Below are 72089 nucleotides of genomic sequence, written 5' to 3'. Positions count from 1 at the left end.
AAAAAAAATTTATGTGAGTGATGAGGGTTTTAAACTAAATTACACTATTTCTCTACCTGATCATTATGGGATTGGAAATCTCAGAGGATTTTCAGAATAGACTCCAAGGATAATTTATTTGAAATAGACAAGCTACATATTAAATACTTATGAATAAGTGTTATAAGTGTTACAATGTCCCTAGAGTCTTTGCTGTGAACCAGCTGAGAACTTGGTTTTATGAAACAAAAACTGGCTTTGCAAAACTAAGAAAAGTTTCTTCTTTTTTTTTAGGCAGGAAAACATTCTCTAATTAAAGTGATTTTATTCCTGAAAGGATATTTATGTTTTACCACACAAATCAATCTCAGAAAATTTAAGCAGACCAGATAAGCTAGACATGTACAGGGCATGGGAAGTAAGCTCTGCAAAAGACAAAAGGCTAAAAAAATATTTACACTTGTTTACAATAGCTAAGTAATATGTTGCTAACTGATGTTGCTAATTTCACATGATCTTAAAAAAGTCCTTTCCATAACACAGACCTAGTTTATCACATCAACCTAAACTGGACACTCAGCAGTCAGGCAGCTTCTGAGACTTGCTGAGATGTACACACTCTGATGGGAGCTTGCTCATGTGTAGGCACCTAGACATAGTGACTAATGTTTAGGTGTGTTAGGGAGGGCTTCCTGTTGCCTACATACAACCACTGGAATTCAAGTGGGATATTGCAGACAATGAGATCGATGGAGGACCTTTGGGAGATCTTCACAGTCCCATGCTGGCAGCTGGAAACCATGTGGGGTACCTGAAGACAACTCAGCACAAGATGCCTTATGCTGGGACAACTGAATCCTACCTCTGCTATCCCAAACAGTTTGCCTAGGTACCATTTTGTAATAAACAAGATAATGTTGTATTAACTAGAAGTGAAATCAAGTTGCCTTTGGCCTTAATTGGATAATAAATTTAGGGACATCATTTAAGATTTTTTCTCCCTTCAAATTAAATTTTAAGTGAAACACTGTCATATTTCCATATCAGAGGAAAAAATCTGGAAGAAATGAGTCCTGTGAGTCCAAAAAGATAAAAAGATCAGCTACGTACAGAGTAAGCATGTAACAGTGTAGGTTGTTGTGCAATTTGATAAAGCAAGAGTTCATTATCAATAACAATCTATTTATTAGTGAAACAGACAGAAAAAACATGAAAGGAAAGCCATAACAAAGTTATTCTCCTAAGAAAAATCCTGAATGTTCTTTTCACTAGCGGAAGGTTATAGTTAATCAGCAGCTAACAACTTGTAATATCAGTAGGGACAGATGTTTTCTAAAGTGTAAATAAAATGCATCTGAGAAACCATCATCAACAGGAATTTGTCTTTCCTGAATTGAGCATATTACTGATTTTGCTCTCTGTAATTACGCTATTTGCTATTAACTGCCCCAGCATTAAGGCAGAATTCATCATACAAATGTCAGTTTCCTATGAAACACCATAAAAACATTTTAAAAAATAATTTATTTCATTTGGCAGCTTGGTGTATAATAGTAGAGATAAATATTGTTGACTTTGAATTTTAATTCTTTGGGTCTCCTCTTCCTTCTCCTTGGCAATAACTCTTTGATGCCCAGTGGAAAAAGTTATAGTTAAATAAATTCTCCAGCAGAATCTGTTTTGTCATTTGTAGTAAATTTAATCACTTTTTTCCTTAAGGAGATCATCCTATGAGCTAATTTCACCTCTTTTAATGTCTCGTCTTGTTCTTTATTTGGCCCCAAAAGTACAATTTGTTGGAGGTTTTTTGTTGGAAAATACTTCACAGCTGGTGCTCTGATGCAGAACTGAGTTGGAAATTTTTATTAACATATTTGTGCAATTCTGGTTTGTTCTTTTGTGGTAATAACAACAAAAAGATCATTTATTGGAGACAGTTTGAAATCTCTTATTACTTTATCTATTACTCTCAGACAAAAAATAAATCTTACTGATATCAGATAAGGATGTGAAATCATCTCAGTCATGAGTCATCTCTTGAGATTGAGACATATCACTCAGGCTTCATAGTTAGGCACACAAGGCAAAGACCTCGATTTGATTTGGTGCCCTTTCAGGCAGGTCCATTTTATGTGCCTCAGCAAGAGAGCAAACCATCTTACTACTCTGTGTCAATAGCCCTGAGGGTGAATTTCAGGCCAAACTGGTGTGCCACTTGTGAGTACCAGCCAGATCACAGTGACCTCTGATCAGGGAAGGAAGAAGCCTTGGATTAACCTCACCCAGACAAACCAATGCACACAGACCTGCCATGTTAACAGTCCTGAAAGCTTGGCCTTGTCCAGCAGCCTCCAGCTACCCTGTCTGAAAGGATTCATGTCACCATCTGCAAGGGATGTAGGTTTAGATTTCAAAAAGTAAAATTTTCCCAGAAGATATCTCTGGAGAGCTCAGTTATTAGTGTCTTCGCTCATCACCCAACTTCATATTTCCTCCTTAACTGGATTGCTTACTTCTCTGCACTAAAGCAAGTCTTCCTTTATGTTGTGGTTTGAGCCTGGTCGGCAGCCAAACACCCCGCAGCCACTCACCCACCTTCCCCCACAACTTGGGAATGGGCAAGGAATTGGAGGGGTAAAGGGAAACACACAGGTTGAGATAGAAACCGTTTAATAATGGTAATAAAATGAAAACAATGACAGTAATAGAAAATTTAAATGGACAATGCACAATGCAATTGCTCATCACCTGCTGACTAATACCCAGCCAGCGATCCTGAAATACCAAGATCCTGCAGTCGCAGTCTCGGAAGCGAGAGAGAGCCCCTTCCCGACCACCCCTCCTCTATATAGTGAGCATGACATTACATGATATGGAATATTTCATTGGCCAGTTTGGGTCTGGTGCTCTGGCCATGCTCCCTCCCTGCTTCTTGTGCCCTTGCGCACGGGCAGGACATGGGGAGTTGGAGAGTCCTTGAAATCTCAGCAGCAGCCAAAACCATCAGTGTGCTGTCAGCATTCTTCTCATACCAAACCCAATGCTTAATCCAAAACACAGCACTATTCTAGTTGCCAAAAAGAAACATTAACTCTATTCTAGCCCAAACCAGGACACTTTATGTTATGACCATGTAGAACTAGATGTCCAGACCAAAGATGAGGAACTGTACTGTAAGTATTTGAGTTACTGTCTTTGATCCATATTTCTTTTCATGTCCCTGCAAGTCATTTCCTCTCAATGTACTTCCCTGTCTCCTTGGTCTTCAAGTATTCAAATGTTTTCCATGAGAATATGACTCATTCTTTTTCCAGTTACTGGTTAGCCGTTTAGCTTGAGGTGCTCTTATCTGTTCAGAAATAATTATTTCAGGAATGTTTAATGGAATCTCGGTGGCAGTGTTAAACTTTGCTAATTATTTATATGTTTGAAAGATGGATGGTTTCAGAGAGTCTGTTGCCACCATACACAGGCTTAAAACATCTGTGAGCCTCTTTGGGATCTACTGCCATTCTCATCCATGCTCTGGCAGGAAAACAAGCTATCGACTTCTTGCTTCTGCTGTTGCCATTATAACAAATACAAATTAATAACTTCAAAATCCCTGGGCCTGCTTTAGTCTAACATTAACATTAAATTACCATGCTGTGCTGTTAGCTTTTTAATTTTTAACTCTGGGGATTTTATGTTATTATGTTATCTCAACACAGATGTCATAACCTGCATGTCACTTTAACTGCACTGCAAGCCCCTAAGCAAAAAAAAGATAAGGTCATCTTTCCCAGAACTGCCTGGATCATCCCTTTTACAGAAAAGGAGCAAAATGCTAGGAAGAATGTAAAGCTTGAGTCCTATCAGCTCATGGCTGAATGCCCAAGCTAGAAGAATGCACATGCTGTAACCTGTGTCACTGGTAGGTCAAAGGACTGTGCTGTCCCCAGAGAAGCTGGATGGAGGCTTACAGGAAATACATTACTAGGGGGCTAATTCTCCATCATCATCAAATGTTGGACTACCCTGGCCCTTGTCTTCCGCAGACCCCCTCACTCTGTGGATCATCACAGGTAGGAGTCTAAGATTTGCCTGTCTGTGAACAGAAATAAATCACATCCTGGAAGAGACCCTAGCACACAATATGTATGTTCACTGGATTTGTATCACACTAAGTCTCTCTTCTCAAGCTGGCAACACTGAGATCGTAAATGACACATGCAGGAAAACAAACCTGGACTGCAATTTTTTAGCACAATATGATTATCACTTCATATGAATTATCATCCTCTCTTTTACATGGGGTAATTTATATTCCACCAGTAGTAGACTGACACATTTTCTACTGAAACTGTTTTAAGGTACACATTTTTTTACAAGATCATACACATTTAATTTACAAAATGTTCATATTTTTATCTTAAAATATGATTTGTTATTCACCTGGATTAATATATTTTTCGTTTCTCTGCATTGTGGCAATGGATAAGATGTATTTTTTTTTTCAAAGTTATATAGCACTTTGCTTTATGAGTTGAATAAAAGTGTATTATTTACCAAGTTTGTGAAATATAATGTGGGCTGCTAACTGTGTGCTGTTTACCACAGATAATCATAAAGAGCTCAATCCACTTTCTGCTGAAGTATTGGTACACAGCAACTTACTTCCAGGTTAATAATGGATAACCATGACAAACACATACCCAACAGAGATCTTCTGCATAGTAGCTCAGTCTACACCTCACTGGAAGAGTACTCTTAGAAGCGTTCCCAGTTTCCTTCCTTCCTGTCCAAACAAAAGATTTGAAAGATATTGTATAGTGCTAGAGGATGACCTAGGAACTTCTTCTGACAGCACACTATGACCTTGCTAGTAAAATATTAATGTATGACACTCTTTGAGTACTGCCCTTCAAGCATGTCTGAAACTATGCTTCTATCTCGCTGTTTTGGATGGCCAAATACAAGGTCCTTCACATGTGCTGAGGCAATGCCGAGCACAAATACAGGCTGGGTGATGAGTGGGTTGAGAGCAACTTTGCAGAGAAGAACTTGGGGGTATTAGTGGATGGAAAACTATGAGCCAGCAATGTGTGCTCACAGCCCAGAAAGCCAACTGTGTCCTGGGCTGCATCAAGAGAAGTGTGGCCAGCAGGTCAAGGGAGGATATTTTCCCCCTCTGCTCTTGTAAGACCCCACCTGCAGTGCTCTGTCCAGCTCTGAGACCCCCAACATAAGACAGACATGGACCTGTTGGAGAAGGTCCAGAGTAGGCCACAAAGGTGATCGGAGGCTGGAGCACCTCCCTTATGAGGACAGGCTGAGAGAGTTGGGGTTGTTCAGCCTAAAGAGGAGAAGGCTCTGGGGAGACCTTGTAGAGGCTTTCCGGTACTTAAACAGGGCCTCGTGATCTCATTCTCAAATCCCTCATTTATAGTCTTCTGGAAAGAGCCTACTCCCTAACTTAACTGATAGAAATATGTAACTACAAACAAATTATCATGTAGAATTAATCACATGTTACTTCAGGTTAGAGTAGATGACTTCAGAGTGCTCATTTATTCATCATTACAGGCTTACAACTTTCCTAAAGAACACATCCTGACCCTAATCCAAAAACCAATCAAACAAGCTGGTCTTCTGTTGTATAAACTAATCTGCAAAATATCACTAGATCCTAGATTCCTAGTAGTAAAACAGACCAGGAAACCACTAGAAATGCATCATGTCTCTTAACCAGATTATACTCATGAACTTATCTTTCATAAAAAATCAGAACATGGAAATGATGCTGGAGGGAAAAGGGCACACACAGACAATAGTAGTTTCAATTCTCTTATAATGCCTAAACCAGTGCACTCAAGAACAACTGTGATTCCACATAATGGAGATTCCTTTCATCATCCATTTGTTGCATATTTGGAGTACTTGAAACATACTGCTGTCTAATTAATTTCTTTTAAAGGGGTGAGTATATAAAGGTTGCTTATGTACCCTCTAAAACAAACAGTATAAAATCTAAATCATCCCACTCTCCAGTCCATTTAGTTATAAATCACATCTGCTGGCTGTGAATTCGGTGCACAAGCTGATTGCTATGGTATTAATGAGGTGTTTAGATATTACTTGTGTTGCAAAATATGTGATTACTGAAATTCTGTAACAAGCTAAAGCAATTGTCTGAGCTGCAAAGAATAGGCTAGTTTAGCCAGCATGATGGATGTATGGAGTCTAATGAAAGAAATACCCTCTGTGCATTTGCATTAGAGACTATGCATCAGTCAGAACCAGGCTGCCTGATCATGAAAACAAACTTGACAGTTTGTTTTCTTTGCGTTGCTACTGACACATATAACCAACAGAATAACTTTTCTGATTGAGATAGGAGGAGAGGAATGAAATCACTTGATACTGGTATGCAATGCTCTCTTCAAATTGAATATCAGGAATAGAGAGCACTGGGGTACTGGCAGCTACCTATCTGTACCCTCGGTTGTTTATTGAACAGTAGTATAAATAAGATTTTTAATCAAAAGAAACAATCAGTTCTCTATAGTAACACTGTGACAGAGAAATTCTTGCTTGAAGCTCTCTTCAACCAAATATCTGAGTGATGCCTTGGAAAAGGATCCTGAAGGGAAGCTGGAGAACAGAGCTATCAGGTCAGAACTGACAGGCATTTCATTATATTTTTTTCTTCCTCTCTTTTTTATTCTTTTTTACTTTATCTTATTTATCTTTTTCTTTTTTCTTCTTTTTTTTTTTGTTTTCCTTTTTGATTATTTTGTTTGTTTGTTTGTTTGGCCTTCTTTTTTATCTTTTCTTTGTTTCCAATTCTGCAATCAATTACCTAGCATGTGTTTTGTTGGGATAAATGTCATTTGTCTTTATCCTCAGAGTTTGTTCAATAATTAGCCTGGTTTCAAAATGAACTGCCCGGTAAATAGCACTGTTGTTCAGACAGAAATGGAGAATCTGATCCTAGCATAGTCTGATGTATTTTCAGGTTATGTCTAGATGAACAGTTTGCAGCTGAAATGACTTCAGTATTGTTCCCTCATCACCTCAATCTGTTTAATGCTGCTTTGCTGCTGTGAAACTTGCTTTGATTCCAGTCAAAACCCAGGATAGAAAACGTACATCCCACTCCCCGCTCTGCTTCTGCAACAGGCACTGTGTGGTGCTACTCTTTCAGGAGCTGATGCACGCAGCACATGGGGAGAAACCACACAGAAATCCTGAGCATCTGCAGATCATCTGGGCAACGTGAACCTACCAGCTGGTCATGGGATAAAGCACCCACATCCATGATGGGTTTTGATATTCTCAGGTTTTTCATGAAGCTGCCAGAACCAGACAGTCCTGCAGAGAGACACAGAGAGCCACAGGAAGAAGGGAGGGGTAGCGGGGGGAGGTGTTTTTAAGATGCAGTAATGCTTCTCACTGTCCTACTCTCTCTGTTAAGTGTTGTTGTTGTTAGTGTCTGAATTAAATTTATGTTATTTTTCTTCCCCAAAGGAGTCTGTCTTTTGCTCATGACCATAATGGGTGAGTTATCCCTCCCTGTCCTTATCTGGATTGTTGAGCCTTTTGTTTTATTTTCTCCTTCCCATTCCTGAGGGGGAAGAGGAGAGTGAGTAGCTGTGTGGTGCTGTTTCCCTCTGAGCTCAAACCATGACATTCCTTTGTGGTGCCCAATGTGGGATGCCAGAAAGGACTGTTGTGGTTTAAACCCAGCCAGCAGCTAAACACCCCACAGACACTTGCTCACCCTCTCCTGCTCAGGGGATGACGGAGAGGATTGAACGGGTAAAGGGAGACTCATAGGTTGACATAAAAAGTTTAATGATTTAAATAAACTAAAACAATAACAATAATAGAAAGTACAAATAGGTAATGCACAGTGCGATTGATGACCACCTGCTGACTGATTACCCAGCTCATTCCTGGCTAGCAATCCTGAAATAGCAAGTTCCTACAATCACAATCCTGGCAGCAAGGGAGAGCCCCCTTCTTCCTGGCTGACCCTCCTTTATATACTGAGCATGATGTTACATGATATGGAATATTTCATTGGCCAATTTGGGTCCAGTGCTCTGGCCATGCTCCATCCTTGCTTCTTGTGCACGGGCAGGACAAGGGGAGTTGGAGAGTCCTTGATCTCTTATCAACAGCTGAAAACATCCATGTATGATCAACATTCTTCTCACACCAAATCCCATACTGAATTCAAAACACAGCACTATTCTAGCTACTAAGAAAAATTTACTCTACTTCAGCTGAAAGCAGGACACTGCCTCTCACACCACCCCACCAGCAAGTAGGCTGGAGGTGCACAAGAAGTTGGGGGGGAGACACCTGGGAGATCTGACCCCAATGATCAAAGGGATATTCCATACCATGTAATATTGTGTTTAGCAATAACAAGTGCGGGGAAGAAGGAGGAAGGGGTGACATTTAGAGTTATGATACCTGCCTTCCCAAGTAAGAGTTATAAGTGACGGAGACCTGATGTTTTGGAAATGGCTGAACACCTGCCTACCTATAAGAAGTAGTGAATGAATTCCTTATTTTTGTTTGCTTGTGTGTGCAGCTTTTGTTTTCCCATAATTTTTTGCAATTTTACTCTTGAGATTCTCCTCCCTATCTCACTGGAGGGGAGAGAGCAACAGGCTGTGTGGGGCTGAGCTGCCTACTGGGGTTAAGTTACAACAAACATATGGCCTTCTGGACTTCTCTGGTTCTTCACAGCATTACAGGGAGACAAACCTGGGCCAGGTACAAGCTACACATGTCCATCTAGAAGAATCTAATTAACACTGCCAGGGGACAAGTAGCATTTTGAAACACCTGAAATATATTTTTAAAAATACTACTAATAAAAGCTTTCATCATTGTTAAAATTATGCATCTGAGAATATACTAGAACTGAAAATTTTGTTTCCTTTCATAAAACATACATAAATTGCCAAGATCTTTCATTTATCCGCAAATTTATGCTCTGTCTCAAATTTTCTTCTTTTTGTAAAGGTATTATTGAGGCAGAGAAAAAAAGGCCAGCTATTATAGGGTTGAGTCACGTTTTCTGCCTGTTGTAACACATATAACATTCCCAAATGCCTGGTGACACACATAATTACTTTTTAATTTTTTTCAAGCACCTCTCATCTGGGAGTACACAATAGCCTAAAACATATCCTTTCATAAATATTACATGGAAAAGCTCCTGACTATTAAGATAAAAAGCTACTTATTTCAGCACACTCCACTGAAAGAGGTTGTAATTTTTATAATAGAATCCAAATTCTGTTTATTTGTTTCAGCTGGTGTCAGTGGTAATCTGGGATTCATGGGGTTGCATTGGAAATGTTTAACAAAACGTGCTACAATGAACACATACGAAAGTACAGTAGTAGATTTTCCAGGACACTGTGTGCAGTACAGCTCACCTTCAGACCATACTTTAGAGGAACATGGACCCACGCTGTCATAGATGAGCACATGAAAGTGAGATCCACCACCCTCTGTCCCCCGACTCAGCCTGCAAGTTAGGAGGAAAGGTCAGTCAAAAGCCTGTTTAAGGGTGAGACCCACACTTGTGCAATTGATCTTGCAGCCTCCAGATCTGTCCCAGTAGTTCTGCTACAGAATACCTGGTTGTGGGAAAACCTCAGGGGCCTCAAGTAGAAATTGTTTCATCAGTTTTTTCTCCCTTCCTGCACTCCTTCAGTCTGCCACAGCTCTCCTTTCCTCCACCAGTGCTGCAGGAGCTCACTACAAGAACCGAGTCAGGAACAGTGGTTGTATTCAGAAAGTCCCTGTGCTCCTCTGCCCCCTGAGAAGCCACCCCTGGGTGCATTGACTTCATGAGATGTCCTGGTTAACAACCCAGGCCCAGGTGTGGAATTTTTAGGAAGCAAACCCAAGTATTTTTTCTTTTTTCCCTCTTTTTCCTTATTCTGTGACATACCATCACAAGAGGAAAGCAACTTCAGGACATGCAAATTCTAATCTTTAGCTGCCTATGATTTAAAAGCAGAGGAAAATGAATCTGCTTGTAGTTTTAGGGATTCTCTTTGAAAAAAATTTCAAATACAGTTCCTTGGAGCATATTTGTATTTCCTCTCTTACTATCATTCTCCCCAGCCCCCACAATGTAAACTTAAAAAAATTTAAAAGATTAAACTACCCAGCCTTTTCTCCATACCATTTTAATTTATCTTCTGAGCAAGGTAGTAGCAAAATGTGCTGCAGTTACACACCTTTTAAACAGCTTTTCTTCTGTTCAGGTTTATTTATGTTATTTTGCTCAGCCACAGGCCATTCTGTCGTCCTTAATTTCAGAAAATAACTCTCTTATTCCTCTAAATCAAAGCAGAGACACTCCTTGTAAAAGCTGGTACAGTGGTTCTCTTTGGGATCAGTCGTTGTGGCCTGGAGCTGGCAGCATCTGCAGTGACTGTGTCTCCAGCTTTCAAGTCCACGAAGCCAGCCTCGTCCAGAAGGGCCTGATGCCCATCTCTGTGTCCTGCAGGAGCTCTGAAGAGTCCGCACCATTGACAATCTTAGCAAGCCTCAAACAAAGTTTGTTAGCAGCTACTGATGAACCAGCTGTATGGGTCTTTGCAAAGAGCCGTAGCTCATTAGCAGCAGCCCTGTGGGAAGGGCAGCCAAGTACCTGATTCATTTTGCAGCCTGTCAGGCACAGACCAGCAGGATTAGAACAGCTCTTCAGCACCACTCAAAGCCATCTGCACTTCTCAGACCTGATCTAAATGCCAGGAAGGGAGCACAAATCTCCATGCTGATGCCAGCAGGATGGGGATTAGACCTCTCCTGTCTATTAAAGCATTCTGGGAAATACAGTCTTTATAGCTTTCTATAAATAATAAGATTTACTGTAGATGGTGATTTCAACTGAAGATAAGTTTTAGTGATGTACATGTAAAGATTATTTCAGTGTAGAATAATTTATCTGACAAATACAGAGACAGGAGTGTGGAGCAACTTCTTAATATGACATGATATCCTCAAAGGAAACACACAGTCCTGTATTGTATGATGTGGAAACATCTATTGAACAAAACCAGAGATAATATTTAGCAAATGACACAGCCTAAGTTATAGAAATTATAACCAATGCATGAAAAAATGATGTTATATTCTTTTGATATGAGGCTGGCAAGTACCTACTTGAGCACGGTATCAAGCACATCTGTGGCTGGAAGTGTGGGAGTATGGGGGAGGGCAGCAACACTTGAAGTTAACACTGAAGATTGTGATTTTGAAAAGCCAGATCCCTCCCCACATTACTTTTGGCTACTAGAGGTGACTAGGCATAAGAAAAATGAAATGATGGATGAGTTGACACTTGTGCACTCAACAAAGAAGGTACAAGAGGAAATTCTGGCTGATCTCAGCAAAAAACCTCTCTGCAGTGTGACCCTCACTACGTCTTTCTGCTTGGGCAATCATTTATATCCAATAACATTTTAGGAGCTGATTCTTGTATCGAATGCATTGAACAAATCTCATCTGCCTCTGACAGAAGCAAGATTTGAGGTATTCACTCTTATTTCTGAAGAGGCAGATTGTACCACTAACTACCTCAGCAGAGGACTTTGCTTGGCACCTAGTTCTACTCTGGTAGATGGAAACATATTCATCACAATCCATTCTCATTTTCAGTTTTATTTTTCTGTACCATAGGGTACATGGGGTACATAAGGTATGTAGGGATAATGTTTCAATTCTTCTGTGTCGTTTCAAGGATTTTGATTGCCAAGTGGAAGAGAAGTGGTTGATCATTCTAAATATTTAAAGAATTTTCTACTGCAAACAACTTTGCATACATTGCAAATTGAAATTCTTAATTCCTGAGTTAAGATGTTTTAATTGTTTGACTAATGTTAGTGCATTTTTTGCACAAATGTCAGAACTTGACCATATGTGTCATTTTTATAACAGATGAGATAGGTTTGATATCTGCATAAGTTCAACACTGGGACAATAGGTGTATATACTGTTTACATAACCAGGTGTCAAAAATTATGCAATAAGTAATTTTTTACTGCCACCTTGTGGTGCTGCAGGCTTTTGATGATAAAAATGATTTGAGAGAATCAAAGCCTTATGCAAACTGAACAAAACTAAAAGACTATTTTTTTAGCTATTTTCCCCTTTTTTCCACCCATGTCATCTGTGGTGCTGCTTAAGTTTTACTCCCAACTTCTGAGTTTCATAATTTATCTGTGTTGTCGTTTGTAGATAGGATCACCGTATACAAGCTGCAAACTGAGAACAATCTGTCCTGTACCCATGAACACTATCAGAACAAACTTTTTTAAAAGATTGGGAAAAGTCTCAATTCTAAACCTTAGTTTATATTAATTTTTTAAATGTGATTGCTGGTGCCAATTCCTCAGTGTTTCCAGAAACATTTTTTTCTTTTCAAATGCTTTGTATATTTTGTACAGGTCCTTTTCTTATTTTGCCAACATTGAAGATACTTTTGGTTGTCAGTTTAGCAATCCTAAACACCTGAGTAATGTAACACTCAAAGAAGCAACTTCCAGTGGTGTTACTACGCGCTTGAAAGTAAGCACTTGAAGCCTATAATGTACTTATCTGGAATATGACAGACTTTGAAAATCTCCCTAGATGCATCAAGTGATGTTGCAGGCCTGTTCATGTTATCTGCTGTCATTCATTGCTTTGATTTTGATCTCCTGTAGTGCTTGTGGAGAGAATCATCTCATACCTCTACTGTGATCCCTGTTTTGAGGTTGGCATTACACAGATTTCTCAGATTTCTCATTCCTGAGTGATGCTGGGTTACACAGCTAGTGCTTCTGATGTCTGGGCTTTGTTAAATCCCTGTCTACAAGAAAATTTCCTGCTGAAGCAGTGCTTCAAGGCTGAAGCTATAGTGTGTGCCTTCTGGAGGATCTCTTTTGAGAATCATGGCCCCTGCCCATAACCCCATCCAAAACTGTAGCTGATCAGCAGTTTATGAAATCATGTAGACCAGCTACATCATGGTAGGAACATGTGCTCCAGGTAGGCTAACTACTCACTTCTGCTTTTTTCCTGTAACATCAATTGGTTTCAAAATCACTGCAAATCTGTGGTGGTTTTGCACCTTGTAATGTCTGGTGATCATGCAGCAAATGTTAAGTTAAACCTTCCAGTTTAAATCTATGTGAAATGGCTATGCTAACTGTAGAGGACTAGACTTGAGAAGCATGTTGATTTATTTCAGCAAACTAAATTACTTGCAGAAAGAAAAAAGGGGGAGGGAGGGAGACTGGACAACAGAAGCTGATAAAAATGACAGTTCTATTTACTTAGATGGATATGAATGAGGCTTTAATCCACCCCTCTTATTCTGAGAGCAACCCAGATCAGTGTGAAAGAGGTGTCTCAGTTATGGCAGCAGGAACAAGCAACAATCTGGTGTAGTGACTTTCCTCACTTCATACAAAAAGACCCCCAAAGAGTCTGCTTCCCTTTGGCAATTGCTCTAGTCCCCATGTGTGTGGAAGATGCTTTTACTGTGGCATTTAGACTGGCTCCCTGCTTGGGAACTGCATAATTCTCATCATGCCCTTTAACTTTATACTCTTCATTTACTTCTGCATAATCTATCAGTTCCTCAGGATGAGGGCTGTCGCAGAGATAAAAACCCTGTGTCTCTGCTGGGGAACTCAGGCACAACTACTCAGTTGTCCGGGAAGATTTGTGCATGGCTGTTACAGCATCCCGCAGTCTGCTTGTCGTCTCTTCCTTTCCCATGAGCTAACAAGGGGTCAGGTCTCCCAGCAAGATGCCTGCCACACAAAGGGATAGAGTGGCTGCCTCTTTTCATATGCTCATGAATATAAACCTGCATGCATTGTCCTGACCATAAAGAATGGAAATCCTTTTGTCTGTTTTTGTTTCTCTGTGCTTTTTCTGTTGTTCCTTCAGTACCTCTTTCTTGTTCTCACTGCACCTTACAGATTTCAGCACCTCACCAGCAACCTACATTTGGGAGTTAGGGTCTATATAAGAAAAGGTCAGAGAATTTAGAGGTTAGTGACCAGTCAGGAAGGACTTGAATTGTGATTCTGAGATACTTTTAGAAAGAAGTCTTTAGAAACCTTTGAATAAATGCTTCTAGATGGCACAGGAGAAAGCTGTGGGGCGGGGGGGGGGGATCTAGGGTAGAAGCAGAGGACATCAGTCCCAGGTAACATATCCAGTGTATTTAGAGAAAGAAGGAAGAATGGAGATGGGGCAACTGAAGTAAAAAATGAGAAAAGAGTGAGGTATTTTTAGCTAATTATTTTTTATAAACTCTCTTCTCCTTTTGACCATCCCACTTATAAAAGCTAGAAGCTATGAGGTCACCCTATGGTGCATAAAGGCAAAAGTACCTCTTAGTGCTTGCTGTGCATAAGAAAAGCTAAAAACTGGTATAGGATACAGGGTTTGGGGATGATTTGGGTTTTAAGGGAGGGGTTCTTTTTTTTTTTTTTTTTTCTGGAGGAGCGCCATCAGCTGGAGTAGAGTACCATGAAGAATCTGGAGGTTAGACTAAATTAGACTAAATTAGACCTAATCTTCCAATTATTTTCATTTCTGTATGGAAGAGAAGCAAAATATGTACATACCAGCAGCAAACTCCATCTTTTCCCCCTAAAAAATGGATGAGCTCAAATGTTTATGAAACAATCTCACATCTGAGTAGAGATCTATGCTGGCACAATTTAAAGTAACATAAACCAATGGTTATCACTGCTGATAATATCTCCAAAGACATTGTATCAGTTTAAAGGGAAGAAACAGTGGAAGGTCTGGGAGAATTATTGTCATTACAAATATGGAGGAAAAGTAAAGACGGTAAGAGAAAAGCTCAGCAAAAATGTTTTCATCAGATAGTAGGGGGTTGAAAATAATATGAAAGGAACATAGCAAATAATTACAACCATAAGATAAAACAAAGGATCTCTAGGAGTTCAAATATGTTTGTGCTGCCAAAAAGCACTATTACAGCCTCACTCTACTGCCTCAGCTATTGGCAAACGCAGCATTACAAGTAACAACAAAGTGCCAACAGTGTGAAAAATCTGACGGTGGCACTACGCATAACCTTGAAACCATCTTCAATAAAAGGAAAATCATGACAGTGACCCCCCACATCTGTCTTTTTGGTTAATGAGAAAAGTAGTGGTGTGTGAAGCAACACAGAAGACCATTGCAGTGACTGTCAGAGTGTTTGTTAAAGAGAGATTTACAAAAGTGGTAGGAGTGAGTTCACTGCAGTTCAAGCCAGCTTTCACTCATGCACAGACAGGCCACTGGAATTTCAAAATTACTGTTTTCATTGAAATTTCTGCATAGAAGAGTTGGTGGTTTAGGAAAGACCATTAATCAACTGTGCCTCTTCAGAGACACGCACAAAGCACCGGTTAGCAGGAAGCCGGGGACTTTCATGCCAGCTTTCCCTGGTCCTCTGGGCACTCAAGAGCTTGATCCTGACGGCTGGGGCCAGGCAGACCAAGCTCCTGCTGTAGGGCCGTTCTCTGTAAGCTGTCCCTTACGGTACCTTGCAGCCACGGGGGTCAGGCTGTCTCTACACCTTTTAGCACTGAGCAGGACTGAGCCTACACTATCCACATGGCTGAATGGAGTCTCCATCTCACGCTTCTTGCAGAGCTGATGCTCGTTTAACATCTAGCACAGGGTCCAAACTTCTGTCCTGCCTGCCTGACTTTCACTGCTCTATGACACTAGCAGTCTTTATCAATATGTAGTCAATGAAAAAATTGAGATGCTTTTAATTTTTTTCTACCAAACATTTAGATGATGTAAAAGTTTAATTTAGAAATATAAATCTGTTGCAATAAGATTGAATTTACATGACAGTCAAATGTTGTCAGAGAGTGGGAAAGCTAAGGCAACATAAAAGCTATGATCAGAATTCTCTAATCTGCAAAGAAGTAGCAGAATTTGTTGTCTCAGCAACATCTGACACTCAAGGAAGGAAAATAACAACAGTGGTGGAGCCTACCTGAAACAAGAATATATTTGAGTTAATTACTGCGCAGGTATGTCACAAGGTTCTGTTGAGAACTGACAACAGAAGCAGGCAAAAGAAAAGATGGATGGAAAAGAATTTTTGTTTTTTTGTGTCACCAATCTGATTTATATTTGATGTCAAGTTATTCTAAACAGGTATAGCAATTCTAGGTGGTTTTTACTCTTGTAAAACCTTCTGAAAAAATTCACAGAGGAACAACCTGAGACAACTGCAGTTATATTCAAGCCCAACTGCAGAACTGGAGCTGCTATAGTAGCATCAACAGATAGCTTCCCCCTCAACAAAATCTCAATTTGTTCTTAGCCTCTCCATTGCATTTGATAGGGTCAACCTGTCCCAGTTTTAGCTGGGATAGAGTTCATTTTCTTCCTAGTACTTTATATAGTGTTGTGTTTTAGATTTAGTATGAGAATAGTGTTGATATCACACTGATGTTTTTAGTTATCGCTAAGTAATGTTTATACTAAGTCAAGGATTTTTCAGCTGCTTGTGCTCTGCCAGCAAGAAGGCTGGGTGGGCACAAGAAGTTGGGAGGGGACACAACCAGGACGGCTGACCCAAACTGGCCAAAAGAACATGCCATACCATGTGGCATCATGCTCAGCATATAAACTGGGGGTAGTTGGCTGGCAGGGACAAATCACTGCTCAGGAACTGAGTGGGCATCTGTCAGCAAGTGGTGAACAATTACGCTATGCATCACTTGTTTTGTATATTCAAATGTTATCATTATTATTGTTATTATTATTGTTATTGATATTGATGTTTGTTATTATTATTATTGTTATTATTATTGTTGTTGTTATTATTATTATTTTCTTCCTTTTCTGTCCTACTAAACTGTCTTTATCTCAACCCATGAGTTTTATTTATTTTTTCTGCTTCTCTCCCCCATCTGAGTGTGGGGAGTGAGCAAGCAGCTGAGCGATGCTTGGTTGTCAGTTGGGATTAAACCACAACACAACCATAAAATATTGTTGTTGGGTGAGAGGGTAATGACAACCATTCTAAGTATTGTGCCAAAATGTACCAAGGGTCTCCAACAGTTCCTTTGGCTATGAATACACATCCATACTCAGTCCATTGTGCAAGTCCTTTCCCTAATCTCTCTCAACATGGTACTCAAAAGTAAATCTTTCTACTGTTCTTGTGTTGTGTTTCTAGACTGTCCCAGTATGGTGAAAGATAAACCATACTCAGTGACATTTCCCAGTAGGCCTAAACCAGCGTAATATACTTAAGAATGAAACCTTCAGAGTTAGGAAACTAAAAGTGGTCAAAAACAAATTGGCCACTTTCTGTCTTAGGTAGAGGTGCCTCTGTAGTATATATGGGTGCCCCCATGTGTAGCCTTGGTTCTTTCAAGATGCAGTGCTTCCTAGTGTGCACACTTGCAGTGCCTTCATCTACACCACCGATCAAAATCAAATGGTTCCTCTCCTGGAAAAAACAATCTGGAAGCTGTGCACTGATGGGCCATGTGGAGTATCCTGTCATTGGTGGGGAAATACGGTAAGAAATACTTTCATACTGAAGTCCTCCAGCACCGTCTTAGGAACTTCTGCAGAAGAATATATATTTTTGAAACAGATACAGTTCCACTCACACACACACATCAAAGAAGTTAAAGTTCAAAGAGGTAAAAAGAGCTCTGGTCCTGCTTTTGGATTTTTACTTGAGTCAGTGTTGTTTCTGACACACCTGTATGGCCAGAAATCTGTACCTATATTGGAGTGGCACAGATTTCTAGAAAACTTAGTTTCAACAGAAGTCTTTAGCAAAGAATTCCTCAAACATCATTTTCCATCACCTAAAAGATAAAAAGTAAATGGCTTCAAATGATGGAGAAAGACCCTGCTCTACTTGGTCATGAATGCATCCTGTGTTTGCTTTGATACAAACCATTTAGTTAATTCCTGTAAGGGGAGAAGACTGATGTGTACTAGAATGCATACAGTCCACAGGTAGTGGGTCGGCAGTGTCTGACAATGGCAGATGTCTGATCCATGCAATGGAAATCAATGACATTTTAAAACAAAACAGGTTTTCCAATAGTAAGGGATATGAATTGGGTTTCCAGTGCGGCTCAATAGTTGTGCACATACAATCGTAAACTGGAACAAATCTAAAAGGACCATGAACACGTCATAAATGTTCCCTTCTTACACTGGGTTCTCATTTATTTATGAATCAAATGCAAGATCCTAATCCTCATCTTTAAAGCAGCAAATACCTTGGTATTACCTCAGGCTCTGAAAGAGACCATCATCCACAATGACATTCCTTTGTACAACTAAACTTTCTACTATAACAGTGATGAGCTAAACTACATTCACAGTGAGAGTCTGAGACTTGGAAATGCACTCTCAGGGGCAAACTTCACAACTTTGCTATAAGCACAAGGTACTTCTTCTTTGACTTTACCCTTTCTAATATAAACCTATAGAAACATGCATATAAAAAATGCAGAGAAAACACTCCAATAACATACTTCTCACTCCTCAAAGGATGAGAAACAGATGTATAATTACTTTTTAGTGTCTTACTGGCAGCTGTTCCAAAACTACGGTGATAAGAACAGTATACAAACCACTCTAAAGTAAAAAGATGTGAAGCACTTAGTTCAAAGTCAGACAAGGGCTGCATAGTTTAACTGCAAAAAGAACATGGGTATTCTGTACCCACTGGACCTTACAATCTTCTTGTAGTATAGTCTCTCGATACAAGATATTCTTCCAACTATCAGAATATCTGAAATTCCCTTGCAATCTCAAACATACCATCATTTAAGAAACCCTTTTACTAAGAGACAGATGCTTACTTCAAAGAACTTGGGGCCAAAGGTGATTCTGATATAACACAGGGTAAAGATGTCAATGAAAATGAAAATATGTATATTTTCATCAGTGGGGAACAAGAACATTTCAAAAGAAGCCAAAAATCTCTCACATTTATAGAAAGCTAGATTACTTCATCAAAAAATATATACAAAATATGTCAATAATGTTGTTTGATACCACATATTGCCATGGTACAAATAGTTAAAATCTAATTTGTTTTGATTAATTTGCTGAAAATGTAGTTACAAATATATCTTCTGATATATTGACACAGGCCAATAATCAGTTGTGAATTTCACTGAGATTGTTATGCATCAGTTTATGCAGTATTTCATTTCAGAAACATTGTAGAATGAATGAGTGATTTTATCTAATTAAATGATCATGATGAACAAGGAGTGATTAAGAATAATCTGATCTGTCTTCTCAAATGCACTACAAGTATGTATCCAGATACATAAAAATTCTGAGGTAGGGAGAATTTTTGTATATACTAATTTATTTTTACATTAGGAAGAAGATAAAATTAATTAATCTATAATTATATCTATGGCACCAAACATGCTTTTTCAAGGGATACTGTATCGTTGCTTTGTAGTGTTATCGTCTTATCTCGTTTTCCATTACAAATTTTGTGAGCTGTGTTGCATTATAGGTCACATAGATTTTAAGTTGTCTGTCCCAAAACTTAGCATTTCAAGTTGACAAGAGCCTAAAATTCAGATTCTTGCTTGAACCTGAGGCACAGTGCAGGAAATTGATTGAGCATATTCTTCTGTGTATTCCAACAGTAAAGCACTTAAAGCAGGTGCCTAGATCCCTAGAGATGCATAAACAAACTGAATTAAAGATCCTTAAGTACCTATACTAAGTCTAGTCACTCCAGACTCCCTGTCTGGTCAACAGCAAGAATGGCTCTTCTAGAGGGTCAGTTGCAGGTTCTGAGATTTAAATTGCTCTCTAGAGAAACTGTTGTTGATTGCATACAGAAATTAAAATGGTTATGCTTCATGCTTAGCCATACCAAGGTGGATGAGGTGATCTGTGCCTTTAAGACAGATCTTGGTAAAGGATCTGACTACCTCACATGGAAACATGCAATGTGGGAAAGACACCTGTGCATTGAGCAACGTATAGAAGACACATCTTAGAAAATAGTGAATCCAGACAAAAGTGCCAGCATTTTCTTTTCCAAATAAGGAAAATTCACTTATAACGAAGTGGAAAACAAGCAGTAGCATATCTAACAGTGAAAGAGCACTATCTGTGATATTGTCTGAGCTCTTTGGTAGCTCTTTTGGTGGTGTTCTTCAACAGAATTGGATCAGCTGTGCGTTTTTAAAAGTTTTTCGTTACCATAGATGTTTCTATATGCCTTTTTATATCTGGATGTAAACATCTTCTAAAACATAGGCTGAAGAGAAATATGAGTCCTTAGTAGAAGAAGCAGATATCGTATATCATTTGCAAAGCTTATACATTTTAATCACTGTTAAGAATTAAATTATCTGAATTGTATTAGCTGGTATCAGTCACTACAAGTTGGTTCAACAAGTGGGATAGTACCCTGTAAATCTTTTTTTACCTGGACAATACAGTGTGAAGATGGGGGAGTTTGGTACACCTACTCCAAACTTCTAGGAACTTATTTGGAGAAGGAGACCTCCCAACTGGTAATAAATAGTTGTTTTTAAAGTTTTTTTCACTGTCAAATTAGTTTATCAGATCCACAGTGCAGAGAAGGTTCTGGCCCAGATTATATACAGTCTCCTTGTTCTGCGGAAAAGAGTAGATAAAAGATGAGCAAGTTAATTTTTTACGTTAATACTGTGAAACTTCTGAAGCTTGAGATTTCTCCTTAAAGCAGGAGTTAAATGTCTGTATAGATGCGGAAACTTACAGGAGACAAAATATCATATAGGATCTATTGAAACAAGAAGCAGTTTAGAGTCTATTGAGTCAAAGTAAAGTTCCCATAACTAAAGTTCATTTTAATCTTTTGGGACATGTTCAAGAGTTTTGATACTGATGAGATACATCTTCTCTCATTTGTGGCATGAACTACTTATGGAAGTTGCTCCTCTCTGCACAGTACTTCTTCTATTGGTGTTCTGACATCATGATAACATATTCCCAGATGCGCTTCTATTTCCCTAGTTTTCCCTCTGAATTTTATTTTTCCCTAAACAATAAGGGTTTGCTACAAAGGGGAATTGGAAATGTAATGTGAATAATCTCAAAATGAACATATTTACATGTGTTGACAAAGCTGGAGGGTCTTGCAAAAAAGAAGCTGTCTCTGATCTGCTTCTCCATTCTGCAGATTTTCCTCTGGGAGCTCAGGGATAGAGTAAGACACATGCACAGGTGGAGGGTGAAAGGGGATACAAGGCCCAACATTTCAGAATGGCTCAGTACATTTTTCCATGGTTTCTGGGAACCTGCTTATCTTTCCTCTTTTTCTTCCTGTGCACTTATGCTCTTTCCTGAGGTCATTAGTAAGTCCCATGCAGACACCTCTCTTTCAAAAGAACACAACCTGGCTGGTTTAATCTGCACCAACATTTCAAAGAACCAGCATAAAGGTACTGCCCAGAGATTCTGAAATATTTAATACTGTAATATGTATTATCTGATGAGCCTGTGGTGTGAACTTCAGTAGGCTTTGCTCTCAGGATCAACTCAAATAGACCTACAGGAGAAAAATAAAGGAACTTGAGAATGAAAACATAATGATTTGCAACTAAAAAAAAGTTCTGCCTTTCTGAGTGAAAATGTCCTCACAATGCGAGAAGTTGCAGCCTTGTAGAGTGGAGCACTCAGTATCTTTAAAATGCCTCTTCACTAGTTGAGACTGAAGGGGAAAAGGAAGCACAAAGACAAAACTACAGGACTTTATTGTCCTTGAGGTATATTGCAGGAAGGGAGGATGATTATGAATCTGAGATGATTAAATACTAATGGCACAAACTTCACAAGTGATGAAAGAGCCAAATAAATTACCAGCACTTTAAATCAGACACATTTAGATTAACAGTACTTCTGTGAGACAGTTTGATAAATGTCTCAAATTTAGCAGCACTGAGTTGTCCCCATTTCAGGGACCTTTGACTTTGGTCACCTGCTTATTAATTGGACTGGTTTGTGTCTATGAATTGTGAGATATCATTTTCTGGATAACATTCTCTGTAAAAATACAGGGTCTTATTTATGATTCTATAGCACAGGGTTTCCCAGAAAGTAAGAGCTCTAAGTTACTGTTTCAACATGACAGTATTAATAGTATTCAATTTATCAAAGCCAGATCTGCTTTTAGAATTTCCAAGTTGAACACAAATGTTTAGTTCATCTAGACTTCAGGTCAAGCATTTTGAATTCCTGTTACTATTCATCAAAAGTTGATTGTTTTATTATGACAAAACTGAAATTCTTATTTAGTCCAATTAGTTACTTATTCCATAGACAACATTGACCTCAACGTGATTACTTACAATGCTAGGCACTATTTATTTTAGCTATCCCATCCTGATGTGCACAAATAAGTATCATTTGGCATGAAATTACAGTTGTCCTTGCAAAGTAGAATTGCTCAGAGCAAGAGGCAGTGAGCCATGAGACAGTGCTCCAAGGATACACATGCAACCCACAAACACTGCCTGCTGGATAGGCTTTGAAGCCCCAAACTGTACATTCATATGCTGGGCAGACCAGGCTCACCTATACCAAATAGTAGTGATCTATCTGTGAGCAAGAATTTTTTGTGTTTTTTTCAGTCTTTACCGTTTACTGAATAGTTTGCCAGTGCTTGCTACCTCACTTTGTCTCTACAAACCAGTCTATAATTAGACAAACTCTAGAATGTACTCAAAAATTTCAAATCAAAAGTGAAATTTTACTGTAATGGTTGGAAAAGCTGTTCAACTAATTTTGCTAGAAAATATTTTTTTATAATTCCTCTTTCTCTACAGAGAAATATATCTGAGATCTGAAGCTCTACTATCAGATCTTATTAGATTCTTATTCCAGATCTCCAGTATTTCTCACTGGTAGAAGTTCTAGCTCTGCCCCTAGCACATCCCATCCAATCCCAATAACTGTCACACCGCAACTATTTCTGGCATTTTTCAGAAAACATATGTTTTAGAAATTTTCTAACAAATAAGCAACTATTTATGTGCCCTATGATTGATTTCACATAATTGCCTTACTAGCCAACATACTGTTTAATAAAGGCTTCCTTTTAAAGGAAATTTATTTGACTGTTCTAAGAAGTACTTTTAGGTTTTGCTGAGCACAAGTAAAAGCAAAATTGCTGGGCTTTTTGTTAAGAACCCTTGCAGCAATGCATCTAAAAAGAACTAGTATAATTGTTTAGCTTGTTTTCTTCTTGTTTTATATATTCAGATAACATTTCAAAGATTGTCAGCATCATGACAGTCCAAATCACTGTATGATACCTGTTACAGATACTGAAGTAGTGAATTGAATATTTTTCAGAGGTATTAGATAACCTGCTGTTTGCTTTTGAAAAGCCAGTTAGCTTGGGCTTTGTATAAAAGCTGAGCTTTAACATGAAAAAAATAAAACACATGATGTAGGAACACTTCCTAGAATAAATTTTGTATATGACAGGCTTCCTAAATATGATGCCCTACTATATAAGCAAAACTGGAACACATGTTTGTGTTGGTGACCCCATCACCTATTCAACACCCACTCCTTCTAAACCTCTTCAAGTCTTAGTCTATACTCTGAACCAACAATTGGGTTGGTTTACCAACCAAGAGAATCCCTTTGATCTATATTTTTGCCTTTTTAGTGTTTCTTTAATTGAGGGTAAATAGAATGGTAAGTAGGTTCTCAGAAATGCATATTATGCTCCAGTCAGGTTTTTTTTCATTTAATTGATGATTTCAAATGTGGTTCTGACCACAACCTTGATTTTTTCTTTGGACAGTTGTACTGCATGTCAATGCTTATGTGTCCTGACAGATCATCCCTATCTCCATCAACTGTGGGATATTGCAGAGCATAGTCTAGCTAGCATTTAATTTCCATGGAAAAAACTTAGTAAAATGGTGAATCTGTGTTGCCGTGAGAAATAAATTGATGGCCATTCACGGTCTTACAAGAGAAGAGGGCAAAGGTAATCAGAATCCTTGGTTGTTTTAGCTGTAGACAAACTAAAGGCACAGCCTCATGGAGATCAGTAGAATAGGACAGATATTGTAAGAGAAGTGTCTGGTGTTTTTCACCTCTAGATTTTCTGCAGCTCTCTGGGACTTTCCTGTTACTGAACCACACATCTTTTATACAGTAAGTATGAATATTTAGTTAACATCAGTTGCATAATTTTATCAACTGATTGTTAAATTTTGTGCCTTGAACTAAGCATCTTTATTAGAGGTAAATGTTGATTCTTAATTTCAAAATTTTTAAATTTCACCACAGTTTCTGGTTCTTTTTCTCAATATTTAGGTTTCTGACTGTTCTGAAGATAAAGAACTTTAACACGTGACCTTTTAGATTGCATTGCTTCTCCTTATTAGCAACGTTAGAAATCTCTTCCCTATATAGATATTTTTTATCATCTCTTAACTTTTCTCGGATGAACAAGAAACACCTTGTCAGAATAAAATGTTTTACAACATTCAAAACTGTTGTATTTCTTTTCTTTTCCTTTTATCTATTTTTCAACAGCTTTTTAAAGAATGAAAACAAAGTCTCCAACACAGAATTCTGATAATGGTATCTCTAATGCTGTTTTCCTATGTGACAATGCTTCTGTATATTTCTTGATACACCTTAAGAATTATTTTAGCCTTCTAATGTCACTTCAGCGTCAGCTATTCTCCTACTACAGTGCCTCTTGACTTGCAGCTTTCTAGGATGCAACCCTTCCTCCTGTTACAATAAGCACTATGTTTTGCTCCTAGCTGAATGACATTGCATTTGGAAGAATTAAAATGCGTATCAGGATACTCCAAGTGGCAGTTCAAAGGCTATATTTTGTTTCAGATTGATAGCAAGATGCCTGCTGGAGCTAGTGAGCCTGAGCAGATTGCAGTGGGATAGTTTGGCTATTGCCTTGCTGCAGTGTGCAGCCTGCAGTCTGAGAAACCTGCTCCAGCCTGTGAGACCTGGGATGTTGTTAACAGGCAGCTGAAAATTAGCCTGCCTACAGCTATACAGGATATAATAGGATCAAACATGTTACTAATTGATAAAACGGCTGGCAAGACCAGTTGGGGAGTTTCCAGGAAACACTGAGAAAAAGCAAGGGAATGCAGTATAACACGTCCCCTAACACTTGCTTCCTGGCCGTACCCTCAGCTTGATAAGAGTGACAACATTTTTCAGCACCTCCTTTTCCTCCACCACCAGAGCGATTTTTGAGCCCAGTCAGCAAATTGTTCATTGCAACAACAGCAGCAATGTATGTGGAAAACATCAAGTGACTGTGCTGCAGAGCAATAACAAAATAAACCAGGGACTTCACAATCATAGTGTAAATACCAGCAAAGGTATAAACACCTGAAAAGGTTTGTCACCAACCTTCCTGGGGCACATCAGTACCTCTACATCGTAACAGACATGTCAGAGCACAGCCCAATGCTCTGACTCAGCTTATTTATGATGCAAACATACATTTGATGATTAGCAAAAGAAAACTACTAAAGTATTTTAGGTCTAATTTAAGAGCAAAATTCTTCCTCGGGTACATGTTGAATACTGTAGAAAGTCACCTATGGAAAAGTAGGGAAGAAAACAGAGGACTCACCTGAAAAGTCACTGTGTCTGGGTGTCCTGGGACAAGGTCAAATGGAGGTGCTGATGAAAAGAAAAACTCTTCTTTATTATCCATCTAAAGTGAGTGTTCATGACAATGTTGGCACTGTGAAGAAAATGGACAGTAAATTCACTACAGGAAAAATTTCATCAAAACCATCATGAAAGATGTGTGAATGTATTTTGTTTACTACTACCAGTGACTGAGATAGAGATATTGTGTACCTGAAATGAGAAAGTTTCAGTCAGGACAGGACAGATATGGACAGGAAGATAAACTCTACAAATCCCCAGTCCTTAATATTTGATCAGCCCATACAGATGGTTATGCACTGCACCTGCAATATCTCTCCTCCTCTGGCAGATAAATTTACTGAACATATGATGGATGACTGAAATAAGTGGAAAACTGTTACTTCCAAAATACAGCCTGTGTGGTGTGATGATTAATCTTTTCAAAAAGATCATACTTCATTCACATTACAGTAGATAATTAGACTTTTATTCCGATATCATATGAAGAATCCTTCTTAAGCAGATAGGTATGTAGCACTCTCATGACAGAATGATAACTGGGTCGAGATCATGCTTGAAGTTCGTATTTTCCAAGGAATACTCACATCATCTAACTTGTTGTTCTGGGTTGGTGTTTGTGGCAGGGTTTTTGCTATCGGGGGATGGGGCTACAGTGGTGGTCCCTGTGAGAAACTTCTTGAAGCTTCCTTGGCTCCAAGTCAGATCTGTCTCTGGCCAGGGCCAAGTCAATTACCAATAGTGGCTGTACCTCTGTGATAATGTATTTAAGATGGGGAACCTGAGAGGAGGAGTTGGAGTTGTGAGAAGAAGTTACAAGGAGGACTCCTATGTGAACACAGAGATCAGTGGAAGAAAGGAGAAGTGGGTGAAGATGCACTGGAGCAGATACCTTCCCTTTCAGCCCGTGGTGAGATGGAAGGGCCACCCCTCTGCCACCCATGGAGGAGAGGGATGGCCAACCTGAAGTCTGTGGAGAAGATGCCAACCTGAAGTCTGTGGAGGACCCTATGCCACAGCAGGTGTCTGCACTTAAAGGAGGCCAGGACTCTGTGGGTAGAAGAAGCCTCCGCTGTTGTAGTTCAGCACTGGGAGGACTGCAACACATGGAAGAGATTCACACCAGAGCAGCTTGGGAAGGGCTGTGACCTGTGGGAAGGACTTACACCTGAGAAAGTTCATGGAGGACTGTCTCCCATGAGAGGGGAACCATGTGGAGCAGGGGAAGAATTCAAGGAGTCCTCACCTTGAGGAGGAAGAAGCAGTGGCACTGAAGGCACGCTCCATTCCCTGCCCCCCTCCACCATTGGGTGGGAAGAGGTAGAGAAATTGGGAGAAAAGTTGAGCTTGGGAAGAAAGGAGGCATGAGCGAAGGTGTTTTTAAGATATGATAATGCTTCTCTCTGTCCTACTCTGTCTGTTAGGTGTTGTTGTTGTCAGTGTCTGGACTAAATTTGTACTTTTTCTTCCCCTAAGGAGTCTGTCTTTTGCCTGTGACTATATTGGGTGAATCATCCCTCCCTGTCCTTATCTCAGTTCCAAAGCCTTTTGCTTTATTTTCTCCTTCTCAGCACTTGGGAAGGAAGGGAAGAATGTGTGCCTGCATGGTGCTCAGTTGCCTTCTGAGCTCAAACCACAACACTTGTAGTACAACATCACACTACAAGAGGACATTTCTTTCATTCAGACTTTAAAGTAGATTAACAACAATGTGTTATTTTTCCAAAAACTAGAGTCTTTAAAATGTTTTTGAAGTGCTTTGTACATCACTTCATATTTCAGTAATGTGGATAACATGGCTTTAAATAATGTACTATACTGTAAGTGCCCATTAAGCTGTGGCGGTATAGTCCCCGCCTCCCTGCCCCCCCCAGTTTAAGCAATAACCACCAGTACCTGTCACAATGGCTGCATCCAGCTTAAGTTGGATTGTGAGGAGAGACAGATGACAACGCAGTAGTCAAGGACTGTCTTGCACAGTGACCCAGAGGCCCCACTGGTATGCAAATATGACTGCAAGTCAATCATCCTACTCCATAAATGGTGGACAGTACAGCGCCCATTGAGCTCTCCTGCACAGCAGCAGGCGGCACACCAGCATCTCCCCTTGAGTAGGGACATCTCTCAAGGTTACTCCTTGAGGTTGAGAGGATACTTAGTGTGTTAGATACTTGGTAAGTGAATTGGGAATAAGCGTGCTGAAACTTTGGAGTCTTAGTTAAGTGATATAAAGGATTGATTGTGCATATATAATCCTTTAGACATAAATTGTTGACCAAATCTGAGACTAAGTCTGGATCCAGTCACACCTAGACTCTTCTCTGAAAATGAGTTTTGAATGCAAGGGGGTCCTCTCTGAGCCTCATGACTCAGTGGAGATGTCTCCCTAACAGTTTTGTCTGACCCTGTCCTCTATGCAATAGATCCTCAAGAGTACCTTGCTATCGAATCTTATTAAACCACTGTCATATTTACCATTGCACTTTGCTAATTCACCCTTTTATATCAAAGTATATTGCTGCTTCTCTTTTGTGAGTGAAGTGCATCACTCTCTCTCTGCAACATCAGTATGATATGATGTTTCTGCCACTTTAATGTTTAGGCATGTTGTCTTTTGTCTTGTTGTGTTATATTTAGTTGGTAATGAAAGCTTTCACACACTAACTTTACTAAACATATTTTTCTTTTTATAGTCAGAGAAGACATGAATCTGAAACAGTCAGCTATGGTAAAAGGCAAATATCAGAGAGATGAGCCTTGTTTGACCTCTCCACATCTTGCACCTAATCAGTAGGACTGTAGCCATATTAACATTTTCTGAAGAGATGCTGGAGTTGTTCCACAGAAATTATATTTACCTACTTTTTGTTCAATATATTATTTACAGTTTTGTCCCAAATTCTCTACAATATAATCTACAACTGTGTGATAAACAGTCTGGGTGAAGTATTTTCAAGCAATCCCTCAATTTCTTTCACATAGTTGAAATCCAATATTTATATTGAAAGAATTATTATTTTACTAGTATTTATTCTGTTCTCTAACTGAGATTTCAAGCAGGAAATGAGATACATTTATTGATCATATCTGGCTCCTAGGTCATAGTCAGATCATGCTGTCATTTCTATAAATAAGAAGAATCTCCAGAGTTATACAATGTTTAAAAAGTTGTATCAGCCCAGTTATAATTATTAGAATTCAAGAAGAGGACAAATATGATTTTAAAGGACTCCTCTCTCACATGGTGCCAGTTACCTATGGCTTTCTCTGTGATATGCAGTGCTAAAAACTAGATCAAATGGATCTGGTGAAGGTTCTTGTGATTTTGACATTGTTGTCCTCCTTGTCATATTTTTATAGGAGGTATGACTTCATTGCCCATTCATCTGATCTTTAAATAAAGCTGCAGTGACTTTGGGTCTTTCTAATTAAATCATTGGTATCTGCTTACTTTGCATTGTCACATATGCAACTGGTTTAGAAAATGCAGAAACGCAGACTTTTCTGTGAATACCAGATAGTTATCAAAATCCACATGACTGAGTTAGTTGACCCATGACTCATAGGAAATCAATGTGTCATTTTTACTTATGGAAATAGTCTTATTTTTACCTTGTCCAGGAAATATTTCTGAAACAGTGACTGCTCTGTTTCTTGTAGATCAGCATTTTTACAAAGAAATTATAAATGTAATAAATTTTTGTTTACAGAGATCAAACATTAGCAGAAGTGAGCACGTCTGTAGCTGAATTTTTAGCAAGGGTATCTCCCCTCAGTTCCCTCAACATAGCTAGATTCTCACCAATCTGTATGCAATACTGTTTCATCTGACTTCAAATGGGAATGACAAGCATTTCAAGTAAGGAATAAAAAGCCTGTTCACCTCCTTATAGCTCTCATAACCATTTAGTTGGGTGACCTAAAAAACATTCAAGTGCAGATTATGTGGGGTAGAGCAAGAGAGAAAGAGGTAAAGCATTCTAGTAGTCACAGCTACATGACACAGAATCCAAACAGTCCTGCAACTGGATCCAGGTTTGAACATTATTGAACCTTCAGTAAACAAGAAAACAAATAAAACCCATTCTCATTTAATCAGAAGTTATGCCCCCATGGAATGCCTCAGACAAAACCATCAAAATACTTCTATTACTTCTTTTCCCAGCCTTTCAAATTACTCCTGCTACATCAAGCTCACCTTCCACTCCTGTAAAATTTTGCACTTAACAGCTGCAAACAATTCAAGCAAACTGAAACCTTTTGACTAGGAAGGAACTGTACAACACATGATAGATCTCAAGTTTCTCTTCTACTAGTTTCTGTTATTGGCAGCATTTGTATGAGAACAGATTTGTTTGTTAGTTTTGTGAACATCACACAACTAATTACTGCTGAAAGGCTGGAGTTTCTCACAATTCAATGAGGTCTAAGCCATGCTTCCAGTGCGTAGCTGCAGCAAGACTGGGAGCAGGCTGGAACCTGAACCCAGATCTGGACCTGAGGCATCTCTCTTCTCTTGGTGTCCAGTTACTGTCTCTGAATCAGAGGATTATGAATAATGGATAGTCATCCCCAAGCCTATCAAACTGGCATGTACATTCATTTTGAAATAATAAAGTGTTAACTGGAATTTTTTAACCTGTACCTGCCAGAGAGGCAGACCCTCTCTGTGCTTTATCCAACCATTTGTCTTTAGTCTAACCTGATGCATAGATATTACTGTGACAGATCCAACATGCAAAATATAGCTTATATAAAGCACAAAGTACAACTGATTTTGATCACTGCCATATTTGGATGAAAAATACTTAATTTACCTTAGTCCATCTTTCAAGCAATTTCATATTTCCCCTGAACTGCATTCAGCCATCCCAACTTGGAAGCAAGGATCTGGATGGTATGAATGGAAATTACAAGATCAGTTAGGAAAATTCCATCTGGGAAATCATACTATTTAGGATTACAAAGCTAAATACTTTTGTTTGACTCATCCAGGACATTTTTTAATACACATGGATTGCTTGTAATAGCATTTTATGGCCAGAAACTGACAGTCCTTAACTAAATAGAGTATCCTTCTGCCTCCAAAAGTGGATTTGCCTGAATGGGGACTGTGAAAAATTGTCTAAGGGAAGAGTTGTTGTATTCAGTTTCCAGGCAGCACAACAGAGGAATAAAAAGACCAAGTCTGTTAAGATGTCTGAAATTGTATAAATTATTAGCACATTTAGGAAGACTCAAATATCCTGGCATCTAATCCCTTGCTAGAACATATGCATAGTATAAAGCATTTGTTTTCTTCTGAAAATTACAAGTGTCACTAAATAACACTGTATTGTCAAATCAGAGAAGCTTTGTTGATGAGATCTGGGTTTTTAGACTCCTTCGCTGTAGATCTTTTTCATGTAAGTATTTATTCCCTGCACAAACGACTGTCTACCCATATGTCTCCTGGGCCTACAGTGCTCACCTATAAGCACAGATTATTTAGTCTCCTCTTTTCTTCAACATCATTGAGTAAATTCACACGAGCAACAAGGGAATTTCTCCATCCAGAAGCAGCCATCATTCTCCAGCTTCTTCTCCAGACCTTGCTTCTCTGTGAGCAGGGCCAGGCCAATACCCCATCAGAGGAGAGGCAGGAAAGAGACAGCAAAGCCAAGACAGAAAGGGACAGGAGTGCTCTGCTGTCCTCTGCACCAACAGGAGGAAGGTCATGCCTTCTGCAAACCCTGAGGAAAAAGTGAACTGGGTGGTGATGAGTTTTTCAGTTTTATTTTCCCCCCAGACAGCATTTTATCAGTGGTTGTCTAGTAGTCTTGCATCTCTAGATAATAAAAGTAAGTGCAAAACACTGAAAGAAGTCTGTGACAGACATGCCGCTGCAGTGATTAATGTGTTCATCCAAGCCGGTGGCTCACCACCCAGTCAATTAATCACTCTTCAGTATTTTGGAAGTCATTACATTCTATACCATTTTTAATGTATTTTTACCATTAGGTAGGCTTTCCTTTGAAGTGTGATGTCACCAATTATGAGTTTCTTTCCCACCACATTTTATTTCTTCACTGCCTGCTAAAACATATTTCATTATGATTACTGCTGTGACAGGTGGGTAATTTAATTTTCTCACTATGACCTCTCTAAGGATGCACTCTGGCAAATGCTAAATATGTGGGGGACATTTTCTCATTTTCTCCTCCATTGCAGTTGTAGGTTCTGTGAATGAGTTACTCCTGCACAAGAGGTCCAGGAGTTGGTGACCAGTATCTTGCTATCCTGCCTGAGCAGTGGTAAGGTGGAAGCTATTTTCTTTATGCATGAGAGGAAACAGAAGTCTGTGGTTTGATTCTGAAAGAGATCCAGCAAAAGGGAATTCATGTCCATTTCTCTATCTGACTGTGAAGGAGGACATGTGAAAGAGGTGCACTGAAGCATCCCCAAAAACACTTTAGTGGGTAAAAGAATTATAACAAAATTCAATAATCTGACCTACTAACTTTCAGCTTTCCAGAGGACTTTACGCAGCTTTTCTCTGACCTCACTTTTCCTTCTCTAAGTTTCTGCATTTGGCAAGATTCCTACAAAAAAATAAATCTTCAGCTTGGTTACTCTTATTAATGATGTCAGGCAGTGAATTTTGCAATTGGAGACTCTGTGCTAGAAAAGGTTTTCAGCAGATTTGATAAGAAACACCAGGCAACAAGCTCTATTTTGAGAAGGAAAGTGATCGATCGTTACCTCTGTACAAAGAGAAACAGAAGGTTAGTTATTTAAGTGAAGGCTATGAATAAAATAAGTACAGCACTTTAGCTGAGTAACCTTCTAGAAATGGGAGGAAACAAAATAAAGTACAGGGTCATAATAACTGGATTTAGCAGGAAGTAATCAGGGCAAACATCACCTAGCAGTGGTGACAAGGTTCACAACATAAGCCTTGGGAGCAGAATAGTTCATCTGCAGGTGAGAGAAAATGAGGAAGAATCTTACCTCATCCTCTACACGGAACCCCACCGGTCTCATGTAAACTTCAAATTAATATACGTGTGGGTATGCACACAAATGCATACATGCAAATGTATATGGTGAGTACATCCACCATTCTACCTTTGAATGCACCTACAACTGGAATACAAAGCCAAAGGAAAAGCGCACTATCACTGTTGTTGATTCATGTTTTGCTCTCATCTGTCACTAATGTGAATGACTGAAGAAGTGGGACAATGAAGCTTAGACGTGTGTTCTTAATCTCATTGCATTCTGAACAATAATATTTTCACTGTCTTCAGCATCAAAGAACCTGTCCTTTTAAATGCAAATAAATAAATTCAAACTGCAGTATCTTGTCCTTGGGATACATAATTGTTCAAATGACTAGGTTGTAAAGATTAAGTTAATGCTTTATAAAAGTATGCTGTGATTTAGAGTCAAAATGGCAAGCAAAATTTCTTATGGCTCAAAGTTAGTCTTTTTTCTCTTGTGCTGAAGGTAAATTGTTAGTTCATCATTTGTGTCATGAGTTAAGATATGTACAGGGCTATCTTCAGCATAGCTGTCTGGAACTCATCCCAAAATTTGAACTGCTCTTTACCTAACACTTAGCAAGATCAGCATCAGGTACAGTAGTTCCACAGTGAAGGTAACAATGATTTAATCTACAAAATAGTAAATTGTAGATAAAGATAGAAAGTGCTTTGATTTGATCTTTAGATGCTTAATTGTCCTCAATGTCAAATACCATGTAAAAGGCAACAACTCTCTGATAAATCATCAGAGAATTCTGGTAACAGTAAAAAAAAAAAAAAACAAACTTTTTTTTTTTTTTTTTTTAAATGCCATTCAAGAGGGAGAAGGGATATCTGATTCAAAATCCCATGGAAGGCTTGAACCCAGATTTTCAAAGAACATTAATTCAAAGTGAAAGTGGTTCTGAAAAGGGTAAGGAGAGAGTTTGCCATATAAAAGCACACAAAAAAAGCTTTGGCTTCTACTCAAATCTAGCAGTATAAAGGCTGAGAGACAACCTGACTGATGTCTGCATCTAGTCTAGGGGATTAAATGGAGAAGAGCAAGAAGGTGAAGGTCTTTTAAGAGCAAATACAAATGCATTGATTATGAATATCTTTAGGCAGGAATTAGAAAGTTTTTGAACACCTGAGTACTGAGGTTCTAAACTCACATTCCAACAGGACCAAGTGCAGAAAAAAACCTCTTACTAGTTTTAATATAGACCCTGAGAAACTAATAAATGGGATTAATGTTGTCATCCTTCCTTTCTCAGGGTCCAGATTAGATCGTGAAGGCCAAATCCTATGGATTTGTTTGTCCAAGTGTGATTTCCCTACACAGAACCATGTTTTCAGAGAGACTGATTATGTGTAGTTTCACTTGAAGCCAGGTCAGAACAGCTACATGGTGTCTGGAACACAGGCTTGCCTTGCACTAACCCCTAGTAAAATAGCAATGTGGCAGCAGATTTGGAGTAGGTCAGAATTTATCTACCCTGTACCTGCCCTGTGGCTACTACAGCCAGCTGTTTAGAATATACTTACTCATTTTGTGAAAGGGTCTCCATTTTCATGCTAGAGAGGGTTTTAGTGAAAGTGGTCTACTCTATCTCTGATGAAAAGGAGCTTAATTGCTGTGAAGTGCTATGTAATCCATACCCATGTGGTGTCCTGACTGGTTTATATACAAATGCAAAGTAGTAGATAATAACAGCAGGAAAGAAAGAAGCAGGAAGTCAGTAAAACTGAAAACAAAAGAGACACAGCTGTGGACTGTGTTCAGATTAAAATGTTTAATTTGTACCTGTTATTTACATTATTTCATGTTACCAGAACTTAGAACTAATGACCCACAGTTTTCTTCCAGGTGTAAGCAACATCAGCCATGGGAGAAGGGCTCTCATAATCAGTCAGTGTTCTAACATAAAATTGTTTAGATACACCAAAGACAGCTCTGAATAGAAGAAACCCCCCCAAAAGAAATGGATTTCTGCACTGTTATTATCCCACTTTCTGTGTATGTTTAGTAATCCTGTGTTTACACTTATCATATCTTTCCATGAGAGGAAAAGATACGAGATTACCTCTCCTAGCACCTTAATTTTCAGACCACCTGGACAGGGAAACATCTGAGAGCAGATGGTCCCCACAATAATACCTCCTGATGAGAAGTTAACAGGACATTGCTGGAAAAATGACTGTATTACACATGTGCTTGAAAATACTTTGTACCTCACTAAGATGTCCTGTAGAATTTCTTGGTGCAAAGGAAACATCCAGAAGAATTATATGAGAAAAAGTGCATACATCCTTAAGAATACAGAGACAGTCCAAAGGCCTCCATTGAGATACAATTCACTGCTGCCACAAGTGCTGTAATTACAGCTGCAGGCCTGGCCAGTAAGTGCTCCTCAGAGCTCAGGGCATCCTGGGTAGCCCAAGCCTGTTGACTTTGAAGAACTTTAGTACAATACCTCCAAAGCTGCTAGAAATAGGTAGCACTGAAGCGTGTAGTTCCTAAAATCACTTCTGTGATTATCACACTGTTGTGCTGATCGGCACAGCACTTGGAAGGAAAAACAAAACCAAAACCAAAATGAAAGTCAACCAAACAAAATACTCACAACTTCAAAAAAAAAAAAAGCACATAAAAGAATAAGAGTAACTAATTTCTGTTTGAAGGGAATTTGAAAGAGTCATATATGAAAATGTGGAAGTTCATGACCACAATAAAGTTTAAACACTTCAGTATCTTACCTGTAGTTCCCACCTTTAGTCACATAGTCACTTGCAGATAAAAACTAGGGTGTCATTAACTTGTTTTAAAAGTACACAGCCAAGATTTGAATGAAAAAGCCAGTCTCTGGCTAGCTCAAACTGGTGATTATTCCAATTTCCTTTGAAGTCATTGTAAATCCTTGTGTTGTCCTGAACAGAAAATGAATCAGATTCCTCAGCACTGAAGTGAATCACAGATTAATACAAAAACACTTGTATGATATCCTTATATTAAAACCAGTCCCTTCTGGGTAGCAAGGTGTTGAGGAACTTCTGGGGCCGTACCATTCCTGTCTGAGAAGTGGCTGGACTGGCTTTGTGTATTTCCTAAGTTACATTCTCTTGGATTCATTCCTTCAGTGCCTACCTGTAGGTTCGTCGGAGACACAAACTGCAGCATTACTATTTACATAATTAACTGAGAACCTGACTTTGATCTTCAGATGAAGCTCCTTGGAAGAGTCAAAAATCTATATCAGTTCATCACATCTTGGGGAAGAAAAATTTACAATATCATAGTCAAACATAGGAAGAAGAGTGTGTGCTGAGAAAGCGTAAACTTGCTGGAAATACAAATAGGGACTTGAGTTTTTTGTTCCACAAAGTACTCTAACATGGCAGAAGGAACAAGGCTAACTTCATGTACCAACAGCATCTTTTGTTTGCTCCACATCCTGCTGTTGGAGTCTGTTCATAGCTGCTCTATTGGGAAGTGTCATGTATCACCTCAACAAACAGCACTCTTGAAACTATATATGATGATGCACTCTATGCACCAATAATAACAATAAACAATATTGTGATTTTACAAGAGATACTTTAAAAGTTGATTCAATAACAATACAATCACAGCTAAAATATATTAAAATACTAAGAAGTGTGAACGATTAAGGTTATCACTGCAATAAGGTGCAATAATGAGACTTCCAGGATCTATTTTTCAGAATATGCAGCACTTTATTGCTCACAGTTCAGCTTCTGTGACTGCTGTATCATCTATGGGCACTCAGCACTTTTACTCTCTCACCACAGCTGTGTGAAGGTAGGCAAACAGAAACAAGGAACAAGGTAGAAAGCACCTGTGAAACAAAATAAAAAGCCCATGTCCAATACCAGAGTGCATCAGCTAGGACTGAATCTCATTTCCCAGGAAGTCATATAGTATCTTCTCTGAAACAATTTTGAGAAAGACTTTGCTACTTATTCTGAAATGTTCTGTGTTCAGCAGATTATAAGGGATAATTGAGGGGTTTAAGAAATCATATACTTCATCCTTAGAGCTCCCAGGATCAACTCTACCTGGGTCTATAGCTAGGTATACCACCAATATCTTTGAAAGTTCAACAGGTTTTAGGGCATTAGATAGTCCTTGAAAAAAATCTCATCAAATTCAGATTGTCTGAAAACATCTGACTTAAAGACATAAAATCACAGAACTATAGCAAAAAATAGGACAGAGAGGACCACAAGAGAACTAGTACCTAGACCTAGACGTAGGAACTAAGATCTAGTACAACCTCTTGTCCAGAGCAGGACTCAGAGCTGGGTCAAACTGCTCATGACCTTTTCCTTACAGTTGTTTAAAATCCCTAAAGACAGAGATTATTCAACCACTCTGGGCAACCTCTTATGGTGAATTATTTTTTCTTTACATGCAATTACAATATCTCATATTTAATTTTTTGACCCTTGAGGCTTATCCTCTCACTATGCCTCCTGAGGAGAATCTGGCTCTATCTTCTCTATAATATTGTAGTTAGATCCTTATCCTCTGATCCTTTTGCTCTCCAGGTTAAACACACCCAATTCCCACTCAGATGTCCTTTACTCCAACTCCCTAACCATCTTCAATGACCTCCACTGGGTCAATCTTTCTCCTACACTCAGATGTTGAGATCTTTCCCTTTGTAAGTGTATCGGTATGCTAATCATTTGATTGCATGCTAAAAAGACATTAAACAGTTCAGCCTTCTTAACATCACCTATTTATAGCTATCCTCCTTTAATAAGTAATAGAGAATTTCTTCTGTTTTGGTTTTGTTCTTGATGTCAATATTGTTCTACACCATTTCTTGTTGCAGTTGGTATTGCTTTTAGGTGAATCATTCTATTAGCTGATTTTTATGAGTTTGCCTTTATATGCCTCTGTGCTCATCCTTAATGTCCAATCCAGTTTTCACTTCCTAGATACTGTTTTTAAGCCATTGACTTTAGCTGAATTATTCTCTTACTTCATTTCTTATATTTCTTCCATAATCAGAAAGAATTTGTCCTTGTCAATATAACTTTAGAGGGCTGCCAGGTTTTTTTAACTACTTTTTCCCCTTCAGTTAGCTTCCCAAAAGATCTTACGAAGCAGTAAGCTGAGTTAATTGCAGTTCACCTACTTGAAATCTGTGGTTTTATTAACAATTATTCTGCATTCCTACTATAAAGAGTGTGAGTAAATAAACATATGCTGATGCACACACTTGACCTCGAAAATTTAAGAACAAACCAATGAATTCCATCCATTATAAAAAAATAAAAACACATTAACTTAAACAAATAGGTAATCAAGTCAAAGCTGAAAGTGAGTCCTACTTAGCATACTCACAAGCATCTTGGTCCTGACTTGTACAGATAATCAACAAGAGGCTGCAACCTGTGATTAAGGCAGCCTAAAAAGACAAGTAAAAAGTAGGTAATGAAGATTTACTGTTCTCAACAGAGAAAACTGAGGCACAGATTTATAGAAGTAATCTGCACAAATAATAGACTATTTTTTGCAATAAAGTCAACACAGAAATAACAATCAGGAATTCCCTGAATTGTATTCTCAGATACTCACTTGATATCTTCTATTGTTTGGGGAAATCACTTTCATTAATTTGAGTGAGAATTTGGCAGTAAAATATCTTTAAAGTCTCTGATGTCAGAATACTAAAAATTAGGTAGGCATTTGGAAAACACTGAGAGGATTTGAAAGGGCAGAAGAGGACAATGGTTAGATTATGTAAACAATAATTTACCAACAATAATATATTTCAGTTGTGCATATGTATGTGTATTAAAAATACCTCTGTTACCTACAGAAGCAGGCAGTGTTACAAGCTTTGATGGATTCCTTCTAAAATTATTTCCTTTGTCTATCAAAAAAAAAAAATATTATTGACTGAAGAAAACCATGAAGTTAATAGGAAATCATGCCATTAAAAAAGAAAATGCAAATACTTGAGAACAGAAATTAAATATTCTAAAAAAAATATACTTAAAGAATAAAAGATTCAAGGCTGAAATTTAGTAAATAGACTTACTATAAGAATAAGCTTCAAGTTTGGAATTAGAATGATCTGAAAACACTGAACACATTAAACATGACCTTTAAGCTTCAATTTCGTGTGTGGGAGTGTGAGGTTAATGAAATAGCTGAAAGATCATATTTGTAAGAAATCTGCCTGCTGGTGGAAGTAATGTTAGTCTAGCCAATGCTGTTAGCATTCTCCACAGTCAGTGGACTCTAAGGTCTGACATGTTATTTACTTGATGAAGTGTTTTATTCTTGAGCCCCATTTTTTGTACTTCTTTTGTTTTCTTCATGCTTTCCATGATTTCAAGTGCAAAAATAAAAAGGTGACCTTTTGGCTGGGCCAAAACTGTACATCCAAAACCTGGAGGGCATTTGGACTGAGAGAACTTGGTGTTTAACATCCTACATTGTTGGGTCTGGTTTTGTTTGTACTTGTACTGCAAGATCGGTATTAAACTTGCTGTATTTGCATACATAAAATAATTAATTTGTCCCTTTTTTCATCACTCAATGTGCCATACACATAATATTTGCTCTGTAGTTTTTAGATTTATTTCTTCCTAACAAATAAGCCTCTGGCATCCAAGTCCAACAAGTAATTTACTTTGCTAGTGAAGCTGTATGGTTAAATAACACCCCCAAAAAAGGAAGAGGGATGAAATTCCAAAGCCATCCAAAAAAAAAACATTAAAACTTATTGTGAAGATTGATACAGAAGTTGATGATTCAGTTTGGGTTTCATGATATTTCCTCAATAGCATTCACTTTTATATTATTGACTCTGACACGAGGACAAATTGACCAAGGATTTTAAAAGCGTCCAATTTGGTCTTTTCCATACATAAAACACTCCCAAAATGCCAAAAGGGGGTGAAAGACAGATTCTTCTGTGCTCATTGCATTCCTGCTGGACAGGTCCTTTACTGGGCAGTGACTTGTTGTGCACAGTCCCACCTGAGCCCTGCAAAAGTCATCCCATCCCAGCTGATGCCTGGGAGTGCATTGACTCTCTTTGTTCAGTGGACCTCCATGTTCTGCAGTGCATCATCCTCCAAGCTCGCTGTCTTGTTTCTTTGTTTCTTTTCCATACTGCCTTCTGTTCCCTGTATTCTGCCTCTTACCATACCTCACTGATCCCAAAGAGGACAGCATCTTCCCCTTTCTGCCCCACCCAGAGAGCAGCAAGCACTCACGAACCAGGATTCTCCCTCTCCCTCACCCAGGATCCCTCTGCTATGGAACATATGCTGTGGTGCACAATATATCACATGCAAACGAGCACATCAAACATCACTACCTGAGCCATCATAGAAAGGCAAGCAAGTAGTCTGAAGTATTTTATTGATTTTAGGGGTTTTACTGATTTAACTGATTGTCACACTTTCTATCGGAATAAAGATTGTTGGTAGTAGGTAAAACATACTATATACAGAGTACCTTCTTGTTATTTAGGGACTAAAAAGAGTAAAGGTCTCATTTCCCTTTCTTTGTCTGTCTTGTGTCTTATTATTTTCTTGTACATCATAATCTCTTTTTAGCAGGAACTTTTTGATGTGCCATTCACCCCCTGGTGCTTTTTTACACACACAGAAATACATTAAAAGAACATTAAAGATATGCCAAATACTTAAGACTGCCAGCATTAGCATTGCTTGTGCAGTTTTAATTTAGTCTCTTGTGTATATATGCTATGATGCAGCTGTTAATATTTTCCACAGAACCTCTGCCTCAGTCAATTCACAGGATGGACAGAGCTTTCCAAATGAGAAGCTATACAATATCTCAATTGTCCTTATTTATGGCACATAATTAAACTTTCATTTTTATGCAAAAATATCCATTTTCTTATGGTGATTTCTAGAATATTCATCATTACAGTGATTCTCTTGCACAGACATTCACAGACTTAGTGTTTGTAGGACAAAAAGACTATTACTGGGCCTTTTCTATAGGGTAATGAAAATTTGGGGGATCAAATCTCTTAAAGAGTAAACTCAGCTGCTGCCTGGATGACAAAAGAAGTCTTGCATCTTCAGCTCGATTAGATGAGACACTGAACAGCTCTTCTGATGAACTCTTATATGCTACATGGCTGATGCCATAAATATATGACCCTTGTTATACAAAACATCTCCATCCTATGTGACTATTAGTGCAGCTGCAGAGACAGTTTCTCCTGGACATCTATGAGTAATTTATCCATGTTTGAGTTTGACTTCTGTCAATTATGTAGCAGGAACTGCTTGGGGGTGTTTCAGTGATAGGCAAGATCTCAACCTGGGATAGTCATCAGCACACTGAAACACATAATTCATGTCCATAAATTGTATTTTGGCACAGCAAGGGTATTCTGGGAAAAATATCCAGGATTGTCCAAAAAAGATGGAGATCTCCTCTGACAATTAGGCAAATGCTTCACGGTGAAAGTTCAATGGATCACCTGGTATCAGGGTGGCCTATTTTCTCATTCCACTCCATTGTTTCAGATATGCAGAGATGAGCTGGGGACTATACAGTCAATTAATGGTTTCATGTTGCTGGGTGTGCACAAGGTACAACCCTGATACTCAGCTCCACCACTATTATTCATCTGTGTATCACACTTACAACTTAAGTCTCATAACTCAAGTCACAACTCACAATCATTTGTTGCTTCTTCTTCATCTTTAGAAAGCAGGTATTAGAAAGCAGGTATGTTTTGGTGGGCAAAGTCCCTCCTCATTCCTGCTGCCCGATGTCCCGCAGGCTATCCTTGTCCCACACCAGCCTTTGATTTCTCTCTTTCACATCATTCTTTTTATATACTCCCTTGCTCTGCTCTTTGGGTTGTCCCAATCTGGGTGTGTAAGGTGTTCATACCAATCCACATCTCTTTGCATCACAACTCCAAACCTGTTTTTCAGGGATCCTCATTACAGTTCCTAACTTCCTTTCCTTTAAGTTTTTCTTTCTAGTTTCTCCCCAAGGCCACCACCCAACCTCCCCATGTTTATGCAGTTCACCTGAGACTAAGGAAGAGGTGTTTTACCCCTTTCCCTGTCTGAAAGTAGCCTCTTTGTCCCTCAGTGCATGGTATCCTACTTTTCCCTTAGCTGTTCATTGGATTTTGGTCTCCTACCTCCCAATTCCATTTTCATCCCTCGCTCCTAGTTTGTTTGCCCTTGAGTCTCCTGCAGCTCCTTAAGATCCTGCCATGGACTACTATTCCCAAACTCTTTGTCCTAATCTACTCCCTCTGCCATCCCAGACACTTCCAGCATTTTTCTAGTTTTTAGTCAAATCTCTCTCCCCTTCCTACTGAGGGGGTCAGCAGCAGGAGAAGCACAGATCATTTGTGGAGGAAAGGCCCCCGCACCCTCCCAGGAGTGCCAAGCAGAAGCAACAGGTCAGTCGTGCTCAGCCCACGTAGCTGTGTTGGAGACTCACAGATGGGAGCTGCAGCATCAGTATCCACTGCTGAGAACGTGCAAAGGGAGATTTGTCAAAGGCCTGTAAATTCGCCAATTTTAGGCAATTGCTCTCAGGGATAGGACAAGGCTCATCCTTGACAGAAGAGCTGGACCTGACCAGTTTTTCAGCTCTTGTGCCAAGACTCAGATCATCTTAATTTAAAAGGACCAAGGATTCTTACCACAGCAAAACTCTCCCCCTCTTCCCCCTCCTTTTATTTTCAGAAGCTGCAAAAAAAGCTAATGGAAAAATTTTATAAACAAAAACAATTGTTCTGGCCCCAGCAGCTGGTAAGGAAAGTTCAGCATTCACAGTATAAGTCTGGCAAAGTTAAAAGAAAATGAAAACAGAGACCTGCAATAGGAGATGTCAAGAAATGTGAATTATGGGAAGTCCTGCTTATGCCTCCTGTATGAAAGAAACCACGGTCAATTGGCCTAGATTTCTGCTCAGTTTTGCTTTATGTTATTTTTCAGCACTTTTCCTTATGCCCAGAACTCATAGATGAAGTAAAACTCATTTTGTAGAGCTATCCATATGCTTATAACAAGAAAGAGGGACTGTGTCCGTGGATCTGGACAGGAGCTGATAGTATAAAGTAACACTAGCTATTTGATACAGTAGAAATACAGAAAAACAGTTGTACAGAAAACTATTAGAGGTCTAAAAGAAGGTAAGTAAAATATTATCTTTTCTTCCTATTCCCTCTGTGCATGCTGTGCTGTTGCCTTAAGACTGAGTCATTCCTTGCTCCAGGCAGGCCTATTGCCTCTTAGTACAATTCATTGCCTATGAATAACAGGTGCTATTTCTAGAACAGTAGAAACTTTAATTGTGCTATGTGATTTATAACATCTTGTAACAAGGATAAATTCAAATGACTGCTTTGTCATCCATTCATTTCTCTCTTTTTTTTATCCAGTCATGATGGAATTTTTCAATCTTTAAGACTTTCTGCTACCACATCCATTGAGCTAAATTTGCTAAGCTGAGTGTCCAGGCATAAATAAAGATCCTCCCATGTCTTGCTCTTATCTCCCAGATACATCTTTCCTTCTATACTCACTCTATACTCACTCTATACTTACTCCTTCTATACTCCCACGCTCACTTTTTCTTTCTTCTCTTCCTCAAGCATCCCCAAATGCCAAGCAATCGTTGCCTTCTTATAACATCTTTGAAATCTCTCTTCAGTCACTTCCACTGTGGTCCCACTGGTGCCCACTCTCTATGCTCACATGATGCTTTCAATCAGTGAGAAAATTCTCCAGCTGTGCTGTTTAACATGATGCAAAACAAGCTGATTAGTAACAGCAATAGGAGTAATTAAAAAAGAAACAAGAATTAAAAAAAAAAAAAACCAACCTCCTTGAACACAGAGTTTTCCCTTAACACTCAACCCTTCTTCCTTTTAGGAAGAAAATCAACATTTTTAAACTAAATGTTTGCCTATAGCCTTCCAGTGGATCCAAAATTCATCTTCTATATACAAAGTACTAGAAAAGAATAACAGTTACTGAATCTACTACATCCAAACAGCTGAGACATATGCGATGCTACCATTAATGTATAAATATATATATTTTTTATATATATCTGTAGCCTTTTTTGAAGACAATGTCTTATTGCATTAAATATATTGAGTAATAAATCTTTATTTATAAAGCTGTTTTCATGCATAACACATCTTAAAGGACTGTAGAATAAAACAGATAAAAATATCAGTGATAGATAAAACAGAGCTAACTATATTAAACAAATGTTTCCAGAAGAGTGAAGCACATATAAATTATGAAAACAACATTTGATCAAACAGAGAAAGATCTTAAACTTTAATTTAAATGCATGAGCAGATGTGGCTGACCTAAAGTCATTGGAAACAACAATGACCAAAAATGCCAGCCTCCAAAATGTGGACTACGAGAGCAGAAATTTTTGTCATTTTCAGAGAGCCTGACTGAATTCCCTTGATCTGAAACCAAAGCCAAGGGAAGTCAATGAAAATATTTCTATGAAGAATAGTGAGATTTGAACTGGGCACTAAATGAAGAAGTGGGCTGTTAGGACGAATTATATAAAAACTCATCCAGAATATATATGTAGAAGACATTGTAAAAACTATTAATTATTTCCAGGTACTAAAGATTTAATACCTGGTTTCCTTATGATCATGTATTTGTTTCTGAAGATGCTCTGCACCATATTAACTACATACTCTTGCTATACTTTCTGGGAGGAAAAGTAAAAGGAGTGACAGAATGCAGTGAGACATGAAATTCAATACGCCATTCAGGGACAGGGTCCTCTTATTTCAGAAAATAAAGGTAGACATGCAAGAATGAATTGAAATGTGGCTGGAACAATGGGGAAATCTGAGGTCCTAGTTCCTGAAACTTTGATTTTTGCAATGTTTTTAACCAGGAAATGTCTAAATTAAAAAACATGAAGAGTGCTTTAGAGAGGGGCAGCTACCTTCCAGCTGAGTGCTCTAGTCAAAGGGTTTGACCCCCTTTCTCACTGGTCTCCTTTTGCCTCTCTATAGTTACAAATTTTGCACTGCTTTGTATGCAGCATCAAGCACCAAACACAAGAAAGCCTGTCTGTCTTAGCTATCATCCCCTTGGTGAATTCTGAACAGAGATCAAATCTTTGTAGGACATGTATTTCCCAAAACCAGTTCTCCTCCTCTCTTGCCAAGTCTTTTAGTTGTAACTATACTGATAAATGAAACAGGTCTGGGGTACAGACTTGAGCATTTGGCCAGAATTATCCATGCTGTTTAACTGCTAACATATTCCCCGGCAACGTTTGACCTAGCTGACATTCCTCAGGTTGGAGGATGGTCCTAAGATGGTCCAGATGTGGTTTCCAATAGTCAAAATAAATGAGACCACCTTCTTTTCTGCAGGGAAAAAAAAAAAAAAAAAAAAAAAAAAAAGAAGAAAAAAAATTATCCAAATGAATACATATTGTGACATACCACATGCTCTTCTGGGCAAATGATTGTTCTGGGCCATTTTACTTAGTATTACAGACATAGACAAAATCCCTCCATTAACACGGTCAGTTTAACAGAAATAGGCCCTGGCTTCCTAAGTCAATTTCTCAATTCCAGCTTCACAGAGATAACGAATCTTACAGAAGTATCTCAGTCTACATCGAGACAAGATTTTTACATATACTTAAGTTTCTGGGGCTTCTTGTTGGGAATTATAATCGAAGTGTTTAATTTCTCTTATTTAGCATGTAGGACACCTGGACACTTACTTCTACATTTTGAACCCCACTCCCTAAAGAGATGGGTGACAAACCTTCAGATTTTATATCGCCAAGCTTTCTGAAATGCCCTTTTTAATTCTCAGCCAACGTATGCTTCTAGCTAAGCCTGAGTACTTGTAGCTTTGCTTCATTTCTCATCTGCTGTCATTCCTCCTCTTCTAGGTTAATTCCTTCCACCTCTCATTTCACATGCTAGTAGAAGCAGAATATCATCAGCCAGACATCACCAAGTATTTGTTTTTATCTCTTCATTTTGGTTGGTTGCTGTTAACAAAATCCTCTCAGGGTAATTTGATAAGTGTCCTTTTACATCACCTTTATGCTATCATACTCTGGAAATGAACTGGAAGAGAGTAATAAATAAATTCAGACAAGCTTTTTTTTTTTTTTTTTCCCCAACAGATTGTGTAACTGCTTGTTTGGCTTAGGGTAATATATATGAAACACTCCAAGAAATAATTGCATAACAGAAAAAGAAGGACATATTCTAAAATCATCTGTTAAGGACAGGGAAAATGTGGATCTGCCTTGGCCTACTTAGTGAGTATGTATTTCTGTATGTGGGAGCTGAGAAATGATGGGAGCAGGTTAGATATGACAGCCCTACCCCTATCCTGATCTGACTACCCGTAAGATCAGCCTGAGTTGCCAGTTTGGGAATGGAACCCCCCTGCTTGCTAAGGCTAAACTACCGGCTGTGCTTTGAGAGTATATATTGGTACTTGGCCAAATTAAATCACACCTTGCACCAAGTCTTCTTGCTCTACAGATCACCTTGCGAAGGAGACCTGTCATTTTCAGCATTTGCCTGTCTTCTTAATATTTGTGCCAACTGCTAATTTTGTCTGTGAGGACTTCAACTTTCCTTCAAAGTCCCACAGGACCCTGCCTAGGTCATTGATGATTCCTTATTTACAACTGTGGTTGCAAAACCTGCAGTCTCATTTACCAAGTGTTTAACCTTTTAAATCTGTTCCAATAATATGTGAAACTTTTAACTGATCTCAAAGCACTTCATAAAGAAGGTCATCTGTCATTTTTCTGTTTCTTTACAGACACTTGCCCAAGGTCACCTAGAAGAACAATTGCAGAACTGGGAAAAAACCCCAGTTCTTCTGAATTCTCCATCTTCTAGGCGTTCTCCAGGAAAAGAAGAAATTAAGAAAAGCTGAGAGATCTTTAATGTCTACCTGAAAAGTAACTGAGACATGCAAAAAGAAGCTGTATTTTAATAATGTCAGGGAAGGGTAAAGGCTCTGATTATAAATGATGTTTCTTTCAGAACCACAGAGCTCTAAGGCCTGTTACTATACAGCCATTGAAAATATTTCAGGTTTATGAGCTAGAGCTGAGACTACTTGCTGTTCAGAATAACATTTATTTTTCAGCTAAAATATTTTGCAGCCGCATAGGTAAAAATCTATGCAGAAACTTTATCTCTTCATACTTTGATGATATGGAAAGGACATTAGAGATATTTTATGTCTTCGGTTAGATGCAGTCCAGAATGGCAATAGGTCCCTTAAGCATATAACATTAATGCAAATTGTACAGTCCTTTCTGGAAATGCATCCTGTGGACTATAGCCAGATAACTGAAAACTGGTCATATTAGCAGCATAGAGTTCCAGTCAAAGGGCTTCACACCCAAATGCTCCCTTTCTTCCTCATAATACTTATGTCCTCTGGTCATGAATGTGCTGTTATCTCCAGTGTATTACTAATCATTGGAAACAAAGTTCCTGAGTTGAGGAAATGGGGTGGGACCTCAGGGGTGAAGAAGCCCATGAATAAAAAATGGGGACTCTGGAACATCTGTTGTTAAAAGGGAGGACAGATAAATTGAGGTTTATGCAGGATAATTTTAAGCCCCATCTCTAAATTGTGCTTGTTGTTTCATATTGTTAAGAAAAGACACGTCCTCCTGCATGCAGTTAACGTCCTTAATTTATTTTGGGGATTACACTGTTTCAGAATTGCTAAGTGTAAGTGACTCACAGTCAGCAGATGATGGAAATTGCATCAGTCCATGCTGTCCTCAAAACAGTGAAGTCACTGCTCCATTTTCTCACACCATTATAAAATACCTGAACTGTAACTAGGACTTGGGCTTGAGGAGATCTCAAATGTCTGGAAAAAGATAAATTTCGTAATTTTTCATGTAACACTGGACACTATTTAACCACTCTTATTACACACATAGTGGTGTATGTCTGTCTTCACTGAAGCACAAGAAATCTTGGAACATATAAATGCATGAATACTAAAATACTGTAGTTTATTCTTGGTTTTCTTTCCAAGTAATAAGTTTACATTTTCTACATTTTATTGATTGATGGATTTTTTTCATCAGTTCAAAACAATGAAGTAATACATTCCTTTCTCTACTTGTGATTTTTGGAGCAATGATAGCCTCTGATCACTTCACTGTACCATTTACTGTGTAAACTGGGGACATGTTGGGACCACTACAGACACACAGAACTTCAAAATACCTCAGGGACACTCTCTATACACCCAATATAGTCCTTCATATTGCTTAGATTCAAACAGGGCAGCCAGACTAACACAGGTTAGATATGGCAGCTCCAAATTGTTCAACAAAGATGTTCCCCTGTGTTAAAGAAAACCATTGTCAGTCTCTGAAGATTTCAAACCCACTCTGAGACACCAGAAGGATGACAAAGAGTCTTGTTATAAAGATTAAATCCTATACTGATTTACCAACACAATGCATTAACGTTCAAGTTGCTTTACACAATGAAAAACAGGAAAGATTTCTGCTCCGATTTCATTATCCTACAAACCAAGTGGTACTATTTTCATCAGAATTCCCACCAAAAGTTAGCATTTCTGAAATAGGAACTTTGTGAATGATACTCAAGTTAGTTAATTTCAAGTATATAAGCATATATAAACTGTGCACATATGCATATATGCATGTGTGCTTGTATGTGCTCTGTGATTAACAGAGTTGAAAATTGCCAAGTAAATTCTATTCACTAAACTCGAATTGACCAAATGCAGGCAGCATTTTTGAGTGCCAAGTAAGGCTAATTACAATACTCAGCTGGTCTCCAACAAATGAATGATTTTAACTGTTTGTTTTTCAGCTGCCAGATGGAGTGAAGCAGAATAGTCTGTGCCGTGCATCTAGGGACAAGAAAAATATCTGAAAATTCAGATTTATGTTTGATTGATTCTGACAGGAACATTTTGTACCTCCAAACCAAGTATATTTGTAATTCCAACTTTCAGCTAAAGAAACAATTGTTCATTTCCCCAGCACTCTCCTAAGATAAGGCTGTATTATATCCATTTTCCAAAAGGGCACACTGGACCAGAGATTTTAAGGGATTGAATTCTAGGTCACATTACCTTATATTTAACTGGTGGTATCTAAGAGTCTCTAAGCTTTTCCTTAGCTCCACAAATAGCCCTGTTGATTTTCACTGATACCAGGATGGGCAATATGGTGTGAATAAAGTACTGATGGCTCCATGTGGTATTTGAGAACTGCTCACGGATCGGGGAGGGCCCGCAGCGCTACCTACTATGCTTTGATCAGAAAATAGCAGGACCCAAAAGAGTTTATAAAAGGCTGTTTTGAAATTAGTGTTCTTATGCTGGGATGGAAGCACGCACGGGGTTTAACTAAGGCCAGATGGCAGGGCTGCTGAAGTGCCTTTTACGTCTGGCTGGCACCGGGGAGCCAGATCGTGATCCCCCAACACAGCTGGACACCAGCTCTCTTTGCACGAGGGTGACAGCACCACATGGGGACTAAAGTGCAAATAAAGTTACTGCAGTCTGACCCTTTTGCTTGCATAATTAGGGTGATCCGAGGGGAACAATACTTTTGAAGTTAAAACTGCTGCTCCAGTCACATCCAGCTGATAGTTTGACACATCCATGAAAACAGCGTGTGTCGTGACATTTGAAGACTAATAAGCGATCCCAGGAAACTCTTCAGAACAAGCTGTGTACATGTGTTTATCCACTTTTAATTTGCATTTAAATAATTCTGCTTGTTATTTACTGATGTTTTCAATCCCTTTCCCCTCCCTCCATGTAACAGCAGGAGATTGTTATGTAAGAGAAGTCAAAAAATCTGGTTTTCAATGCTGGAGGCTGAGATGTATACAAAATTCTTCTATTTATGTTCTTATCACTAGATAAAGACATGTGTAGAATTTACACAACCAACAAACATGAAGGATTTAATCCACCAAGAGTTTTACTGTGGTAGAGAACTATAAGCCCAAAGAGAAAGAATAAATGAATAATAATTATTCTGATATAGGTAGAACCAGAGAGTATCCTAATTTCTTTGAGTAATAGAACCAAATATCTCTGAGCTATTCAAACAGAGAAATAAGCCCCATGATGTTGAAGAACCCTGGATAGATGTGGGGTCTCCAAGTTTTGAGTGCTTCAGGCATGGATTTAAGGGCAAACATTAGTTGGCTTTATACTTAAAGTGAGGGGAAAGGCTGAAAGACTGGTCAAAACAGTTCTCATATGTATTTTACATTTTTTTCTACGACATCCAGTTTTAATATTGTCGCTGCAGATGACTGGTTTAATTTCTCCTAGTGAAATGTAAATTTTCTTTCCATCAAGTTTAGATCAGAGTATACACATTTACCAAATATAGACTACCTGAAAGGTTATCTCAACACCACAGCAAAACAAACAAGTTTCTGAGGCTTTTCTTCTCCTTTCACTTGTGAATAAACAGTTTATAATGTCTGCCTTCAGCAATTTTTTGATATGAGAGCAATTTCCTATACCTATGAACTCTGAGCACCCAATACCTAAAGTTTTCCTTTTGTATCTCTTCGCCACTATCCCGTGTGTTAAAAGACCACAAAATGGTTTATGCCAAGCTTGACTGAAATTTGTTTCCTTGTGCCATCTGGTGGATATTGTTTGTAAATGCTCAGTAGCTTGTTCTTGAAGTACTTTATCCACTGTTGCATTATCAGGATTTCTCTTTGCGAAACAGTAACAATTCTTGAAAGAGCTTTAGATAATGTAAACAATTATGTAAGTCTCACTTTAATAGCATGCTAGATTTTTATTTTCTGGGAAAATAGAGGAGCATAAAGGTTAATTTTTCACCTTAAAATAATAATTTTAAAGCAGGGTGAAAAATTGTTCTGTAGTTCACATTTACTTCACAGGCTTTTTCTACAGTATTACTCCAGTAAAACAGCCTTATAATAAATCAAAAATAGCTGATGATTTCAAGAAAACTTTGCAAAAGTCATCAAAATGGTAATGTTGCTCCTTTGGTAAAAGCAAAACTTACTGTTTTTCTTAGTTGCTTCAAAAACTTCCATGTAGTAAAATGTCAGATAAATAAGTAAATGAATACTTTATTAAAAATTGTTTTAAAGTATCTCATATTTTATTTAGAGTCACTAATACCGATATGGAAATAGTTATTCTTCAAGCTACAGTTATTTTTTTCATTTACTTCCGTATTTATATTTTTATAGGGATAATATGACTTGTTCTGCTTAGACTAATCGCACATTATTTGTTCATCTCTAGTGCTCCCCACAAAACTACCATTTCAATATTTTTATTGATGGAAGTTTTTTTATCGGTCATAAAGTCCATGAAACTTATTTTCCCATAAAATACAGGAAATGGTCAAAATGACTTGCTTACACTATGAGAAAATAATCCTTCAAGATTTTAATTTTTCATGGGGAATTTTTGCCTTGTTGGTCACTTGGGTGACAAACCCAAGTAACGTTGATGGAGAAATTAAAAATTATCCTGTAAGTAAAGTGATACCAAATCAATTTACATGATGGTATTTCCAAGTTTAAAATCAAAGACAGGTGAGAGACCTTAGAATGCAGTTCTCATTGAATATTTTTTTTTTTTAATAAAGTTTTTCATTTTCAACTAAAGTTAGATCAAAACTAACTAACTGTTTAGATGAAATCTCTGTTCAGACTATAAGCTTGCTGTGGATTAAACACTGGTTTCTTTCTACATACCATGAGTCTGTTGTGAGAAAAAGTTACATTTAGTTAGGATTTAACTTTGGCTTTCAAAGCTTAGATAACTGTTACTCTGAAAGTCTCTCATTTCTCTGCATTCATGTCTGCTTAACAATTAACCAAGAATTACTTTACCAACTGTGTCTAATTTAGCTTTTGTGCTTAATTTCTAGGATTAAATTAAAAACAGATGGCCCCTGAGTGGTAAAATAATAATAAATTAGTCTTATACATTTAAATTAACATGGCAAAATATTAAAATGAAACTGAAGTACATTTTATTGCAATGCCTTGCTTTTTATAAAAGTTAGCATGATGGTGCATGTAATTGAGCAATCTTACGCTACAGATCTGGAGACCTAAAAATCCATCTGTCCAGAGAGTCACCTTCTACAACGTGGGGTACTTTTCCACAGAACTACACAGAAGGATTTTCTGTTGTTAACTGCATACTCCATTAAATAAGACAGGATGAATATTAAGATTTAGAGATCTGCTCAAACTCAAAATGCAGTTTAGGGACATAGGCCCTATGAATTCAGTGAGATTTAGGCACTACTTTTCTTTCTGTTCCCTACGTGCTCTCGCACACTCATCTCCCTCAGATCTACATACAGTCAACAAAGAGCTGCTTATCTCAACACAGAAGAACAATCAGACCTCAAGAATTTAATTTAAGGAAAAGATGTTTTAATTCTGTTTTTTTTTTTTTCCTACAAAGTCTCATTGATGGCAAGATTCTTCTCTCAGGTTTTCTTCCTAAGATTTTGACATGAGATAGAGATATCCTCACTCTACATATACTTCTTATGAACATGAGTTGGGACTTGCATAGACAAGAAGAAGAGTTATTTCTGTGATCAAGTGGGACATGTAAATATGGAGTCATGGACACAACATAGACAGAAAGCCTTCTGCTCATTTAAACCATGTTAAAGTCATTAACCTAGCCTCAGTGAGACGTGCTAATTAATTATTTAATTTATTAATTTATAAAATGGGTAGGAAAGAGAGCTTAAAGAATTAGGTAGTGGTATGAAACTTCTACCGTCATTTTGTAACAGGTGGGCAACCCATTGATACTTTTTTCCTGAGGATCACCAAGCACCTTCAAGTGTTTCTGTTTTAGCTCTTCTATTTGGAATGGTTGAGAAGTACCTTCCATCTCCTTCATCTCATCTGTTCTGCTTCTCCTCCCCTGTTACAGTAACCACCAAACCATTCTTCAAGAAAACTGTGCCTGCAAGCGCAAAGCAAAATATGCACACAGATGAAGACAACACAATTGGAGCTGATTTATTGCTGTCCTCGAGGCTTTCGTTCAAAGGACTCCTGCTGACTGTGGGGATAATAAAACAACATTAGGCCCTGGAATCATGTCAGAATTAACCCTTTGACCGCAAATTCTGTTTGTCCTGACCCACACAATAAAAGTGTTTTCCTAACAAAAAGTTATTTTTTATATGTGAAAATCAAATGTCTTTCTTGAGCGTTATGCTCATACATCAGCTGTGTGGCAAGAGGAAGCCTGTGCCACAGCATGAAAAATCAAGAGGCACTAGTGCATGTTTGCCCTTGATTATCCCAGATCTCTATGTCAGGCTACACATACCCCTCCTGTTCCGGTGTGACTGAGCTCTGAGCCACCTTTCCCAGCTGTGTTTCTCTTTTGATCTCCCTCACCTGGCTCCTTCACCACAGCTGGAGTGGTGCTACTTACCTGGGCTCTGCTTTGCAGAAGGATGATTTCTTCCTCTCCTTCCTCTTCCCTACAAAATGTCAGAGAAAGTTGTGGAGAATATGCTTGCTGTTTGTGTAGGGTCATGGGAGACTGAGTGAGGAAAGAGGTTCAGTGAAGGATCCTATGCCCTAGGCCAGAGGGCTACGGAAGGAGAGGGCACCAATGCCCCAATCCCCAGGCTGCAGCCTCCTTTGACATCCTACAGGCCTTGTACATCTACTAAAATGAGGTAGTCTTGGGAGTAGGAAGCTTGCAGTAGGGAGAGTAAGGAAAGAGTGTCCTGGCCCAAGCCACAGTTCACAGATAGCTCAACAACTTCTCATCTAATAGTGTCACCTTGTTGAGTCATGTCATTACTCTTCCTTGATATCAGCACTGGGCACATATATCTCTAGGATCGTGAGGTGTTTACAGCAAACAGGAACACTTAAATATGAGTAAAAGCAAGAAAATCTTGCATTTGGTTGTGCAAATGTAGAAATTTGTTTTCCTTTATATTCCCAGGTTTTCTGTATGTCAGGAAAAGAGGGAAAATAATAAAATTGCCCTTTTGCCACAGCACAGCTTCCACCACCCACAACAGTCTTCTTCTGTTACACTGATTTCTGAATTTGCCTAGAAGGTTCTACCACTGCAAATCTAGGAATTCTGGTAATTAAATGAGTTCAGAGGACCGTTTGTGCTGGCACATATCAGCACACAGGGGCCACAGTAACACATAGTGTTATCTTCTCTATGATGTCTTTAGTCATCTTTGCCCCTATTTCCCTTTACATCTGACTTTACATAATTTGAAACCAGAGAGCACAGCTCCTTTGAGATGTGCTGTGGTATCAAAGATGATCTTTCATAAGAGAAGACTCCACTGAAATATTAGCAGGACCTAATCCCTCCAGCTAGATTGAAAACAGCAAAAGAAAGTCATTATCTCCCTGGAAAATCAAGAATCATAGAATAAAAGGAGAGAGAGAGAAATAAAATCATAGTGTTTTTCAGATTACACAAGCCTTTCACTTGGTGAAGACATTCCAAGGTATCCAAGAAAGATGCAGCAAGTGTGAAGTATCAATGAGTTCTTTGTAAGCACCTTTAAGTAGACCTTACTGGAAAACAGAAATTCTGTCTTCTGAAAGCTTTTAATGATTATATGGGATTTTTTTTAGAGGCATCAGAATGACATTTTAAAGGTACTAAACATAAATGTAAGTCAGTTAGGAAATGGGGAAAAAAAAATCAAACATTTAAAAACTCTAGGGGAAGTACCAACAACGTGAGTTGCCTACTTCCAGTGAGTGGTATCACTGAATAAATTCTTAAGACACACTGAGAAATATTTTGAGCATTTTAAGCAAGTGAGACAATGTGATTGCACAGACAAAAAAAGCCTGCCACATTTATGTATTTTGTCTTGAAAGTGATGCAATTTCCCAAGACAATGACTGTTTTTATTACCAGGATACTATCCTATTACTAGGATATTACCACTAACAAGCAATTATGAACACCAAGTTTTATTTGCTATAATATCACTGACACAATGCAGTCTGACAAAGGACAGATGACAACAGGCAGCTTTCAACAAAACAGTGCTGTAGTCACTTGGAAATTTTTTTCACTATCTAATTTTAGGCAACTTCTTCAGGTACTGAGCAACATTAGGCAAGCTATGTCCCACTGGGGACATAGTCCCCAAATCCTAGCACCGAGCCTGAGAGGGACTGAGCCAGCTGCTTTGCTTGATCAGGCAGTAACGAGATGGGGTGAAAGAGCCGAGCCCCGTAGCAGGGCACGGTCAGGACCAAAGGACCTGCTGGCACTGGACAGCAGGAATGCCTGTGACTCAGAAGGTCACCCTTCCCAGGAAAAACACAAGAGGTTATGTGAGGAGGCATGCAGCCACACGTGTGTCCCTGTCAGCTGTCCATGTTTGAGTGTGTTCGGAAGAGAGGGGAGACATATTTTTCAGAGGCTTTGGCTGGGAGCTTTTGCTGGTCAAAGAAAAGCCAGGACAGAAGGATGCAGACCCCAATAAACTCCTCTATTCCAAGTGTTCTCTGACTACACATCTTTCAGAAAGTACTTATGCTTTCCCATGTACTTCAGCTAATTTAGGAAGGCAAATGCTCTAAAGGATTCAGCTCTCAAACCTCTTCAAAGGAGATATTTCCAGGAGAAAGAAACCAGGCCATGGGTCTTCTGCATGACTGAAGAACTGTGCTGGAGGCTGTCAGCATCCTTCCCTGCATCAGAAATGTTTCTTTTCCTTCTGAACAACCACACCACCACAGCAACAGTGATGATGTCTCCCCCCTGTCCTGGTCTGTCCACACAAATGCATCTGGCTCTTTGGCATTTCTCAGCTACCTGCAGAAGAAAAGTGACAGATTTGAACTCCATCTGTGAGAGATGGACCCAGACATCACGCCTTAGGCTATAGGTATGAAAAGACAGGCTTCACTGCTGCAGCCTGTGAGAGAAAACCTGCTCAGGTCTCTCAGGAAATGGGGTGTATGACTTCAGTAGGGGCTGGGTTCAAGTCTGCAGCAGTGGCCATAGCTTAGGTGCCCATGCTCTGGAGAGACAGAGAATTTCAGGCAAACCCCTGTGCTTTGTGCTTAGCTCTGCCTGCACCCCTTCTCAGCATGTAGTTTTAGCTTGACAGCCTAAAGAGTGTGGCTTCTGATGCCATTCAGCCATTTTATGTAAAGCACATGCTTACTTATATCTATATATGTATATTCATTTTATATGCATACACGTAAGTCAGTATCCAGTTTCCATCCCCTCAACCTTCCACTATAAAAATAAAACCAAATAAAAGTAGTCCCTCTCCCATTCTTCTGGGCACTTCCTGATTTCCACTTCTAAATCTGACAGCAAAACAGATGGTGGAAAAATTGCATCCCCACAAGTTTCCTGAAAACAGGACACTGGTATGTTTGACAAGCCAAAGGAAAAGCTATTGATCCAGCTCTCCACAGAGTGTCAGCTAACGAGAACATTGACAAAAGTCTAAACAGAAAGAAAGTCTTAATGGGACTTTGTATCCTATTAGACATAGAGAACTCGCCTGGAAGTCAGGAACATACTGGGATATAGGTACTGCCATTTCCTCTGCTAACAGAGCAGCTTGTTCAAGGTTGCTCTGCAGAGGTCCATGGCAAGACCTGCTCACTCTGCAGGAAGCTCTTTGGCCTGCCTGGGTCTTGGATCACATGCCAGAGCTCAGCCTGACCCTAATTAGTAGATCTTGCACTGGAGAACTTATTGCCAAGGGACTATTGATGGTTCCAGTTGTGAGGACATAATTGTATTCACTCTTCAGCAGGAAAAAGAATTGGTATTGCCATTATCTACATCATAAATGGCATGGAATAATTCAGGAGAATTGAATGTTTGAAAGCCTGAATCATGTAAGGACAGTCTTAATGAAAACTCTGTGTATCAATATTTTACACTTGAAATGTGTGAACAGTAAATGACTCTTAATTCATGAATCTTCATAAATATTAAATGATTCTAAATGCATTCATCATGCAATACATTTTTCATTTGCGCACAGCTTAAAGGTGAAGTGCTTCTCAAGATCCTCTTCATTTGCCAAAATTAGATTTCTCTGACTCACACATCCTTCCTTCTCCTGCAGTTCTCACCAAAAAATCCTTGTCAAACCTCACTAATTCTCACAACACAGAGAGCAACTGTTGCAGAATAATGAATTTTGCAAATTTACCATTTGATGAACAATAAGAAAAAGAAGAAAATATTACACATTGTTAAGTGTACAGACATGCAGACAAGACTACATTTTTTTTTTTTTTCTGGTGAAACTAAATTTAATTAGCAAATTTAGTATTTTCTCTAATTTGCCAGAAAACCTAATACAAATTTTCTTCACATTCTTTCATGGGAATACCCAAATAACAGATCTTTGCTCAAAAGCAGGAATAGAGTTGCATTTTTGCCACAAATTATACAGAAAAGCCTTTACCTGCTGTTTTGAAATAAAATGTTTTGGACTGTAAAGCATAAGGCTTAAGTGCTTTTCTATCTGAAAATAAGATTTATTTTGGTGCATAAACATTTCAGACTTTGATCCAAATAGCAGATGTCTACATTTGTTGAAAAAGCTTGGGTAAGTTTTCTTTGATCTCTGGCTATCAGAAAATTTATGAAAGAGCAGCTATGTCAGAGCTGTTTCAACTCCCATTAAGTCTGTGGAAAGAAACAGGCCTTTCTGGGACATAATCACAGGTCCAATGAATCACTCTGCTTTTCTGTTTCTTTCTGTTGACTCTAAAGGTTGGCTATTGTGAATGTGATAGACTGGTATAAATATCTATATTGGAGGCAGCAAAAATGATATAAAATCAAAAATTCTGGATCCGGCTATTTCCCAGATCCTGCCTACCTCTGGATCATGTTATCTGAGTGGTCTATATCATCTGAACACAATAAAACACTTTTTCACTGTGAGAGTGGTCAAATACTGGCACAGGTTGCCCAGAGAAGTTGTACAGTCTCCATCCTTGGAGATATTAGAAACTAGACTCAGTCCTGGACAACATGTTTTAGATGACCTTGCTTGAGCAGAGAGGTTAAACGTGGTGATCTCAAAAGGCTCCTTTCAACTTCAACCATTTTGTGGTTCTCAGATCCTCTTCCAATAGTACTCATATGGAAAAGAGATTTTGGATGTAGCAAGTTAGAAATGCTCCATGATGCATTAATGCAGCGCTGGATGCCTGAGAAGGACTGTGTCTGCCTAAGAAGTATGAGCGGGGGAAGTACAGCTGGCAGCAAGTTTCTTGGGGTTCTGGTAGTCTTCTGGAACCATTAACAAAGAAAATTGTCCCTGCTTATGACCTACTGGAAGAATATAGGATCTTTGTTATTTATATCTTCAGTGAGAATCTCTGTGAGCTCAGACTGTACTTAAGTTGAATTGTATAATGTTATCTTTGTATGATTGAAGGGAAAAGGGAGAAGTATGGTCTTATAAAAATAGGCATGCTCCAGATGGAGAGAAGGAAAAGACAGGAGCTGCAGCTGGCTTAGCATCTGATACTGCACCTGGGGCTCTCTCTAAAATCCTGTCTTCATAATTTTCTCCTCTTTGAAAATCCCTTGAAGAGGAGTCCACAGGATGAGGTCACCCCAGAAAGGAGATATGGGTCTGTGAAGAAGCATTGCATGACATGCATGAATGGACCAGCAGCTGCATTCATGAGATTTAGGCAAAAACTGCCTGGATCAGGGGGTTGGTCTCTGCAACCTGAACAACAAAGGCAGCCCAGCTGGCTTCACATGAGTCTTTACCCAATGAGTAGTGGGACAAGATGGGTCATGAGAGTAGGACCAGAACTGCTATACTACTTTTTCCTTTCAAATCTGGACTTATATATAAAATAATTGTTCTTGGCACACTTGCTCCTCCTCTGTTCTTTCATCTACCATACTGCAAACTTCTGGAGGTAGAGGGATATGTTGTTGCTTCCAAGTACCGATTGACTAAGTACAAATGAATCAGATGAGAACTGTGTGTGATGCCTTATAAAAACATATGAGTAAAGTCTGAAATAGCTCATCTGAAAACATGCACACAGATACCATCAAAATTCTCATGAGTGAATGAATAATACAATCTGCTTGACATCTTAAAAATGGTGTGTTGGGGGTATGCTCTCTAATGCTTGCAAAAAGCCATCCTGTGGGGCCACTGATGGAAAAAAAGAGATCAAGAAAGTGGAATTGAGCTTGTATATGAGAAAGCCTCTCTGACTTCTGAACAAGGCATTCAATACTTATACATAAATACCACGCTGCTCAAGACTTTCCACCATACTTAGAGAGAAACATTGCCAAGTTGCTGTCTGGTGTTAAATGGTTTGCACACTATAGATGTAAGAAGCAAATGATTCAATGGAGCACGTGTGGGTTACACAGAATTTTGCATTCAATGTCATCTTCCCTAATAAAAATGCAAATATAAAGCTAATTCAGTTACATGAGCACTCAATAGAACTTAGTAAAAGCAAAACAAAAATGTTGGATTGTTCTTCTGGTACATTATAGTCACATCTGATTTCTTCACTAATGTTCTTTTAGGAGTCACTTGTTTCCATCATTTGAAAAGGTCATAATTCATATGCCAAATGGTTCTGTACTGTTCCAAGTCTAGTTTCAAACCAGATGAATAGCTTAGTGACCTCTGGGCACTGTTGTCTTTGTAATACATGGCTTGTTAGAACATTTTCTGTGTAAGTTACAATTAAATAAATATCAAAGTCAGCAACCCCTTGAGAGAGAGCAGTTCATCTCACCTAACTTTAGCCACCTAAGTTAGTCATCAGAGCTCTTTGTGTAGTTGATGGAGCTCTCTTGGATAGTTCCTGAAAGTGATTCATCTCATCCTGAAATAAGCAACAAAGAGAGGTGAGATGAACTGTCCTTTGGAAGTACTCATCTCTCTCCATCAGCTAAAGAGCAAGCTGACATAACTGCCTTAGGGTATCTTGGATGATTAAGTTTAAGATCTCTAGTCACTTCTAGCTGTTCATCTGATCAATAGGATACTATGATTTGTATGCACAACAGCTTTTAGAGATCCTGTTTTTCTACCCTTTCTTCATAAGTAACAAATACTCGAGCTTATGGACAGACCATATATGAATACATATATATAAAAATGTCCATACTTACATTTATATGGATATTTAAAAGTTAGGTCATAATATAGTGCTTTATGCTTCTTTGGGTATTCCATTATTCTTTGCTTTCATTTTTGAGACTGGATAATGATCTCCTTCAATCAGTTTTAATTATAGCAGCTGTCAGTTATCCCTCTGCTAACCTGAAGATAAGATCATTCTGCTCCTAACTTTCAGAAATTTACAGGGAGAGTGAGAAGTATTAACATTTCCACAGCTCCTAATTCCTGAAGAGCACCTTGATACTTCAGCTGAATTGAAAGGCATGTCACCAGGCTGCGGGGATAGGGAGACAGAACTGAAGTATTTGATTATCAGAACTGACAATTCACAGTAATTTACCTTTAAATCTTATTTGTCTAGCTCTTAATAATTAATGTTAGTGTGTATACAGGAAAAAGCTTAGTGATAATGGTCATGGTCACTAATTGAACAAGTTTGGGCTTGCTACCTCATAGCAAAATAGAAGGACCTGTTAGAACAGATGTTAGCTATGTAACCATTCTGTTAATGACACAGCACCACTTTCTTCACTGAGAGCCCTTCACCCATTTCCCACTGACTTCGTCTACTAATGCTGCTGCCACCATAGGGTCATGATATCTTCTTTTTTTTTCTTTCTTCTTTACTTTGTGTTAGAAAAGGTTGTAACCATGAACCAGGGGCCCACATTTGGCCTGAAGCATAAGGGAAATGCAGCCCCTCACTAGAAAGTGTGCACAGATAGGAACCTTTAAGAACTTCTGTATAAATGTCGTATTTGCATCTGAGACACTCGGGCTAGAAGGAGCCAAAGAACACATCTGCACAAGCCTAATACGTAGGAATGTTTCTTAGGGTATGGGCAGCTGTGTGTACTTATAAACACAGGCATATGGAGGGCTATGATGAGAACAGAGAAGGTATAAAGTCAGGGAAAATATATGAATTACTTGAGTGCTACAGAAAAATGTGGGATATTTATCTGTGCCCAATGTGTGGAAGTTACAGCACTCAAATGTTCATTGCAGTGAAAATGCTCAGGGCAAAGAGATTTATGAATGGATATTTGTAGCCAATAAAGAACCAAAAAATGGCCTCTGGCTTTCCTATTTTACTGAATGTGGGGCTATTTTTTTTTTTTTTTTTAATGGACTGTTGTAAGTGTCTAGTTGTCAGTGCTGAGCTGTGTAAGACATGCAGTGGGAGCCCTGAACTGCAAGAAAATCCAGGGAAACTAAATGGCAGTGACTACATTCAGTAAAAGTAACTAACATCAGTGCCTGGCAGAAAGATTTAAATAGTAAAAATACTGTTTTTAAGTAGAAACATTCATCCTTCAAAAAATAGTGCATCAAATAACCAGACTGGATGGAAAATTATAATTTTCAAATTCATTGCACTAAACATCTTTCATTAAAAGTACTCCCTAAAGCCACAATAATTTTCTAAATATACATAGACAATAAGAATATTTTGGGGGAAACAATGACGACTTTACCTATGGAAACTTTTTTCAAGTCTGGATCATGTGTGGTCTAGCCCAACGAAAGTGATGACTTCCATGACATGATGTTTGGCCAAATTCATCACGAACCATTTCCTGGCAGTTGATTTCTCAATGACAAAATTGTCATTCTGAAGTTACACTAGAGAGCTGGTATCTTGCTGCAGATGAATCTTCCCCTGTGATTACACATAAATTGAGTTCCTCTGGGAAATATGTGTTTGTAATAGGAATTCTGACAGAATATTGTTGACTTCACCACAGCCGCCATGTTTGCTTATGAGTGATGGAAGTTGTCACATGGACCAGAATTTTTCCACAACAGATAAAGATGAAAGTGCAAATAAATATGCAAAATGAATAGAATTTATTACAGTAATTTTGCCTTATCTTCAATTAATGGTAGGGGTTATTTTCAGTTTGGTGCTTGGAGAGTAGTAGATCATACACCTACAGTTTGTTTACTGTTTTTTTGTTTACTGGTTTTGTAAAATGAACAGTTGGGTCAATTAAGTATACTCTTAGGAAAACTCTATTTCCCCCCATTAACCGCAGCCATGATAAACATCAGCATAGGTCCTTAATCTTGTCCCCTTAGGAACCAAACTCTAAGAATCTCCATTTATCTTTATGATTATATCTGAGTTTATTTTATATTTTCTCAGGAAAACACTTCTAAACAGTAGCAGTTGGGGATTTTTCTTTGCACCCAGTGTTTAGTGAGTGATTGTTACTGTGAATCACAGATGAAGTCCTGGTACTTCCTATTCCTTTCAACAGTGTGAATATAGACAATTTATGAAGTAATGTTGTTTCTTTCCACTTAAGGTGTGTAAAGACAGTATTTTTTTTCCTAGAATCCCAGAAATTCTGTATAATATGCAATAGTTTTAAGACTGTTTAAGACTATAAGACCTTTTCCTTCTTCCTGTTAACACAACAGACAGTCTTATACACACACGCACCATATGCGTCCACACACACAAATTTCTAAATATATTAATATGAAAAAATATTCATTTTATAAACATGATAAACGCTTTACTGAACTGTAAGCCACAGCCAAGTGGCTGTACTTTGGTTATGGCTCATTTCACAGCTCCTCCCAGAGATGGACTGGGGAGCTGATGCAGGGTTCAGTGGTTCCACAAAAATTAGCTGTTTTGTGGAGACAGCAGGATGCCACACAAGTTCTGAGTGACAGCATCTTGGTGGAAAATAGACAGACAGACAAGTTTCCCCAGGCTGCACACAACCAAAGGAGCAATTGGGCAGTAACTGCACTTTAAGCCCTTTAAATTCTCAGGAAAATCAAAAAAAGGCTTTTATCTGCTGAGCTCTGGGTCCACTTTGTTCTTTAATGCCTAACATGAAATAAAACTATTGTAAAGTTCAGGCACAAATATTTTATAACAGAAGTATGAGGAATTACAACAGCAGTTTCCTGAACATAACTGTTATTTGTTGCTCCCACTATTGTTATCTGACAAATGGTATCTATAAGGAATCAAATGGCTTTATAATAACTGATTACTAATATATGATAAGTCAAGTTAAACATAAAATATTTCTATTAATTGAGGAACTATGTGATTTTTTTTAACAATGTTGAAGCAATTTCTTTATTAAACTGAAGAGAACAGAATCACTGCTCTGAAAATTTTTAAAGAAATAACACCTTGCAATAGAATTATTTTTATTATGCATATAATTTAAAAAATACTATAGTGCTTTTTTTAAGAATCAACTAAAAATGGTTAATTTGAAATTCAACTTTTATTGAATAATGATATCATTAGAAACAAACACTATAGCATTAAATAAATGTAAAAAAATGTTGAGACTTCTAAGAAAACATTCTCTGTATGACCACGGAATTGCTGCGTATGTTACACATTTTACCATATCATACACTGGGTTGCTGTAGATTCTGTTAAGATCATCCTAACTGATACTAAACAGACAAAAAAGTGTTCAGTATCCTGGCAAGTCCGTAAGTGAATGGAATGTGGTCTTTTCTCCAGAAGATCATGTAGAAGGTTGTTAATTTATGAGTCCAAAGCAACTCAGTCTTCCTATGTTGTGCTTATGGGGAATTACTTCACAAATTTTATCTATCTTCTTTTGATCAAAACAGTTTAGTAGCCTTTTTATTGATTTACTTCAGTATTCCAAAACCTGGTTTAAAACCTATTTTTGTCAATTTCAATACAAATGAAATAAAGGAAATGCAAGAGGAAGGACAAGCATTTTTGCAAACCTAAAAATATCTGTGGATTTTCTACAAATATGGTCACATTTTTTTGTACATTCTTATACTTGTTCTGGTAGTCATAGGGGGTTTGTTCTTGGTTTTGTTGAGGCTTGTTTGTTTGTTTGTTTCCTGACACATTGTTTCATCATTCTAAAGCAGTATTGATGGATTGAAGCATCATTTTTTTCAGCATCCAGAAATGTCTTTTTTGTTAAAAAATTTGCAACATGAGAGAAGAAACCATTACTGTTTATGTTGCATCCAACCTACAACACAGATACTGGAAATAATCGGTATGTCATTAAAGGACTCAGTATGTCATGCATGCACCCATTTTCAAAATAAGTAGCAGTGAACAATGTACAGTAATTTGATTTATGTTAGCAGTGGCACCAACCACTCTTCAGAGACTTTGATGCACTAGTTGCAGTCTATGATCCCCACAGAAAACATTCAGCAGTCAATTTAGGCACACACAGTGCTTTAGAGAAGAAAAAAAATATAATTTTAGTAAGGGATTTCAGGAGGATGTCATCCTCCTAGTAGTTTTATGAGTATGGGTGATGCATTATAAAACAGTATATGACATGAAGCCCTACCAGCAACAAGCCATTGTTGATGTATTATTGTGAGGAAACAAGAGGAGACTGTATTTAAGCTGGATCTAAGCAAGAAAGAGAAGCAATGCTGTGAAAAAAACTGAGGTCTTAGACAGTAGCTTTCTATAATACATAAGTGTTGTGCCTTTGAACCTGTGCCGTAACATCTTTATCCTCCATTTCATGACTAATTCAGGCTGTGATTCACCTCATGTAACTTTACTCACCTGAATGCTGGGACTTTGTTTCCCTCCATAGTTTATATAAAATACTGAGCATCTATGGAGATCAATTCACCGACCCTGTCTTAGATTATAAGGTTCCTGGATTAGCCTCTCTCCTCACCAACAAAGGAAATGACCAACACTACTGGCTTACTTTAGATGATAGATTCTTGGGAAAATGGATTGCTCCTCCACATCTGCCTCTTTCCTAAGGTTAACAGGCATCTTCCCTAGAGGAGTGCATTGGCTCACATCTATATATCACTCCTAAATCCTCAGCTGATGTCAAGTTTACCAGAAGTGTTGACATTTCCTACTCAAATTTTGTTTTGTACTTTTCTGTTGAAACTTTTCTTAAGGAATTAGAAACCCAACTTCTATGCCCTCCTTAGCCTACATCTCCTCAGGACAAAGAGAGTTTCCCACTCAGAAGATAACATGGGTTATGGGCAAGGCTCTTCCCATTTTGGACCGAATCCCTGTGCACATGAGAGGTGGCATCCATGGGTTAAAATTAGTCCTGAGCCCAGGTGTGGTGGCATGCAGGGGAGAACAGGGAGTTTGACCTGACCCCAGGAGTACTTCAACTTCCTATACCCTCACTGCCTCCAGTAAGTTACAGAAACAATTCAAGAGAAAAAAAAAAAAAAATGATACCTCATTTCAGGAAGTGGCTTCATGCTCTGAATCCATAAGCTTTTACAAGATACTTAACTGCAGGCCATCAACAGAAACCTGAGTTCATGCAGATTTTACAACACATCCTCATTTCTGGCATGTCTTAGTGGTGAACTGAAGGATCCCAGGATCCTTCATTAGATACAACAAATGCCTTTCCTAACAAAGAGGCTCTCCCCATGCAAAGCCCAGAGAATAAAAGGGACAAATTCAACACTGCAAAACCCACTTGCATAGCTGGGATTAATCGTACCAAGATCCCATCATGAATATTAGCCTAAACACTCAAATTTCCATATACTTAGGTAAATCTCATTCCCCTCATCCTGCTGTGCTACCTACATTTAACTAGACCTCCTTATTGGTGGTACCCATTATAAGATAACTGATATTCCTATTAGAAGATCTTTACCTCCTTAATTTTCTCCCTGAGGAATTTTATCTATGCATAAATCTGTTTACGTTTTCATTATATCTCTGTCCAGGTTTAGATTACAGCGGACTTGGGAATTCTTGGCAAACAACTTTGAAAGGTTATTTGCAATTAGCTTTCATAATGTAGGTAATTCTAACAATGAAGTCAAATTCACTTTCCTGACCCTCAAGTGACTTTGAAGAAAAATTCCCAATAAAATTCATATTAACTTTTAACATGCTTGCTCTAGTCTATTGCTCCCAATATGATCAGTTACATACTTCTCCCTGGATACTGGAGCAAAGAATAAGTCCATTAGGACTATATGTGCATTAGGAGGTAGTGTGGATCAATAAAAGAGCTCTAACATGAAATGATGCAGAGGATTGGATGTCAAACCGCTGTCTGTATTTCACCTCCTATATGTAAATGGAAATACTTATTACTTCCATACTAAATATGTAGTCTCATTTACATACAGAGACTGAAATAGATAAAGGTATAGGCATAGGCATAGACATAGATAGATTAGATATAGATATTGATATAGATGATATAGATATAGATATAGATGATAGATAGATTAGATATAGATATAGATATAGATATAGATAGATATAGATATAGATAGATAGATATAGATATAGATATAGATATAGATATAGATATAGATATAGATATAGATATAGATATAGATATAGATATAGAGATAGATAGAGATATAGAGATAGATAGAGATAGAGATAGAGATAGAGATAGAGATAGAGATAGAGATAGAGATAGAGATAGAGATAGAGATAGAGATAGAGATAGAGATAGAGATAGAGATAGAGATAGAGATAGATAGATATAGATATAGATGAAAGAGAGATGAGATAGAGATAGAGATAGAGATAGAGCTAGAGATAGAGATAGAGATAGAGATAGAGATAGAGATAGAGATGATAGAGATAGAGATAGAGATAGAGATAGAGATAGAGATAGAGATAGAGATAGAGATAGAGATAGAGATAGAGTTAGAGATAGATAGAGATAGAGATAGAGATGATAGAGATAGAGATAGAGATAGAGATAGAGATAGAGATAGAGATAGATAGAGATAGGTAAAGATACAGTATTATCCACATTTCAGCTTCATGTTTTACTCCTGTGGTGCTCACATTGCTCACGTTTTTAAGTAAAACCCTTACACCTTGTGTTTGGTTGTTCCTTCACAGTGTTACAAAATATTTGTATTCTGTTCTTTGCTATGCTACTTTAATACACTTCTGTATTGATTTAAGGAAAGCTAATATGAATTATATCCTGATTAGTCCACTCTTAATTTGTAGATTTATAGCTTCTGTTTTGGCTACAAACTCCAGTATGTGAACCAAAGCCCAGTAAGTGGGAATGATCACAGAAGTCACTACAGAAGTACCTTTGTTCCAAACTGATTTATTAATGTGCATGTGTGCTCCCTAGGAGTACTGAAGTCCACAGAGCACAGATTAGTGGTGGCCAATGCATAGATAATTGCAATATCTTGATTTTATGCTCATTGCCCATTTTCATGGTTATAGAACCTGTGCTTGTATGGAGAGGGTACCAGCATTTCTCTTGCCTCTAGGAAATTTTTTTCACCACAGCAGGCATATGCCAGGCTAGATGTAGATATGATTATGCCACAGGAGCTTTGGCAAGTCATACTCCCTTGGTATGATCCATGAAGAACCACTGCCTTCATGAGATAGGAAGTCAGGTTCTCCCCCTGCAAAACAGAGACACTGACATTTCAAACTCTGTGGTCTTTTCCAACCTTTCATCTGACACAAGTAAGTCCAAAGATAAGTGTGACAAACACTGAGCACTTCTTTATAACAGCAGTGAGTGTTTCTTGATTGGAGATACGAATCAAATACATAGAAAATGCTAGAAAGGTAGTTCTTTGTTATCCTGTTCACCCAGGCACAAGTTTGCTTTGAGTGCCTCTCACAACAGTACAAGATACACAATAACTGATGCAAGGATTGCCCTGATGCTTAAAAGAGAGAAAAAGCTGCCATCTGTCAGAATAAGCCCTGACTGTTTTCAGTATTTGTGTGAAGGAAAAATCTAGTGAGAGTAAAAGCATGTGGACAGAGAAGCCAACAAACCTTTAATTTGAATATATATCATTCTTCCTCCCTTTGTTTTGCCTGACTATTGCCTTGATGTCAGTCAATCCTTTTTAAAAAATCTGGATAAATATTATGGTAACAGTAAGATCAAGAAAATACAGTGTGAAATATACTGATTACCTAATAATCTATTTACATATCAGGTTTAAAAATGTTCACAGAAATGTTTTATTCATGTTCAGTTATTTATGTATGTCTCTCAGTCACTCTGTATGACTTATTTTCAATCAAACAATGAGATGTCTAAAGTCAGCAGTTCCAAATAGCCTTAATTTGATTTTTTTTTCCTTCTAGCTCAGCAAAGACCTTTAATTTGCTTTCAGTGCCCATGATATAAAACTTAAAACACTAACACTTGTCCAATATATGTGCCTGCCTGTGCACACTAAGGCTATATCTATATTAGCAAATAGTGCAGACCAGTGGGAGCAGATTTGTGCAGCACAGCAGCTGGTGATGAGAGCTGATGCCCATGCCAGATGCATTTCAAAGGGATTTGCTGCAGACCGCCCCTAGTCCAGTGTCACAGCCTGGAAGCTTGTTAGCAGCTGGATCTCATTTGATGAACCCCTGGGATGCATTTTCCAGCTTAGTTTCATCCAAAAGAGAGCCGATTAGTGTATGTCAAGACAGTTTAGCAATGTGAACTAAAACAGGGTATGTGAGGCCCATCATGGGATTGCTTTCAAAAGTGCACTGCTGATCCAGACTCAGATGCTAATGTAAAGGCATGTATTGAATTTAGCTGAAGTACTTATCCAGCAACGGTTAATATGGGAAACAAACGTTTGGGGAGGCAATGTGTCACACAAAGAGGGATATCATGTCTTTTTATCAAGAAGGGACAAACCTTAAAATGACAAACCTTTTTTTTTTTTTTTTTTTTCTGAAAAAGAATCATCTTTTTCACTTATTTAAATCACTATTAGTAAGAGGATCCTTTAAGTTTTCATTTGTGTTTCCCAATTCCCTCTGAATCCTGCATGACTTGTTAATTTAATTAAGTGACCTTTAGCCTGCTGCTTTGTACATTAATATTATCCCTTTGAGTTTTGTAACTCATATTATTTTGACCTACAGTGTGTGCCAAGTCAGACTGTTTTTACTGTCTTTTGGTAAAAGACTCCTTTTCCTGCCAGTTCTCCTCAGAAGGACAAATTAGCAGTGGACTTCTTTTTCACAAAGTAATTTTGCCATCCACCACACCTTTCATTGTACTTTGAGGTCTCCTTGTGAGCTGTTTTATCTGATTTCTATTTCAGCTGTCAGCTGTTTGCTTTTTTCTCTTCTTTTTCTCTCTCCTCATTAATCAGACATGCTTCTCTTTCATAATGTCTTTCTGTCATTGTGATTTGCCAGATGTGACTGCCTGGGTATGTGTGCTTTTGTCAAAGCTCAGGCTTTGACTTTCCACATTTAATCTCTTTATAAGTCCTACGAGAAAGGCAATGTTAGACTCAAGCTTACTGTAAATGGAAGTGCTCTCCATCAATTATCTTCTGTGGTAGCTTATCCAATGCCACTGTCTTCACTTTGCATCAGGATCCCAGACCTTTCCATCTGTATCTCAGGTCTGTGGAATCCAAACCACCTGCTCCTTGGTAAAACAACATAATTAATATCTTAATGTCCTCTTTCTGAAAATGCAACTTTATGAACTACTAATAGTATTTCATACTTTGCATTTGTAACTACATTTGACTTTCAATCTGGTTAGAAGTTAAGTCTTCTCTGTTTAACTGAGAATAATAAAAGTAGAAATTGTATCTGGAAAAATATGAACTTAATAATTTCTGAAAATGAAATGTATATTTTTTCTCTGAAAAACCTGAATCCAGGAAGCACTTAACATTATTCCCGTCAGATTCTCCCACATGCAGTGTTCATTTCAGGTTAAGAATCTCTTCCTGATCAACTTAATTTCTGAAAACAGTTCTCAAAACAAACCAACATGTTTTATAAAGAAATGTCTGTTATCTCCCCTTTTCAAGACTACTTTGAATGATCCTCGTTGGTGATAAACACAAACAGAGTAACTATTTATTGGTTTTGGAAAACTGGAAGATACATTATAGTATGCAGGGTAATTGACAGAAGGACAAGGGAAAACCTTCCCCCTGAAGATTATTTAAGTTAATATTAAATTCTTTTGTGCTGTTTCAGCTATGTATGTACATGATAAAGTTTGATTACCTTATGACAAAACAAAGAAAATTTTTTCCTTCTTAAGTAAGCCAAACCCATTTTTAATGGCTTTTCTCATCAGAACATAAAAGGGTTTGGAAAAATTTAAACATAACTGAAAGTGACTAAGGAAAATTATAAATTAGTTAGTGATAATCATGGTTTATATTCAATCTTGAACAAAGGAATTAAGGCCTATTGTGCTTCGATGACTTATAATATCTTAACTTGAATGAATTTCCTTGTTTCTAATTTTTACCCTATATTATGTAATATAGTTTACAAAACCAGCATAGTTTTTAGATTCATTGTATGTGTTATAAAATATGTTTAATTTTTAATATGTACAAGATCTGGGTTTTAAAACCTATTAATATCATCACCTTCAAGGAGTTGTTATGCTTTAGTATCCATGATACAGTCAGTACAAACATAACTGCAGAGTTAATAAGAATTCCTCCAAAATTCTAAACCAAATGGAGAAATAAATATGAAAAAAGACTGAGTCTTCCACATATATGAATGCAAATGTGTAAGCAGTATAGAACTGGGGAGGAACAGGATGATTGTTTAGAAGTTAATAGATGTATCCAAACAGAACCCAGAGAAACAGACCATGTGCTCTGCTATTACCTCAATACAGAAATTACAAAAAGAGATGCCATCAAACATATAACATGATATCTAATATTTGTCTAGTTAAAAACTCCTTCGAGATATGTAACAGTTTCAAATTATAGGTCATTTACTGTAGAAATGTCAATGTTAAATTCCTTAGCAATGAATAACAAACAATAAACACTTTCTGAATTTTATTGGGCAGTCTGTCATAGAAAAATTGTTCATAGGTTTTTTCTTTCCACATCAGTGGCAGCTAACGTTAGCTTCATAAATCTCAAAATGACATCGCTATATGTGCTTATTCTGTGCTTTTCTTTGGGTTGGAACAAACTGTTATGGTTCAGATTGTGCAATATATAAAGCATGTTTTTTCTTGAAGTGTAGCATGAAATTTGAATAACTGCATTTCTTCAAGCAAAACAGTAAAATGGCTATGGATAGTACAGAACTAGCTATCAGACTAGATATAGAAAGAAGGATTTTTTTTACAGTGAGGGCGGTGAAACACTGGCAGAGGTTGACCAGAGAGGTGATGGATGCCCAATCCCAGGAAACATTCAAGCTCAGACTGGACAGGGGTCTGAGCAACATGATCCAGTTGAAGATGTCCCTGATTATTGTAAGGGGGTCAGACTACACTCCCTTCCAACTAAAACTATTCTATGATTCTATGATTGGTCTATATAAGACTCAGGACGGACCATAAAGAAAGCTTCAGCAAGAAGCCCTTAATGTAACAGGTAGAAGTCAGAGCAGTCTTATGCAGTTTCCCCTGCTCTTTTTCCAGATTCAGAAATCTTTTTTGTGAGGGTAGGCTCAGATCGTTCAATTTTACAACAAAGTATTATCTTAAATTTTTTCCCCATAATATATACATGTCTCAATCTGGTTTAGTATGATGTGATTCCTGGTGACCTGTAGCTGTCTGCCGGTAGTAGCCATGATCATTTGCTGCCCTGTGATGCACATTCTGTCTGACATTTCCCTACTCTACACTGGGCACTTGGATGCCCTTTGGATTCAATTCACTCTAACCAAAGCAAAGAAGTGTAACTAGCAACTCTCTGTGTCTACAAAAAGGTCACTCGTTGAAGAATCACCCTCAGAAACTTTATATCAAACCCAGACAGCAGACAACTGCTTCTTGGAGGAGTTAATGTTCTTTTCTGAAAATACTATTGCATACTTGCATAGCAGCACAGTGATTTCAGCATTGTACTGGTTTATTACTAATCCAACCTATTACTGCAATCTGTTGTCATCTCAAGACCAAGGTTGCCTCTCTGTAAGACAAGCATCAGATATGAGGACTAAGCATGTATATGACATATTGCACTGCTGAAGCTGAAATGAGATTTTGGACATTTTGAGACTTTCAGCCTTTAGAAGAAAAGGTTAAGGGGAAATGTTATTGTTGTCTTCAGATACCTAATGAAAGACCATAACAAAGACAGAGACAGGCCCTTCTTAGGGATTCTCA

Source organism: Tyto alba, unplaced genomic scaffold, assembly GCF_018691265.1.
Source record: "Tyto alba isolate M040663 unplaced genomic scaffold, T.alba_DEE_v4.0 Super-Scaffold_2, whole genome shotgun sequence".
Lineage (NCBI taxonomy): Eukaryota > Metazoa > Chordata > Aves > Strigiformes > Tytonidae > Tyto > Tyto alba.
The sequence above is the reverse complement of the archived record's forward strand: the minus strand, read 5'-3'. Positions refer to the sequence as shown.